This window comes from Euprymna scolopes, chromosome 18 (assembly GCF_053919585.1).
Source record: "Euprymna scolopes isolate OS-2025 chromosome 18, ASM5391958v1, whole genome shotgun sequence".
Classification (NCBI taxonomy): Eukaryota; Metazoa; Mollusca; class Cephalopoda; order Sepiida; family Sepiolidae; genus Euprymna; species Euprymna scolopes.
Window position 1 is genome coordinate 133,117,573 of NC_136499.1, and position 72,089 is coordinate 133,189,661.

Here is a 72,089-nt window from a genome sequence, read left to right on the forward strand (position 1 = left end):
CAGACCATCTACTAGTTGGTCAGTTGTGTACAAAGGCCAAGAGCAATTGGAGCCTTCTATAATATCTGAAAGTGCCACACTTTTGAATGAGCGAGATCGGAGATGTGTCGCTGTACAACTCATGCTCTCTACCGATTTAAGTTATGATAATATGGCCATTGACAACACCCTCAAAATGCATCGCTAGATTATCACGAATAACAGGGACGTGCCCAGGGTGATGAAAACAATGTTTCCGACCACGGTTATGGTCTTTGGTGTGGTTTCAAGTGAGGGCTACATCATGCCACCTCACATCTTCGAAGTCGGCTTGAAAGTCAACACTGAAGTGTACCTGGATATTCTGAAAAGTGTGGTAATCCCCTGGTGCAATCAAGTGACCGCTGGCAAACCCTGGGTGTGACACCATGACTCGGCCCACAAGTCCAAAAAGACTCAGGCTTGGCTTCAGAAGGAGTTCTACGACTTTGTCCTCTTCTCTCACATTCCCCCTCCTCCTTCTTCGACCTGAATCCGCTGGACTATTTTGTTTGGTCATACGTCAAGAACATCACAAACATGACTTCCCATGACACCAAAGCCAGTCTGACCGCCATCCGCCGAGTATTCGCCGAGTTCCCGCCGGTGCTTGTGGAAAAGGCATGCTCCTAGTTCCGGACCGTATCGAGGCGGTGATTAAGGCTGAAGGCGACTACATTGAATAGCTGTCAGTTCTACTACATAATCAAGTTACCTGAATTGATATTTTCAATAAAAGTTTTTAAATAAATCGGTAGTGTTATCTTCAGGGAAACAAATTTTATCGTACAAGAATGTGATTATATTGTACAAGAATGTGAATACAAAGAAAGGTTGTTGGTACTTTCCGACTGCTAAGTTGGACAATTTGTAGTCTCACGTTAGATCGCGATATTTTCGTCACAAGTGTATTAGCCTCCTGGTTTATATAATGATTTGGCAGAGTTGTAGGGATAGGTAAGTCTCCATAACAATGACTAAATCCACTCGTTAATTTTAAATAATTTTGTAGGAGAGTGTTTCAATTTCATCTGTAATTCAAACTTAAATAATCTCCATTTTTTTTTTAACGAAAACATTTTAAAATAGATTGTATCGTTTTACGTTAAATTTATATACGAAACTGAACCCTCAGCCAAAATTCTAAAATAGTTTTGTGTTGTTATTTTCCTATTTCCGTCAAGGTTTAAATGATATTCACGTGTAGTTGTCTAAAAAATGTAGAATCTCATGTTTTCTCACTTTTTTTTATTATTTTATTTCATTTTTATTTTTTATTTATTTATTTATTTATTTTTTTTTTGCGGATGATGTTAATCTTCGAATTTACAGTTTTTAGGGCAGATAATCAATTTTGAGGCTCAGGAAAATATATTTTCTGCCATTTTGGGAGGAGCTGAAGATGTCTATTACATTCGGGATTATAATGCGTGATTTTAAGGGGTTGTGGTTTATGCTTTGCTATAAATTGACTACTAGATTTACATATGTTGCTTCATGTGATTGGAGCTAGTTTCTTTGTTGGAGAGTTTTACTACACAGCCTTATATGATTAGTGTATTTTAAGGGAAACTTTGTCACATAGACTTAGGGTTACTGTTCTTTTTCTTCCAAGTTATAAAATTGCTTATAATAATTCTTTTTTTTTTTTTTTCAGTGTTTGTTTTCCACGTTGATCGCCGGAAATCGCAAAAGATGGCACAAACATCGCCAGAGAAATTGGAACAGGACATCTCGGAATTTATAAAGAGTATAGAGATTTCCAACCAAGAAATTCGGAAATACCGCGATGGTTTAACAGGAAAGAGTCATCAGAAATGCGTGACAATATGGCGGAATTTTGAGGATGTTGTGGAAAAGGCGCGACAACATGCGTTGGATTTGATGGAGGAAGTTGTACGAAAAACGGACGACGAGATTGAAAAATGTCGGCGAGATTTGTTTGACAATGACCGAATGTTGCAAGAAATGGAAACATGTCGTCGAAATCTTGAACAGTTATTTTCCTTTGAAGATCGCCATAATGTTTTGCGTCGTCGACTGGAAGAGTTAGAATCGAAGCTTTTGGAAGCACATGAGAAATGGATTCGAATGACGACGAAGACGAAATGTGAACTGTGTGTCACATTTCCCGATTATTGGCAGAAAGCCTTAGACTCATTCCAAAGACAAGATGTCGGATCTGTCTCGTTTGTTCGGGAAAACTTTGAAATCATCAAAATTATTAAAGAAATTCACTTCGATTTGCCAAAATACAAAGATGATAATCGATCGATAAGTTCGATTTGTGTAAATAAAATTGATGAAAACATTTTTGTTTGTGATGCGTTAAATCGTTCACTAATTGAACTAACCCAGAGTTGCGAATTCCGAACAGAATTTCAATTTTCTTCGGTTACAAAAGACGATGATTTTGAACCTACGGACATTTGTTTCATTTCAACAAATCGGTTTGTCGTTTGTGGTTGGAAAGGAAACAAAAATTTGTTGTTTTTTAAACGAGTGAAAAGGCTCCCTTTTTTTCAATTAACAAAATTTGTTTACACAAAAACTAATTTTCTTTCTCTGTTTGAAAAAAGTGAGATACTTTATGTTTTGGATGAAAATTCAAAGATTCATTCGTTTTCAAAAACAGGGGACCAATTGAGAATTTACCAGCTTGAAACAAAGTGCAAATTAAGGAGCGTATGTGGATGGTATTCCCGGATTCGTGTTGATCCTTTAAGTGGGGACATTTGGTGGTCAGATTACGATCAAATTGATTTAATTTGTTTAGATTCAAATTTCAAACAAATTAATTCGATCAGAAAAAAAGAAAATTTTTATGATTTTAGTTTCAATAAATATGGACAAATTCTTTTTTCTGGTGAATCGAATGGAATTTTTTGTTTTCCAGACAAAAAATTGGTCAAATTCCGAGAACAACAACCATTTTATAATACTTCGATTTTTGTTTTTGAAAATAAAATTTATGTTTCTGTTTACAAAAATGAAAAAATTGGAATTGAAATTTATAAAATATTTTATAGAAAAATAAATCAATTTTAAAAGTACTTTTTATGTTTAATTTGTTTTTTAGATCATTTTTTTTAAATTTTGTTTGAAGTGTTGAATTTCAGTTATAGAAACATTTATTTTATGTGTTTAAGGTGTATATGTATGTGTGTATGTATACACACATTGTTTGTTTTTATGTGTAACGTGTATATTTGTTTGCGTAGCGTGTGTGTTTGTGTAGCGTGTGTGTTTGTTTGGGTAGTGTGTGTGCGTTTGTTTGTAGCGTTAGGTGTATCAGAGACTGGCCTTACGAATGCGTGAAATATATTGAATAATTCGATCCCCTGTCTTTCCAATCTTATAACTACTCGAAAAATGTAATTCAAACACTATTTTTTTTTCAATTAAAGGAGCAAGGATCAGGGTTACATTTAAAAATTAAAAAAAAATAAAAACGTGTTTTTAAAAAACAAAATGTTTTAAACTTTGGACTTTACAGGTACATTTCTAAAAAACACTTTTTTTGTTTGTTTTATATTTGAATATATTATTTATTGATCTTTTATCTTCAATTTGTGATATATAAAACTTTGGTGAGTAAATTAATTATTTACTTTTTAATAGAGATTTCAAAATGGGGGCCGTGAATTAATTCGACCCCCTGTCTTTCCAAGCTTATAACTACTCGAAAAATTTCATTCTAACCCTATTTTTTATTAAAGGAGCAAGGACCAAAGTTTCATTAAGAAAAAAAATGTGGTTTAAAAAAAAAGGTTTTCAACTTCGGATTTTACAGGTAAATTTCTAAAAAGCACTTCTTTTTTGTTTTAAATTTGGATATATTATTTATTGATCTTTTATCTTCAATTTGAGATATACAAAACTTTGGTGAGCAAATTAATTATTTACTTTTTAATAGACATTTCAAAATGGGGGGCGTGAATTTAAAAGAAAAATTTGTCTAAAATATTATATTCGGGTTTTTTTTTTTACACAGTGATCACCACTTACCAAGGCCCGGAAGCCACTCAGGGATAAGGGTTATTGCAAGTACATTACGTTAGTGTGGAGATTTTATGAAGTGTTTACTTAAGTGGGCGGTTCATTAGGAATTTGTTAATATTTATTGGAAAGAGCATAAAATTTCACATTGACCCTGAAAATCTCGTAAAAATTGAATCAATAGAAAAATTTTGATAGATTTTTAAACTTTAAAAATTGAAAAATACTTAACTCGTAAAGCTAAAAAAATAAAAAAATATTTCTATTACTTTTTATACAATTTTAATAGTTTATTTTGGAAGTATAATCCATAAAGAAAATAAACAACCCACTTTTAAAAGAGAAATTACGAGTTTTTTTTTAATATTTTATTCGCAGTTTCGTGTTAGGGGTGTCAAAAATTCCCCAAAAATTCTGATCACCTAGTGTAGCGTGTGTGTGTTATTTATTGTTATTATTGTTCTTGTTGTTGTTATTATTATTGTTAAAAGTGAGTCTTATTAAAGTGCAGTCTTAGAGTCTTAGAGAGTCTTATTAGTATTGTTATTGTTCGTTGTTAAGTCTTATTAAAAGTGATGCTTAGAGAGTCTTAGAGAGAGATATTGTTGTAAGAGGGATTGTTCGTGTTATAAAGAGATTCATATTTATAAAATGTTCATACTTAGAAGTGTAATAGAAGCTCTTTGAGTGATGAAACAGTGTTCAGACAGTCTTAGTGTTCATATTGTAGATATGAGATGTCGAGACGTGTATGTAAAGACATTTTAAAACACATGATATATATAAGACATATATAACAATTTTCACTTTACCTTTTGGTAGAATTACAACACAAAGACGACGTTTATAAAAACACATGATGGGTTTATTTCTTCTCCCGACCGGTCGTGGTTTTCTGAGTCAAGAATTCAAAGCTTCACATTCTAGTTTCAAAAGTGACCGCCTCGCTTCTAGACGTTCGAATCCCAATTGCAGACTATCGTCTGTCGTCCTCAGACTCTCTCTGACTCTCCCAGTTCTCTAAAGTTTCTAACTATATCGAGAACTTCCCGTTTTCCATGACGTCATACACATGTTAAAACATGTGTCTTCTTTCACGTGTTCTGGAAATGCGTGTCCAAAACTTTTTCCTTTGTTTACAAAAGGAATTTTAACCTATATTCCCAGTAACCTATATTTCCAATATGTTAAAAACATGTTTATTAAATTATCCTATAGTTGCATTCCTAAATTGAATTTTCATAACAGAGTTGACAACGCACATTCTTTTCTTGAAACTATTTTATCTCTAAGCTAAACAATGGTTTGTTTTCACATTCCATTGCTAATTCTCTCTCGTAATCTATTTCTAAACCTAAATTACGAGGTTCGAATTTCGTCTATGCTATTTCATTTTCATTTTAACTAAATCTCTATTTTTATACTTACATGAAAAGGGGACAGCCCTTATCATGTAACATGTGTTTGTTTGGGTAGCGCGTATGTAGCTGTATGTAGTTTACTACTATTGTCTATGTAAAATTTCACCTTTTTTTAAGTGAAAAATGTAGTAAAAGATTTTAAGTGAAAAATGTAGAAAAAGATGTTTTTGTCAAATAAATTTTAAGTCGACAATTTTTTTTCGTGGATTTGAAAAAAACATGCTTTTTTTCATGTTATTGACAACATTGTTTAAATTTGAGAAACAAATCGAAGTATCTTATACACGATCATTTTTTTTTAATTTATTATATTGTTAAGTAATGATGAAGAAAAAACTCCACTCACATTTTTTTTTTTTTTTTACAAAATCTTTATATAAACTACTCGCACCTGAGAGTTGTGGAGGACTAGGATATATAAATCCTAATCCCGTTACAAAAGAAAATAATGAAACGAATGGAATTGAAGGAAACAAAAACTCAATTGATGGATAAGATAAACGTGTCGTTTATTTACTGTTGAAAGAATGAATGTTTTAGATAAAACACGTGTTCATGCCCGCGCGGGTGTAACCATCATTTGTTACGGGATTGGTAGTATAGAAGGAAAAAGGAAATGTGTGTTCATCTCACGTTCGGGTCACTATCGTTTGTTCGCGCGTGGAAAGAGAAGTGAGTGATGTAGTGGAAAATGGGAATGATAGTCCAGCGTGTACACAAAGACAAAGGATAGAGGGTTGATATCAGTTAGCAGTCAGCTACGCGAAGGTATTCTCAGGGACAAGTTGTATATAGAGAGAGAGAAAGAGTGAGAATGTCAATCCAGTTCATTGAGAGAGAAAGCATATAAAGTGTACGTACGGTCTGTTAGCTTTTTGTCCCACATAGTAGCAAGTGGCGTGAGGTATGCGCGTCCGCGCGCCTGCCGAAACGGCAGAGGCTGGTGCGCCGACCACTCACCTCGGAAGGCGCACCAGATGCTGCTTATTGCTCTTGCTTTTATAATTGTTTCCAGTGGTCTTTTGCGCATGTGTGGATTTCCTTTGAAAGGGAAAGTGACGTTGTCCTTGTGTGCGTACGTGTGCGTGTGTGTGAGTACATGTGTGTACGTTAGCGTGTGTGTATATACACGTGAATGTGAGTATATGTACGTGTGTGGACGTGCGCGTATGTTTGTGTGCGCGTATGTATATAACAAGTAATATGGCTTGAAATGTTGACGCATGTTTTTGTGTGAGACTAGAAAAGGCTTGCGCAGAGTATCTTGTAAGGTCATCATTCGCCCATGCATGGAGTATTGTATCCACCTCTAGACTGGGGAATCTACCACTAGTGTCTCTCTCTCTCTCTCTCTCTCTCTCTCTCTCTCTCTCTCTCTCTCTCTCTCTCTCTCTCTCTCTTGTATAGGATTCAAAAATGTTTTCACAACTAAGCTCCAACCCCTGTCCCATCGCTGCAATGTTGCATCTCTACCACTTGCCATGAAAATAACAATAAAGCAGATACAGGCTCGCAATGTCTCTTCTGTATGAAAAAGTTTGCAGGGAAGAGAAAAGGGCATCACTCACAAGGTTACGAAGTCTATTTTGATCTCTGGATAGGATAAGACTTTCTAGCAGCTTTTGCCCAGATGTGGCAAAAACACTTCATCTTTGGACGTACTTGGCTTGAGAGAGAGAGAGAGAGAGAGAGAGAGAGAGAGAGAGAGAGAGAGAGAGAGAATTGCACCAGCAGTCTGATATCTACTGAAGTGGAAATATGATCATACCATTTTTCCAGCGACCTTGACAACGGATTTGATGTACATGTTCCATTTTAGATCAGGAGGAAAGTTCAGACCCAGAATCGTGTCAAAACATGGAGCCTCCACAAAATGAGAGCGTTCATGATGTAAAGATAGAAACTTGGTTTTAAATTCATTAAAATTAACCAGCCGTCTCTTTCTCCATTGTACCACGTGCTCAAGATTAGAGATCAGAGAGAACTTTGCCATTTACAGCCCTTGAAGTGAAAAACACTATCATCCTTTGAGTTTACATGAAAGATCTTCTGAACTAGGTAAAGAGTAATAGGAAGCCTTTAGTGCATAGTTCAGTCATGTGGAGAAATTTGCACAAATACGGATCACTTTACGTTTTTACATGAACTATAAGCAAAGTCCACTCGCTATACTCTACTTTCGATTTTGTGTGACATTTTTTCTCTTCTGTGACGTTAGCCACTGGCCCTGTTGCGAACATGTGCTTTTTTCGACACGTCTCGGACACCATCACTTTGCCGAACTCTGTTTCTTCTTTCACATGTGTCCTTTTGTCTCTGCTGTGACGTCACTTTGCGCACCCGGCTTGGTCATTTGTCTATCTTTATGCAATGGTACAGAAAAGTTAACAAAGCCCCTTCCAACCTTACTATGTGAAGAATGGCATTCTTAATAATTGTCTGCAGTTTGAAACTGAAATAGTACTGTTATTTTTAGAAACCCATTCTTAACATTGTGAGGGAGGGCTTGAAACAAGACTTTCGATTCCTCTCCATGTTGTTGAAAATAAATGTTCATTTCTTTTAAAGAAAATGGAAAAATCAAAATTGAAATCTCAAAAAAAAAAAACAATTATTGGAAAATAAAAAATTGAAACAAATGATTCCGTTTGCTTTTAAATTTTTGTGATGAACAACAATATTTGAAAACATTTGGCAGCTTTTAGGGGAACTAATCGCTTCAATATAACCATCGTAACTGATGACAAAATGTAGTAGCTAAATTTCGGCACACTAGGGAATATTTTTAGTAGGTTTTCTTCAAGAGTAAGTGTGGTATTGTGGCAACTGCAATGACGCTAGCTATGACAAGAAGAAGTAGAAGAGAGAGAGCGGATAAGCAACAACTTCAACTTTTCTTTACACATTTGATGACATCCTTTATGAAAATAATTATATTGTATTTTTTCCCCAAAAAATTAATTATTCAAATACTATATTCCGCATTTTCTGCCCACTTTCAGCGCATAAGAAATACTTCTAGACTGAGGCGCTTATTATTTTATGCCAATTATTAATGTCACTGCTGCGGAAGGATTTTACACACATAAAAAAACAACCTCGTACCCAAATCGGCTCTCGTAAAGAGTACACGTAATCACATACAACGTAACTAACATTAACAAATAGGTTTATATTTTAACTTCAAAAATATAAAATGTTTGACGCGTTTTTTTTTTATTATTATTTTAACATGCAAAGAAAATTATTTTCGAATTGTTCATAATCAAAATAATAAATGAATCTTAGTCTTGAAAAGCCATTTGAACACTTTGATGTTTAATGCCGAAGCAACTCAGACCTATTCGTGTAGAATTAATTGTTTTTGTTTTATCAATATTGGAAAAGGTTTCGTTTCAGTATAAATCGTGTTTTTCTTTGTTTTTTATAGTACATTTTAAAAATTTATTTTAAACTTCTTATTAACAACCCACCTTTCCGGCATGTCTCGCTTGCATTAAAGTTGATGACGTCACTTTTTTTATAAGCATCTGAATATATAAGCGCTTTTTATGAATTGTCATTCACACTAAAAACGAAACATAGGTTTGCTATGTAAGGGAAATAACTGTGTTATTAAAGGAAGGGTTGCTTCCCTTATTTTTATAATTCCCTTATTCCCTTATCAGCACAATTAGCAAGAAAAAAGAAACGTAATAAGTTACGTCTCTTTTTTTTCTTGCTAATTGTGCTGATACATTAGTTCTCGTTAGATTAACACCAAAGTTAAGCGCTGTTTAGCCTGGCCAGTACCAGATAGGTTACCATTTGCCCGATCAGTGCTAATATTTCACCACGTGTTATATTCACATATTCGGTTTCACGTTCGTATAGACACACGTAGAATTAAGTGTGCTAAAAACGAATCTAGTAACCCTTTTCGTCACAGAAAATAGTTTTCTTGAAATGAAGAAATTACTTTTTCAGAAAGCAGGTGATCACTTTTCCATTTAAATTTAACTTAAAATGAGAACCCACGTTCTGGCCACCTAGTGAGGTGGGGGGGGGGCATTTTTTGTTTTTTTTTTTATTGGCTAAAAAGTGTTTGTTGTTTTTTGTTCTGCTTTCATCTTTTAATAAAGACAAGGAAATTGAAAAACAAGAATAAAGAAATATCTGTGTACAGATACGTGTAATACCTTACGTTATCAGTTGTGACCATTTCTGTACGCGTAAGCGTGCGCATATTTTGCTGCAAACAAGTAGCTTTCCGGATATAAATCAATATAATTCCTTATGTTATCAGTGGTGACCATTTCTATAGATATAAGCGTGCTTATTTTTTTGCCGGGAACAAGTAGTTTCAAGATATTAAGCCATGTAATTCTATATGTTATCAGTGATGGCCATTTCTGTGCGCGCAAGCGCGTGTCAAAAATATGTCAAACGTATGCCAAAAATATTTCAAAAATATGGCAAGAATATGTCAAAAATGTCAAAAATATGACAAAAATATGTTAAAAATGTTAAAAAATATGTCAAAATTATGCCAAAAATATGTCAAAATATGTAAAAAAATATGTCAAGAATATGTCAAAAATATATCAAAACTATGCCAAAAATATGTCAAAAGTATGTTTAAAAATATGTCAAAAATATGTCAAAAATATGCCAAAAATATGCCAAAAATATGTCAAAAGTATGGAAAACTACTTGTTTTACATCTAATTTTAAACTGTTTGCCAAAAATTACCACGCGTTGTGAAAAGGCAGTTTGGTACGCGAGTACGCGCACAAATGCACAGTTAACAGTCTTCGTGTATGCTAGCACACATAGCGTAAACGGAATTTTTTTTTTTTTTTTTTTTTTTTCTATACGAACATAAGAAAGGCCCTAAAGTAAAATGGCAGGTCTGTAGTTTAGGTGGAAAAATAATCTCGAACGCTTTATCACGTAAAAGGAACTAATTTCTCTAATCACCGGTACGTTACCATGGCAATAATATATAAACTTTTTACTTATTTATTTTTAAACGTTTCACGATCTTTTATTAACGATGTCTTTTTTCTCTCACTTTTACTTATTTATTTCAAACAACAATTTTTAATTTTAAACTATTTACTTTTAAACAGAACGTTTCACGATATCTTAAACAGTAAGCACCTTTTTTTAAAATAAATTATTAGGTGGAAGCACATAATTGTTACAAAACACCCTCCTATTCCCATGTTAAGAATGGCTTTCAAAATAATATTATTTCAGCACGGTAACAAAAATACATAAGTACCGAACGCTTTATGATTTTGGTAAATATCCAGATACAGAACACCGACCACTCTAATTTGTTTTTGTTTTTTTATAGGTAATTGAGGTCGCTGACAACGAATCTGATAGTCAAACTTGGGGCAAATTTACCGTTTGCATGGTATTAACCCCTGAACCCACGAACTGCTTTCCACCATTTTGCAGCTTCCGTTTATGCTACGCTATAGTATAAACGACGGCTTCAACAAGCAAACTGCCTTCTCACATGGCGTAAGAAAATCATCATTTTGTTTGGAATTTTTCTTTTCAGCTACACTCACACTGTTACAAAATGAATTCATGGGTAGCTCTCATAAATCAAACAAAACGATCCAATCAATTCCGAAACGGCAAGAATTTATACCTGGAACAACTGACACTTTTATAGAAAAAGTTTTCGATCCAAGGGATACACTGCACTTGAATTCTTCTATGAATTTTAATCTCTTGCCGGATACTCCTTTCAGTTTAACAACTTCCAATTCGCCGCTAAATTGTCTTCCATACATAGGGGCGCCGGAAGCCTTATGCCAGCCACTGGTCTGTTTGTTTCTTTTATGTACGCTTCCGACATTTTTTTCCTCGTCCACGTGACGTACGTATAAATTATAATTTGAAACAAGAACAATAAAGTTACTTATCTCTTTCTGCAAATAACTTTCCGCTTCTTATTCTTTTCTACATCTTACTTGGACTCTGTTCATCCCACCGCTGCCGCCATGTGCCATTATCTTATTGAGGATGTCAATGGATTAGAAAAGACAGAACGATAGATCAGCTTTTACATAATGGCGTTTTTATTTAACATTCGTAAACAAAGCAAAAACGTACGCCGGTAAGGGACGCAACTTGAAACGCTGAAAACTCTAGTTAATCCCTCATGCAACAGGAAGTAAGAAAATTTTAAAAAGCGCGGTAATGTTTTTTGTTTGTTTGTTGTTGTTATTGTTGTTGTTTTTTGTTTGTTTGTTTTTGTTGTTTTTTTTTTCTTTAATCTGCCTCGTGTTTCTTTGTCTTTGTTTTGAACGTTTTTCAACAATTATTGTCATCCATTTACGTCGTACAAGGAAAATTATATAATTAACTTTTTTTTCGTTTTGCTAACACAAATCTTATTGGCATTGACCGAAGGGGAACTTTTGTGTTTATAAAATCCTAGCGCAGAAAATTTATGTGAAATCACAGTAGGTGGCATTTGATCTCCGAGTTTCAAGGAAATAAGAGTTATCGTTGTCTCAGTCAATATCTCCCTTGTTACTTGGACAAGACGTTTTAAGCCACAAATCCGTAAAAAAAAACAATGTGGCGATGCACCTGCATAACAGATGATTACGCACAAGGCTGCTGCGTTCATCTCTAACAAGGCAGAAGAGATAAACCACCAGTATGTTGCTAAAAGCTCTATAATCAACCCAAAAAATATTGATTCCTTACCTCAGAAATTAAAATGGCTACATAAGTACAGGAACGTACAGCTGCCACGGCACAGAAATGGGGATCAACTGGACCGAGTTGCAGACTTGCTAATAGACTACCAGGATATCATATGCGCAAAGGAGTCTGAAAAGGGCACATTCGTCAGACCAGTGTGGATACCCACGACTGGAGCCTCCAAAAGCAAAAAAGAACACCTGATACCACAAGCAATGGAAGCAGACGTAAATGCGGAAATCCAACGAATGCTATCAGAGGGTTTTATCAAACGGTGCAAGGATCCAAATGGTTTCAACGACCTTGTCTTCACAGTAAGGAAGAAAAACGACTCGGTCAGAGCGATGACGAACTTTAAATGTACACTAAATACAGTTTTGAAACCAACCAGGATCCATACCCAATAGTCGTGATGAACTAGTTTTTCACAAAATAGAAAGGAATAAATATTTCGCCAGTTTGGCCTTAAAGAGTGGATATTGGCAAATTGGAGAATGGGTCCAGCCAGCCCATGTACGTCGCATCATTCCACGACCAAGTAAGCTGAATTATTATCCTCCGCCTCCATGCCAGATACCTACACAATCGACTCGAGTTAGTCTCCAGAAGTACCCAAAATGAGACAGTCATCCGGGCAGGTCAAGCCTCTCAACAGGTTCATACTTTACAAAAGTGCTTTACTAGGGGACAGATATATTACCCCTTCAGGGATTTCATACTGTAAAACTTCCCAGCCGAGACATATTTTGATAACAGCCTTGGGGTTCAGAATCTGAGGAGGGAGGGGGGCTATGTTATATTCACGTATTCTGCCTCACAGACATAATAAAATAAAATTAGCAGAGGCTTGCTAGCACATGTTTCCCTAATTTTAGCCAGTTTAAAATAAGGAGTAGAAATCTTACAATGGGTGAGGGGACATCTCATGAGTTAGACCTTCATATTGAATGGCGATAACCAATCAAATTACAAGAAACCCGTTGGTAGGTTGGTTGGTTGTTTTTGTTTTAGTTGGTAGGAGAAAGGATCATTGGGAAGGCAGGAAGTAAGAATTTTTTTAAGCGCAGAAGTTTTGTTCTAGTTTTCTTTTGTGTGTTTGTTTTTTTGTTGTATTTTTTGTTTTGTTTTTTGTTGTTTTTTTTTTTTTGTTTTTTTCCTTTTTTAGCAGGAAGACGAGCGGACACACGGACACACGGACACAGAGGGAGATTCTTGCCGATATAGCAGTGAATTTCGCATCTCACCAAGAAAAGGGCATCCCACTCCTGACACAAAAGATCATGGGAAGAGCAAATTTAATTACGAGTTTATCCTTTCGATGAAACAAAGAATTGCGCAAACTGAGGCCCCAAATGAGGAGGTCAATAATAATAATAATAATAATAATAATAATAATAATAATAATAATAATAATAATACGAATCTTATGCTGCGAAGGACTCAGCAATTAACTTCCATAAAATTCATGAACATTGTTTTGTTCTGTTTTATGTTTTTTAGCATTAAAAATGCGTATTGTCTGTTTTTTTTTTGTTTGTTTGTTTTGCTTGTTTTTGTTTTGTTTGTTTGTTAAGTTTGCCCCATGTTTCTTTGTCTCTAAACGTTTTCCAGCAATTATTGCCATTTTTGCTTAAAACAATATATTAAAAAGTCGATTTGTTAACTTCATCTTAACAAGCACCCTTTTTGCATCGCATTCTGAGATGCTTGTTTTATAGAAGATCAAAGTTTATGCAGATATGAACCTCGGTACTTCGCTTAAAGTTGATGGGATTTTCAATTTTTTAACAAAAACGTTAGTTGTTAACTTGCTTTATCTTATCGTTGTGTAAGATACAAATTATGGAATTATGAAATCGGTAATACCTAATGTGATATTAGCCCTCATCGGGCTATGCCGGCATCCTCCGAAGAGGAAACTTTGGGTCTTATTTAGAATTAAATAAATATTTGAAAACGCAAACATTGATTGTATGAAAATATATTAATATATAATTGTAAAAACATTTATTGAAAAGCCTGCGTAAGAAAATATAATTTAAATAAAACAATTTTTTAATTAGAGCAACATTGGGATTTTTTTTTTAAACATTTTTTAATTAAAGTAAAATTGTCACTGCAACAAAAAATATAGTTTTAATTGTTTGTAGCACCTGTGGAAAGCTAAACAAAGTTATATATAATATATTATAGTCTTAATTTTTAAATTAATAAACAATTTGAATGGAAGGCCTTCCCTGTTCTTTTGTTAGTAATTTGTTTGTGAAACATTCATTGAAGAGACGAAACGCACGTGGTATCGTAACGAGGAGTTTATTTACACTGAATAGAAACAAAGCAGTTTACTACTAAACAGAGTGTCACTCAACGGTAGTGAGAGGTTGCAGTCAAGAGTGACGGTGGCAGTTACTAAGTCAAAGGGAGATAACTCATGTTTACTTCATGTGTAACATCTCCCGGGTTTTTTTCTGTACCGAAAAATAAAAGTATTTTTATTTTTGAAGTTTTCTCATTTAGTCTCTATCAGGCTGGACGTTTCATTGGTCTCCCTTTCTTTGTGGAGTTTGGTATTATTTTGTTTTCTGGACTTCTTTTTGATACAACTTGTTTTTTGACTATTTTCTTGGTTAAATAAGTTTTCATAGTCATGTCTGACTTTAAACTTTTCATTTTCTTTTTTTTTTAATATGACGTCTGTTACGCCGTACATGCTTTCCTTGTTCTGTTCTTATTAGATATGAACGAGACTCTTTTAATTTTTTCACAATCTTACCTTTTAGATTCCATTTTTCTTGTGAAAGAATACGGACAGTATCGTCTTTCTTTAGTTTTGGTAGTTCTTTGAACTTTTTATTTATTTCATGCTTTTTCATTGTTTTGTTATGCATGATATTTGGAAGATTTGTCCTTATCGTTCTTTTCATCAACTGTTGGGCTGGTGACGGGGTTTTATCTTTTAATGGTGAAGTCAGTAACGCTAACATTGCTAGGTATGGGTCTTGTCTACTTTCAAACGATTTCTTTAATGTTCTTTTAATTATTTGAATGTTTCTTTCTGCTAAGCCTTGAGAAGGCGCTGTGGTTACAGTTACCAATGGCTTTGAGTTTTGTATCTTCTCCACCTGCAACGTTTTGCGATTCTTTTGTAGGTTAAAAAGTTTCTGCCGTTCTTTTTCAAGGTTTCTTTGCAGCGTCTGCAATTTCTCCTCAAAATTATCCTTGCGCATTTGCAAAACGGACAACTTTTCGTGATTATTTTCTTCTTTTAATGTTTCTATGCCCGTCTTGTTTATTTCATACGTTCTTTTTATCAGTCCTAGCTCTTCCGCTGTTTCTGCGCCAATTACTGCGTTTGCATTTGTATTCACCACAATGAAATGCGAACTTATTTTATGGTGAGCTACGATGTTCACTCTTTCGCTGCCGGAAATTCAAGTGCCCCGAGACGTTTTCTGCGCAAGCGGCTAGAGGCGCCCTTTTTCTTTTTACTGAATTGCTCTGGAGGTTCAATGTTTTGATTTTTTTTTTTTGACCAATCAGAGAGTTTTCCGGGCTGTCGGAAATTATGTGTCTGGGAGCCGGTGAAAATCTTTAAAAACCTCTGTATTTTCCAAAAAAAGCGCAGTTAACAAAAATTCAGAGATAGTGTTGAAAGATATATATATCACTACTGTCTGCAGCTCAAAACTAACGCGACAACACTGTGAACGTAGCAGGCGAGTCGGCTGATAAAACAATGTGGGCGAACACACAGACACAGTAACTACCTTTTGTATTCCCCCTTTTATTATCGCATGCTCATTTTTAATTAATTTTATGTAAATAATTATCAACTCAAACTTCCTTAATCTCAACTAATTTCCCCCTTTTGTTCACTCATAAATGAACTATTATTTTCATTGAAATATTTCCTAAGAAGTAATAAATCTTTTTTTATAAATTGAGAGTTAACTGTATTTGTTTTGATATATTTTCTACAAAAGAACATCGTAAATTCGACTCTCTGTCTTGCTCTCTTTACTTCTTTTCCCCACAATAATAGTAAAATTAATTAATAAATAATAAACAAATGTAAGAAACTTTGGAAAAGGCCAAAACTGGCGACCCACCGACGTGATTATTTTGAACACGCAAACATTTCTATAAAAAAAAAAAAAAAGGCTATCTTCTGATGCTTCAAGTAACCAATCTTTTGATGTGAATTTCAATGAAACTAAACAAAATGAAAACCCAAGAAATAATTTCACTACAAATTCACCATGGACCAACAAACAAACAAAAAAACTGCCTTCTAATACTTCAAATAACCAACTTTTGATGTGAATTTCAACAAAAGTAAATAAAAAAACTCAAGAAACAATTTCACCAAGGTCGCGAAAAACTATGGAAATTCAACAAAAATAAAAAAAATAAAAAAAAATTTGTATGAAAACGATAAAACAAATCCTTCTGAATATAAAAATCTACTTTTCAAAAAAAAAAAAAAAAAAAAAAATTTTTTAACATAAAAACCTATCTTCATAACAAATTTATAAAAGACAACACACAGCAAAAGTGTGAATAACAAAAGGGAAAACTAAAATGGCAGAAAACGAAGTCGACATGGCAGCAGAACAAGATAAACCAGTGCAGTCAATCGCGATGAAAACTCCGGCATTTATTGATTCAAATGTACTAGTTTGGTTTTCAATAATGGAAGCCCAGTTCAGAATTATGAACATTAAGCAACCAAGACAAAAATTTTATCATATTCTCGCGTCACTACCAACGGATATAGTTGGAAAATTACAAAACAGCATACTGGAATCAAAAGACTTTGATAAGTTAAAAGATGCTGTGATTAATCAGTATGAAAAATCAAAGCCTGAAATGCTGGACAAACTAATGTCATCTTCAATCATGACAGAACGTCCTTCGATTTATTTGAACGAACTCATGTCGTTAGCAGGTAGAATTGGTGTTGGAGAAGACATTGTCCGACATAAGTTCATCCAAGCCCTACCTCATTCGATCAAACCCGTGGTAGCAGCACAAATTGATCTCGATCTGGAAAGACTTGGTAAAATGTCCGATGACCTGCTGTTATATTTTAATAGACAGGAAGCCACGCATATACAACAGATATCATGGAACCAAAACCATCGTAACCAGAGTGATGACGGATCTCAAAGAAAAAGTAATCCGTCACAAAAATCATATAATTGTCCAAATGGAGTTCGTCCTTTTAACAAGGATCAGAGACCCAAAATCTGCCGTTCACATCTATATTTTGCCGAACGTGCAAAATATTGCAAACCATGGTGTAAATGGCCAGACAAACGGAATGTGCAAATGCAACCCAGTTCTCGTCCTGCCTCCCCTGCTTTTAGTAAAACATCGGAAAACTAACCCGGCGAAGCGTGATAGCTTCCACATCTTCGCCGCTTCTTGAAGTAGCCGCACGATTAAGAGCTATAAAATTGAATTTTGTTGTGGATACGGGAGCTGCAATATCTGTAATCCCAAGAAAATATATAAGCGGTATAGTTATATACCCAACAAACATCTCAATTGTGTCAGCTAACGGTCAGAACATTGAATGTTCCGGTCAAGCAGTATTAAACCTGGCACTTCATAACTTGAGGCGTGATTTCACTTGGACCTTTCTCATTGCAGAAACTACCAGACCTCTCCTAGGTTATGATTTTCTGAATCATTTTGAATTAATAGTTGATTGCACAAATAACAAATTGATTGATCAAACAACCAAAAGATATTCAAACGCACAGCCATCACCAATACTTATGAACATTGCTTTATGCTCGGATAACGTTGCCGACACAACAGTTCACACAATTTCGCAAAATATCCCAACTTAATTTCTCCACATCGCGATTCCAATGCAACAAAACCTAAAGTGTTTCATAGAATTGAAACTGGCAGTAACCCTCCATCTTTCTCTAAAACGAGGCAGTTATCAGCCCAGAAATACAACATAGCAAAAGAGGAATTCAGGAAACTCCAGAATGCCGGAATTATATCCCCCTCTAAATCAGAGTGGAGTTCGGCCTTGCACATGGTGAATAAATCTGATGGGACTTATAGACCTGTAGGTGACTACAGGTTACTAAACACTATAACAAAACCCGATCGATACCAAGTGCCAAACATAAATTCCTTGTCATCAAAACTGCACGGTAAGAAAGTTTTTTCAAAAATTGATTTATCTACTGCTTATCACCAAGTACCAGTCCATCCGGATGATGTATGCAAAACAGCCATCACAACACCCTTCGGTTTATATGAGTACAATTACATGCCTTTCGGTTTGCGGAACGCATCTAGTACTTTCCAAAGGATGATGGACAATATTTTCCGCGACATCGATTGTATTTTTATATACATCGATGATATTCTTATTTTCTCAAATAGTGAAGAAGAGCATTCCAAACACCTCGATACTGTTTTACAGAAACTCAGTGAGTACGACCTTAAAATTTCCCTTTCTAAATGTATTTTCAATGTTTTTCAACTTGAATTTTTGGGATTTCACATATCTGTTGATGGTCTTAAGCCAAGTGACAAGAAAATCCGCGAATTAAATGAATTTCCTCAACCAAACGATTCAAAATCACTGCGTCGATTCCTTGGCATGGCAAATTTTTACAGAAAATTAGTTCCAAATTTCAGTGAAATCAGTTTACCACTCACCGAGTGTATTCGGTTGAATCAAAAATCTAAGAAAATAGATTTTACAAAGGAGGAAGTTGAATCCTTTGAAAGGATAAAAACAAGTTTATCAGGTGTAACCGCTCTACCTTATCCCGATTCAAAAGCTACTAATTATCAGCTTGTTACGGACAGTTCCAGTTACGCTGTTGGAGCAGCACTTCATCAAATGATTGACAATCAACCAATTCCTATTGGATTCTTTTCAAAAAAGTTATCACAAACTCAACAAAAATATTCTACCTTTGACAGAGAATTGCTAGCTGCTTATTTAGCAGTCTTGTATTTTAAACATCAGGTGGAAGGCAGAAACTTGTTGTTATTAACAGATCATAAACCGCTCTGCAGCGCCTTTAAAAGCCAAACACCTTTAAAATCCGATAGACAACAGCGTCACCTTTGTTTCTTGAGTGAATATGTGACTGATATTTCACACATAAAAGGTTCACAGAACATTGTAGCTGATTGCTTATCGCGACCAGCGTATGCAATCACAATTGATATTTGTGACTTACAGGAGATGGCCAATCACCAAACCACTGACGAAGAAACAAAAACTCTATGTCATCAACTGAAGCCGTATCAGATTAATGAACATAATACAATCCTATGTGACGTGTCTTTACCTTTTCCACGACCTTTTGTAACACAAAAGCTCCGGAAATCTGTTTTTGACAGTTTACACAACTTGTCACACCCTGGAATTGCTGCTTCAACTAAAATGATAACTTCCAGATATTTTTGGCCCAAAATGGCCAAGTCAATAAAGGAATGGTGCAAGGAATGTCAGCATTGCCAACAAGCAAAGATAAACAAACACACAAAAAGTGACGTGCATCCATTTGAATTGCCATCCAGCAGATTTCAAACTGTACACATTGACATTGTTGGCCCTCTACCACCAGTCAAGAGCAAAACAGACCCGTATTTCTCTCCCTATCGTTATTTATTAACATGCATCGATAGAAATACGAGATGGGTAGAGGCTTGTCCATTGACCGAAATAACTGCAGCGTCAGTATCAACTGCTTTTGTTGATCTGTGGATATCGCGATTTGGTGTGCCCCTCCATGTCGTTACAGACAGAGGTAGCCAATTCGAGTCTGAGCTGTTCTCAGAACTGTCAAAAATTATAGGGTTCCACAGGCTGAGAACGACTTCGTACCATCCCCAAGCAAACGGAATGATCGAGCGAGCACACAGAACATTAAAGACAGCAATTATTGCCAGAAGAGAATCTTGGTTGTCTGCTCTTCCTATAGTTCTTCTAGGTATCAGGATTACACCCAACGATTCCAATTATTCACCATTTACTGCAGTTACGGGTGCTAATGCACAGATGCCTAGATTGTTAATCGATGCGTACGAGGATGCAAACATTGATATAACAGATGCTCACATAAAAGCTCTAGCTGAGGAGATGCGGAAATTTGACACAGACGGATTATCCAGTGGACACCTCCATTCTTTACCTACTGTGTACATTCCTAAGGATCTTCAAATTTGTGACAGCGTCTGGTTGAGAACAGACAGAATTCGAAAATCTATGGAAGCTCCATATACAGGTCCATTCCAAGTAGTACATCGTCATGGCAAATATTTTACTATTAAAATGTCTGATGATGTACACAGTAACGTTTCCATAGATAGATTGAAGCCTGCATATTCTTCAACAACGTCAAAAGATTTTGTTCCACCCCTTCCAGTATCTGACACTTTTGTATCTTCCTCTGATACAGAGGTTGAAAAGAAACAAACTAAATCAAAGTCCGGGAGAACAATCAGGTGGAAAAAGGACAACACATATTTTTATTATTAAAAATAAAAATGATGTAAAAATTTTCTAAACAAAAAAATTTTTTTTTTTTTTTCCAACCTACGTTTACATGTAAATATACTACCAAACTTCCCTTCACAAAAAAAAACCTAAAGCTATTTATCATGAACGATGAACCTTTAAACTCCGTTTACTGGGCGGAAAGTTATATGGTGAGCTACGATGTTCACTCTTTCGCTGCCGGAAATTCAAGTGCCCCGAGACGTTTTCTGCGCAAGCGGCTAGAGGCGCCCTTTTTCTTTTTACTGAATTGCTCTGGAGGTTCAATGTTTTGATTTTTTTTTTTGACCAATCAGAGAGTTTTCCGGGCTGTCGGAAATTATGTGTCTGGGAGCTGGTGAAAATCTTTAAAAACCTCTGTATTTTCCAAAAAAAGCGCAGTTAACAAAAATTCAGAGATAGTGTTGAAAGATATATATATCACTACTGTCTGCAGCTCAAAACTAACGCGACAACACTGTGAACGTAGCAGGCGAGTCGGCTGATAAAACAATGTAGGCGAACACACAGACACAGTAACTAACTTTTGTATTCCCCCTTTTATTATCGCATGCTCATTTTTAATTAATTTTATGTAAATAATTATCAACTCAAACTTCCTTAATCTCAACTAATTTCCCCCTTTTGTTCACTCATAAATGAACTATTATTTTCATTGAAATATTTCCTAAGAAGTAATAAATCTTTTTTTATAAATTGAGAGTTAACTGTATTTGTTTTGATATATTTTCTACAAAAGAACATCGTAAATTCGACTCTCTGTCTTGCTCTCTTTACTTCTTTTCCCCACAATAATAGTAAAATTAATTAATAAATAATAAACAAATGTAAGAAACTTTGGAAAAGGCCAAAATTTTTATATTTTTATTTTGTAATTGTATAACACAGCTCCCTATTGTGGGAATTTGTGCACAGTTGTAGGCGGTTAATTTTATAGACGTTTTCTTTAATTCTGGCTTTGGTTCAATAGTTTTACATATTTTTGCTGATAATACGTTTACTTCAGCACCTTATTGATTTTAAAGTTGATGAGTGTTTCGTTGCCTCGAATCTTTACTTTCCATTTCTCAGTTTGTAGTGCGTCTACATTTTTTCCAATATGGCGTCCATGTTAAAATGGTTTTGCTCCACGTGATCTGAATTGTATGAATGTTTGACATTGTATAGTTTTTTTCTTTTTCGTTCGACACATTCGAGTGAAATGTCCTTTTTTACCGCAATTTGTACCGTTTTTATTGCATGCTGGACAGTTTCTTTTCTGATGTGACCCAGCGCAGTAGGTACATGTTTCAATCCATTGTTGTGTTTTGGCGGGCTTTTCGTCTTCACGTTTGAACATGACGTTGGAAGACAGCTTGTTTTTCTTTAGATTGCGAATTGTTGAAATATTTTCTGTTTCGCGTGTAGCCATTATCTTGGAGTGTCTCTTTGTTTCTTCAGCACTCAGGCCTGCTTGTATCGCCTTCTGTAAGTTCAGTGAAGTTTCTCTGAGCATTCTTTCTCTCAACATGTTGTCGTTAATGCCACAAATTAGAATGTCTTTTATTAATCTTTCAGTGAGGTCACCGAATTCCCATTTGTTTGTCTTTCGTCGTAATTCCGTGACGCACTCATCAAATCTTTCTATTTGCACGTGAGAAATTGATATGTGAGAAATGTCAGGTTCTTTCTTGGTTGGTTTTTCTATTACTTTTTTCAAGTTTAGCTTCTCGTCGTCATTTTCAAAGTTGAACATATAATATATTTTCCTTCCATCGTTTCCTATACAGGTCAGCAATATTGAAGTTTTCACCTTCCCTGGTTTCTTGTCCGACTCTGTAGCATGCAGGAACAATTGAAATTGGTTTTTCCAAGTTTCCCATTCCTACCCGAGATTATCCGAAGAAAAATGTAATTCTTTTGGGTGTGGTAAAAATCCCCCCCCCCCCGAGAAGATATTGATATACGGCTGTGAGTGTTGACGGTTCAGTGTTTTATCCTGATACCATTTTATATTATGGGTTGATACAGGTGAATATTAGTTAGAATCATGTTAGTAATTTGTTAGTGAAACATTCATTGAAGAGACGAAACACACGCGGTATCGTAACGAGGAGTTTATTTACACTGAATAGAAACAAAGCAGTTAACTACTAAACAGAGTGTCACTCAACGGTAGTGGGAGGTTGCAGTCAAGAGTCAAAGGAAGAAAACTCGTATTTAATTGATCAAGAACCGCTACCTAATGACAGTTTAGTAAAATGCACAAAAATGGCGCCGTCCGTGTAATGCAGAAGTGCCTTACACTTAATTAAAGAACAAAAATACAGAAAATACGAACATATTTTTCTGATGCACGTACTAGTCAACATATCATATTCCAAAAATCACGTAAATTGATCAAAAAGTTTATTTTAACTAAGAAAATCAATTTTTTATTACCAGGCGAGAGGCTATTTCTTAACCGCCATATTTTATAAATATTATAATTATATAAACAACTGGGGGAGGGGCTAATTCGAAATATCCAGATCAAAATTAATCTTGTAGTTATTATCTGAAATATGTAGTTATTACAATTTAGTCTGAAAATCGTAAGACACTGATTATCCATATATATAAAAAGATTACTTGATCAATTTACGTGAGTTTTTGGAATATGACTTCTTCGTTCCGTGACGAGTAAAGATCATAAAGAATTTTTGTTTTGTTTTTTAACAAAGTATAATTCTAAATAAGCACTGGAAATTTACCAGGAATAGCAAATTCACAAGTTATGGGCAGATGACATACAGCGCCTAGAATTCCGAAATGGTCACTCATCTGGTATTGACCAGGCTCCACATGGCTTAACTTTGGTGTTAATCACACGATAACCGGTGTGACTACGCACGCGATTATGATGTACAAGCAAGAAAGAATTTTGAAAGGGAAGCAACTCTTCTTAAGAAAACAGAGTTATTTCCCTTGCACACCAAATTTGATAAAAATTCTTATACGGCAAACACATTCAGATTCCGGCTCCCTCATTAAAAAAAAAAAGGGTGGGGGAAGCGATGTCATCAACTTTATGGCAAAAAATTACGTTATCAATACAAATTTAAAACAAACTTTAGTGCTGGTGCTTCTTAAATCGACAGATTGATAAGCAAACCCAACAATACTTACTTAATTGGCATGTCGAAAATAGTAATAGATCCAAAAATGACGAAAATTCATAAAATAGAAAATTATTTATAGTTAAAGGTAATTTTTACAAAACATTAGGAAAATGGCATTTAATCTTGATGTGAACACATTGAAGATTGCTAATACAGGGGACATACTTATCTCCCTATTCAACATTGTAATGGTTGATGTTTTGCTTCAGCGATAGCGATAGACTTCTTTTTGACTAAAAACACAATAGCAGTTAATCTACTGGATGAATTTTCGTAATTTTAGGATATATTACTATTTTCCACATGATAATTAAGTAAATACTGTTGTTTTGACTTAAAACCACATATTTCTTTTTCACTGACAGGGAACAGAATTGGTAATTGTCAGTATTGACCGTTTCATATTCCCAAAAAAATTCCAGCAAAAACCTAAGAGCCAGTTGTGGTTCTCTCCAGAATGTGCTGCTGCCACTGCACACAGAAATCACAAGATCGCCAGCTATGGAATCACACAGACGTAGCTGGTAGCACGACACATAGCTTCTCTATATCCCATTCCCTATCTCAGTTGGTTACATTTCCGACACGTTTCCCAGACCAGCAAGATCAACATACCTCACTTCTAGATCTCTTTCTGACAACGGTTCCCAATGACTGTACAACAAATACCCACAGCCCACTCGGGAATGCTGATCACACTGTGATAATGGTAGAAATCAGCCTAAATTCTCGCCCTAAAACTGAAGACCCACTACTCAAAACAACGAGGTATTACAAAAAGGCTGATTGGGAAGCCATCAGGGAGCTCATCAGAGATGCCCCATGGCAAAATATCTTTACTCTTCCAGCGGAACAATGTGCAAATGAGACCACTGAATGGTTCGAAACTGCAATTGAAGCACATGTTCCCGCACGGAAATTCTATAGCAAGCCCCACTCTCCCCAATGGTTTACTTCTGCTTGTGCAGCTGCCATTTGTCAAAGGCAGGATGCGTTCCGCAGATTCAACCGACATAAGTCCAGCTCAAATAAACAGAAGTTTATAGAAGCTAGAAATAAGAGTGATAGAGACAGCTAAGACAGATTACTCTGAAACAACCAGAAAACGCATCGAAGCACAGAAATTAGGAACCCGTGATTTTTGGAAAATCTACAACAGCGTAGTAAATAATGGACAGTCAACGATTCCCCCACTATCAAACAATCATGAGGTTGCTTGCACGGCAACAGACAATGCTAATCTGCTTGCCAGTCAGTTTGCCTCAAACTCTACACTGAACTCGGTACACCACTCATTCCCTGATTTTCCTCTGCGAACAGACGCCACACTAGACGATTTGAAAATCACCCCTTCTCAGGTACATGCTATTATAAAAAACCGAGACACCTCAAAAGCATGTGGACCAGATCTCATCCCGGCTGTGCTATTAAAAAAATGCTCTGCCAAGGTTGCTCCAATTCTCTCCAAACTTTACAATAAATGCCTTAACGAATCTTGTTTTCCCGACTGCTGGAAAACCGCCTCTGTGGTACCAGTCTTCAAGAATTCTGGTGAAAGAACTGACCCACTAAATTATCGCCCCATTAGCCTCCTCCCGCTTTTCGCCAAAATATTTGAATCCTTAGTTAATCAAGCCCTAGTCCAACACCTAACAGCTGCTAAACTCCTGACTGACAAACAATATGGATTCAGGCAAGCCCGTTCAACAGCAGATATCTTAACTGTAGTTTCTGAACGTTCATTGGACAAAACAGGGGAGGGTAGAGCGGTGGCCCTTGATATATCTAAGGCTTTTGAAAGGGTATGGCACGATGGTCTTCTAAGGAAAATTAGATCATATGGAATCACTGGAAGAATTCATAATGTAATTAAATCCTTCTTAAGTAATAGAAAAATCAAAGTTGTCCTCGACGGTCGTACATCTAAACAATGCGACATAAATGCGGGAGTACCTCAGGGGTCTATCCTTGGACCTCTATTATTCCTGATATTCATAAATGACCTCCCTGATAAAATTGTTTCGGAGATGGGTATATTTGCCGATGACACTACTCTCTATAACAGATATGAGGGGAAAACAAATGAACACATATCCAAAGAAATGGCAGAAACACTAGAGGATGACCTCCAATCCGTAGTGGAATGGGGACAAAAATGGTTGGTCACATTCAATGCTGCTAAGACTAAGCTTGTTTCCTTCAATAACTACAAGAAACCTTCTCTACCACCAATAGCAATGGCCAAGAACACATTGCCTGAAAGTACTTCTTTTAAACTCCTCGGCCTAATGTTTACAGGGAATATGAACTGGAATAGATACATTGAGAGCATTGCCAAGGCTGCTGCAAGGAAGGTTTGCTCCCTCTACCGTGCTAGAAAACTACTTACGCCTGACAGTATCCTATACCTCTATAAGGCCGCCATTCGCCCATGTATGGAGTACTGTTGTCACATCTGGGCTGGTGCATCTGCTGCTTGTCTCTCGCTCCTAGACAGGGTTCAAAAGAGAGTCGCCAACCTGATAGGTCCTGAACTGTCATCTAGGCTCCAGCCTCTGTCCCATCGACGAGATGTTGCATCCCTCTGCCTGTTCTACAAATACTTTAATGGTGAATGCTCTGACGAGCTGCAAACACTTGTACCTCCCCGACGTAACTACCCCCGACAAACCCGACAAGCTACTAAGTCTCATCCCTTTACAGTAGAGATCTCTAAGTGCAAGAAAGCCTTTTACTCCAATAGTTTCTTCCTCAGAACTGCGGTCTTTGGAACTCCCTTCCGGGATTCTGCTTTCCCAACTGCACTGACATGCAGAAGTTCAAGTGTAATGTTAACAAACATCTTTCTACTCATCTCCCTTCATAATGACCCCGCTAATTAAGTCCCTGATAGTAGCCCCTTGCTTCAAAGTGGCACTGTGCCTTGTTTGGAGTGAAAATTGAATTTTAAAAAAAAAAAAAAAACTGGAAATATTGTCTCAATTATTAAATCCTTCCTCTCTGATAGGCTTATAAGAGTAGTTTTTGATGGCCAGAAATTAGAGACTTATAGTAATAGTGCTGGACTGCTGGCGTCCTTAGAGTTCCATCCTGGGCCTAACTCTCTTCTTGATTTTCATCAACGATCTTCTAAATCACATTCTTAGATCATTCATAGACATTTATGCAGATGGCATCACATTCTATGGCAACATTTCAAAGGCCAGCAATTACCAAGATCTTTCTGATTCTCTCTCTTTTGATCTTGAGAACGTGATGCAATGGGAAAAAAAGGCGGTTGGTTAATTTTTAAAAAACCTATTGTGGAATTGTGTGCCAAAAAGGGGCTGTTTTGTAATGTGTACCATAACACCATATGTTGATATGTGTACTTGGGACGAAGGGTTCATCCTGATGTGTGTACGTGTCACTAAATGTCTATGGTGGTTCTTCACTATCTGAACCCTAAGTTATGTTGTTGCTATCTATTTATGTTCCAATGCTATGACCGTCTAAATGTTCATGTGTGTGTGTGTGTGTGTGTGTGTGTGTGTGTGTGTGTGTGTGTGTGTGTGATACATATATTTTGGACATACCTTAATTTCATGCATCATTGATTTTGTCCACCTGGAATTTATCTTGTTTTTGGAGAGGAGGCTGGAACCTGTTTCGATGAATATTCATTCACTTCCAAGAACGCTGGTTGGTTTTATATAGTTTTTGTTCACCTTCCAGGTGTCGATCGCAGAAGAATGGAAAGTGAATATCTTTGCTTGTGTGGTTAATTCTAGGTCTCCATTCTAAGACACATCAGCCCTCTCCCCAGTGAAGGAGGTGGGGACAATCTGTTTAACCCTCCACTCTGCTCAAAGTCCAAATTCTAACTCTAACGTCTAGCTAACCTGATCCACATAACTCACACCTAGATCCTGTCAGCTGAGTGGATGCTTCCAGTAAACTTGTCTATGATCTAGCTTTGTCATATTTTGACAGGTTTTCAACATTCTTCACATTCATCTCCCGTCCATCTCTCCAGTTAGATAGATACATAGATCGTGATGGATAGATACAGAAATGAATAGATAACTAAATGGATAGATATATCGATGATACACATAGATAAATAGATAGATCAACAGATTAATAACTAACAAATACTTTCTCGTGTTCGACCTACTACAAATCAAGCTTCTCTCCTTTTATCACAATCGCTCTGACCCCCATCACAGCCCAGTTGAAATCAATGGCTCTCATCTTGGGGAAGCTCCATGCCTTGACAAGTTTCTGGGACTGATTTGCACTCCTGATCTGAACTGGAACACATACATCAAATCTGTTGCCAAGATCGCTGGAAAATGGTTGGATCACTTTACTGCTCCAGTAGGTATTTCACTGCCAATGCAATCCTATAACTGTACAAGGCCAGTTACACCCTAAAATGAAGTACTATCGCCATCTGGGCAGGAGCAGCTCAGCGCGCCCTATCCAGCCTTGATAGAGTTCAAAACTGGTTTTGAAACCTAGTAGGAGATGCCCTTTTCTTTTCCCTGCAATCGCTTTCCCACAAAAGAGATGTTGCAAGTCTGTCTTTCCTCTATCGTTATTTCCATGGCAAATGCTGGACTGAACTTCAATCTATAGCTGCCCATTGCAAAACTTTCACAGAAAACACCTGATTAGCTACAACCACAATATACTATTTCCCCTACTCTCTATCTGTACCTAAATCTAAACGCAGATTCCATGAAAAAAGCTTTTTTCCCAGAACAGCCCACTTGTGGAACTGTTCTGCTGGCCTGCTTTCAAGTTAAATACAACATTCAAATCTAATGTAAACAAATTTTTGTTGAGCTGTCCCCATCAATAATCAAATTCTACTCAATTTACACCATTAACAATCACTACACTACCACCTTATATTAATTAATCCTTATCCTTAGGTGGCCTTCGGCCTTTATAAGTGCTAACTTTTAAGAAAAAAAAAACCTTAACCCTTAGGCACCTCTTTAAAAATATGTTATCTCTAGAAATTTTTATGACTATCCATATTTCAAAGTTAAAAGTTAAAATGTTTGATACTTGTATTCGAACCTGCAACATTATCTGCAATGCTCAATAATATTTTGGAAAATAGGACCTCATTAAAAAAAACCTGAACATTATCATTTTGTACTTTAAATCACTATCAAAGAAAATTATTACTCTATCTTTCAGTTTTCACACTGAGGAAATGTACGGTAAATTGCAACTATGTACAAACCGAAAATAAATCCTTCATCAGTCATATTCTTGTTCCTTATTTTTAAACCCGTGCTACAATTAGATATATTTTTTTTAATAGTTTACATAATGTACATTTTATTCAAATGAATTGCTAATCAAATATCAAATTTTCACAATGCATTCGAAACTGCAAGTTAATAATTCATTCATTTCTCAACAATATTCTATATTGGATATGCCATTATTATAATGTTTAATTTGTAATATATTTGAATAACTATGGCTAATGATGCATTACCCGAAAGTACTTTATTCAAACTCCTCGGCTAAACGTTCACAGAGAACATGAGTTGGTACGGATACATCAAGAGCATTGCCACGGCTTCTGTGAGGAAGGTGGGCTCTCTATACCATGCTAGAAAATTATTTATGCCTAAAAGTATCCTGTACCTCTACAAGGCCATCATTCGTCAATGTATGGGGTATTGTTGTCACATTTGAGCTGGTGCATCTGCTACTAGTCTCTCACTCCTGGACAGGGTTCAAAAGTGAGTTGCCAACCTAATAGGTCCCGAACTGTCGAAATGTTGCATGCCTCTGCTAGTTTTACAAGTATTTTAATGGTAGATGCTCTGACGAACTACAAGCACTTGCAACCCCAGGCTTGAACTGCAGATCATTTGATCTATTGTTAAATGCTCTACCACTAAGCTTCATCTTCAGATTATAATAAATCTGTTTTTTAAGTAGAAATGATTTGTTGAAAATTTATTACCTCCCTTGTCGATGTAACCTAAAATATTCCCCAGTAAAAATTATTCTTTTTTTCTCTATAAGAAAGAAAATACTATTTTTAAGATCGGGTTTTTTCGATTTTCGATACTTATCAAATGAATTTCTGTATAAAACATATCTAAGAACACTGCCAGACATATAAATTAGTTTTGTGTAAAATTTACAAAATATAGGTTAAGTCATTTCGGAACCTATGAAGAAGGAACTCACACACACACACACACACACACACACACACACACACACACACACACAACAAAATAACTTTTATATAGTAGAAATTTATTTATTAGCAGAAATGCGCCTGGCTTTGTCGGGTTGTAAAATATGCTTAAATGTATTTTAATTCATGCAGATTTCACATTCATTATTACAGAGCCAATTCTCTATTGAATATTATATTGTACCTAATATATAGTACTGAGTTCAAAAGTTTTAAAATGATTGCTGTTGATATTCAACCTAATTTTGTAACCTGACATTGGATTTAATATATTTATTGCAAAACTGTGTTCAAATTACATTATTCAATCAAAAAAGTGCTTCAGTGAAAAAATAATTTCGCATATATTTACAAAAATAAATACAACAATTCAATCGTCTCTTGGAGAAATGATCAGCATTTCTTTAACTACAGACATTTGGACAGCTACTATAAATAATGCTCCCTATCTGAATTCGACAGGTCATTGGCTTTCAAATGACTTTGAACAATGTAGAGCTATGCTTAGAGTTGTTCCATTCCCTGGTACACATGCAGGTGCAAGAATAAATGAAGAATTACATAATGTTCTAGATGAGTACAGAATCTTCAATAAAATTGTGAGATTCTGGAGCAAATATGGTTGCTAGTGTCAGAGAATGTGGTTTAGAATTACTATCATGCATCATACATACAATGCAACTTTCCATAAATGACTCATTATTTTCCCAACAGGTGGCGAAGACAATCATTACAACTAACAGCAATATAGTTTCTCACTTTAATCATCTTCCATTAGCAATTAGCAAATTAACTGAAATGCAGGATCAGCTTTAGAAAAACATATACTCATTCAAAACGTGACCACACAGTGTAATTCAACATATTAAATGCTAAAAAGGAATTTAGAATAAAAAGCATGCTGTTAATAATAAGATTCCTACCTTAACAATTTATCTATGGGAACTTGTACGAAAAATTGTCCAGCTACTGTGTCCATTGGAAAAAATTACCAAAGAAACAAGTAACAGAACTTCAACCATATCAATGATAATACATACAATTTTAGCTTTGAGGTTATTTTGTCAAAAGCTGTTCAATCCAATTCTGATATTTCTGACTTTAGTAGAATTATTTTTAACATTGTTGAACAATTCAGTGAATCAATGGAAACAAGATTCTCATCCTAACTAAATGATAAAATCTTGTTTGTGTCTATTTTTCGGATTTGCATTAGGATTTGTCTGCAGAGGCTGTTTGAGTGCAACTAGCATTTTTTTTTTTTTCTTTGATGCTCATGCAATTTTTCGTAAAAAAAAAAGATATCATGCAATTTTTAGTAAAAAAAAAAGAATACAGTTTTTTAATTCAATATCTTAACACTTGAAGTTACTAAATATCCTTGAAATACTTTTAGAAAACTAATAATTATTTTTCAGGAAGTTTTTTAAATTGATTAATTCAATCTTGAAGTTATAATAAATTTTTGTGTTCTATGATCGCAGTAGCAAACATTTTCAGCATATTTGTTTTTAAACATTTACATTATTTTCCTTTTTCATCTTTCAAACACAATACAAAATTTTAATGTAAACTCTAAAAAAATATTATAAGCCTCTTTTAAGAATTATAGTAGTGTTTTCGGAGACCATATTTGCCAATATTAAAGATGAACTGATTAAAGGACATTTTTATGCATATAATTTAATTTCATTCAATCAGTTGATCTTGGGTATAGAAAAACATGGTCCCAAAAAAGCAGTGGTGTTGTGAGTGTCAGTGTGTGTATAATTTATTATTTTCGTCTTCACAATTTTTAAAGTTTTACCATAAGAAGATGGCACAAAAATGTTTAATAAAAGAACCGGGTTTGTGTTACTGTACACATAGATTCGAAAAAGTTGTCAAAAAACAAATATATAACAAATAAATGTTATCAAAGGTAAGATAAGTTACTTTTCTACCAAACTGGATATAATTTTCGTGTTTTTACTCAATGTAACATGTTTATTCAGTTCGAAAAGCATACAGTGTTTACCGATGTATTGGAAATTCAAAATGGCGCCTGACTATCTCTTTAACACGGTAAGTTCGGGAAAAGGTGTTATAAATAATAAACTCGACAAAATACTGTTAGAAATTCGCTCAATATATGTTACCGTGACATAAGTTGACATATATTCGGTGGGTTTTTTAATAGTATTTTGTCTAGTTTATTATTTATAACATCTTTTCCCGAACTTACCGTGTTAAAGAGAGAATAAGACGCCATTTTGAATTTTCCAATACATCGGTAAACACTGGATGTTTTTCGAGCTGAATAAACATGTTACATTGAATAAAAACACAAAAAATATATCCAGTTTGGTAGAAAAGTAACTTATCTTGCCTTTGATAACATTTATTTGTTATATATTTGTTTTTTGACAACTTTTTCGAATCTATGTGTACAGTAATACAAACCCAAAGAACCTTCAAATAAAGAACAGACTGTCATTAGGTTAATGTTGAGGTTGGTATTAAAAGCAATTTTTGTACAGACGATAATTTTTCTTAGGTTACAGTATGATTCCATCTTATAAAATCATTGTCTTTGGTCGCACATTATCAACTCATTTGAAACGATTTTCAGCACACTTTATGTGCAAAACTAAGTACATTAAAACTGGAATTGATTCAACATTATAATAGATCCATGCAAAACTGTACAAAATAAAACGCTGTTAAAATGAACTTATCATAATTTTTGTCATCCACAAATCCAACATGATTTTTGTCTTCCATTTTATTGCTGACTATTCTACTTCACAGGGAATTCCCTGAAAAATTCCCTTCTGATTAATGTTTGCCAGTTTTAAAACATTGATGAGTGACATACTTAAGAATAAGGCTTTTTTAATTTTTCTCATCATTTTTTGGTTCAAGCTGAGGATGAAGCATCCTGCTGGATGTCATATAATCACTCACTTTCTCACACATTCCAACCAAAAGATCTTTTTTAAAATTCAAACCAACCTTTTAAGTGCAATTCTTTGTATCACTTTTGCACTTGGTTCGCAGGGTATAATTGCCAGTTAGTTTTTTAAATTACTAGCATTTCAGCCCAGCGTTGGCCGCGTGTTTGGAGGTGTGTGTTGAGCAAAAAAAAAAAAAAAGTAGTAGTAGGAAGGCAGGCTCGAACCTGTACCGTGAAGGAGGAAAAGGACAGGAAAAAATATAACAACTTAGCTGTTATGACCTGAAGTGACATAGGTTTAAATTAAGGCTAGGCAATCAGAAAGAAGGGATGACTTTCAAAAATATCGCCAAAAAAATCGACCCCTCCCTGTTGAAAAGTGCCCGGTTAAGGGTAAAGAAATTAATGTTTTTAGCCAATTTTTCGGTATTTGCCGTCGGAAGGGTCGAGCTTCAAAACGATACTGATCTTGTGAAAATCTAATGCCTCTGTCGAAAGTTTTAGACAGACATGCAAACATACATACATACATATATTTATATATTGGTAGCTCAAATTTTCGACGCAAACTGATTAAAAAGCTTGCCCTATCTCTGAATACCCTTCATGTAAAATTTCAAATGTTTAGACCAGAAATTTTCTGAGTAATTTGGTAGAGACCACAAAGGTCAGATTTTTTTAAACTTTGATCCCTATTATGACCCTTTAACATTTATTGTTTTAGGCTCAAATTAAGTTATTAAGTTAGATCAATGTCCAAGGAACCTATATCTAAAATTTCAAGTGTTTAGACTCAAAATTGTTGGAGGAGTTTGGTAGATTTCTCAAAAGTCAAATCGTTGAACTTTGACCCCTTAACAGCTAAATTTCTGTCCGAAAATGGAAATCTCAGTACTCTGTATATCAAATTTCGAGTCTGTAGACTAAAAATTGACAAAGTTATTGCGTAGGGAAATGTACACAGACAGACACAAAGACACGTTCACTTTTATAGATATACTAGCATGGGTGGCCGGCATTGCCCTGGTGTTTGGAGGTGTATGCTGAGCAAAAAAAAAAAAAAAAAACACAGTCAATTTTTTTTAATTTGACCCCTATTATGACCCCTTAGCATTTGTTTTGGGCTCAAATCAAGTTATTAAGTTAAATCCATATCCAAGGAACCTATATCTAAAATTTTAAGTGTTTAGACCCAAAATTGGCGGAGGAGTTTGGTAGAGTTCTCAAAGGTCAAATCGTTGAACTTTGACCCCTTAATAGCAAAATCTCTGGCCGAAAACCGACCACAAAGATTTTCCCAAATCTCAGTACCCTGTATACAAATTTCGAGTCTGTAGTCTGAAAAGTGACAGAGTTATTGCGTAGGGAAATATACACAGACAGACAGACAGACATACAGACACATTCACTTTTATAGATATATAGATAGATTTTTTATAAGTCTAGTTGCTCCTATATCTACATCAATGATGGGGATCTTTTTAAAATTCCAATTTCTTTTCAGGTTGTATATCAAATCTTAGTATTTTGTTATCGTTTCCCTTTTAGCTTTGCGTAACCCAGGAGTATTGCGGATATAATCTTTTATAAAGATAAAACATGTTTCTCTCTCTCCTTCTCCTATATTATTGTGCTAGGTGTAATAGCTCCCTTTCCTGGGTATCTAGCTGTCGGAATTGCAGTCATAGTGGATGGTGTATAACTTATTTCCAACTGTTCTTTCTGGTATATGTTCCCAGGAGATGCTGCTACATTTGATATTCAATTTTTACAGATCGTCCAGTGAAGATATTTACACACTCCATTGTTTTGTACTGTATAACAACCCAGCAGAACATTACAGTTGGATGTCAGAATGCAAACATTACTTCTGTGTATACACTTGTGTCAAGAGGTGGCGTTTCTGCGTTTTGTTTCAATTTACTTCAGTCAGAATTCTCAGAATTCAAGGGGTCACTTCCTGGGGCAAACACTTGAACTCTACATAAAATACATAGAATTCAAGGGATCACTTCCTGGGGCAAACTCTTGAACTCTACATAAAATACATAGAATTCAAGGGGTCACTTCCTGGGGCAAACACTTGAACTCTACATAAAATACATAGAATTCAAGGGGTCACTTCCTGGGGCAAACACTTGAACTCTACATAAAATACATAGAATTCAAGGGGTCACTTCCTGGGGCAAACACTTGAACTCTACATAAAATACATAGAATTCAAAGGGTCACTTCCTGGGGCAAACACTTGAACTCTACATAAAATACATAGAATTCAAGGGGTCACTTCCTGGGGCAAACACTTGAACTCTACATAAAATACATAGAATTCAAGGGGTCACTTCCTGGGGCAAACACTTGAACTCTACATAAAATACATAGAATTCAAGGGGTCACTTCCTGGGGCAAACACTTGAACTCTACATAAAATACATAGAATTCAAAGGGTCACTTCCTGGGGCAAACACTTGAACTCTACATAAAATACATAGAATTCAAGGGGTCACTTCCTGGGGCAAACACTTGAACTCTACATAAAATACATAGAATTCAAGGGGTCACTTCCTGGGGCAAACACTTGAACTCTACATAAAATACATAGAATTCAAGGGGTCACTTCCTGGGGCAAACACTTGAACTCTACATAAAATACATAGAATTCAAAGGGTCACTTCCTGGGGCAAACACTTGAACTCTACATAAAATACATAGAATTCAAATATTCCATTAAAATTCTCCTTTACCTCTCAAATACTGAGTAAAAAGTTGAGAACATAATTTTCCTTTCTGCAATTAACAATTTAAATATGATAGAGTATACCTTTCCAGTGATCTTTTTGTATTGTAATGTTGTCCGGTATTAACACATTATAGCCTCAGTTACAAAGCAGACAAAGAATAGAAAAAACTTCAATTACTTTTTTTGTTGTACAACAATATTTATTTCCGCATTATCAGGACTTCTTGTCATGGCTGTGACGTTTCTCACGTAATTGTTTTCTCAAACATGCTTTCTCCATTTTATTTTCCCTCTTTTTCCTGACCTTGACGTCATTTCGCCCACGGCTCAGTATGTGCATACAGCTGTCCATGCTATGATTGCAGTATTACTGGATACCAGGATAAAAATTTATCTAGTCTGGTGGAATATCCAGCTTTGTAACATCACTTGTAAAAGCCAATATAGGTTAGCCATACCAAGGAAATCTTATTTGGGTGATGAATATTCTGTAAATTTGAATATGTGATCAAGGTTTACTTGTAGAGAAAAGTATTCCCATGCAAGGTTGCGCTGACAAACCCTACACAGAGATCTTACAGATAGAGAATTGCATCAGGGGTGAGATATCTTCTGGAGCGGTAGAAGGATCCTACCATTTTTCCAGCGATCTTGGCAACTGACTTGATGTATGTATGTTACGTTGTCGTATCATAAAGGATTGAGTGTTTGATTATCTTATCAGAGTTAATGTCGTTGTGTGTGTGACATGCATTTTAAACATACCTTCTGGCCTTGTTGGTTTATCTGGAACATCTCGTCTGGGAGGGAGACTGGTACGTGTTTTTGGGGACGAAGATTCATTTCACTCCAAGACAAGAAATTGGTTCTATAAATTTTATTCACCTTCCAGATCGATCGCAGTAGAATGGAAAGTAAATTTGGCCTGTGTGGTTTCTTCTCCTAGGTCTTATTTCTACCACGTCAGTGTTCGTCCCCCCCCCCAGCAAAGAGGAGGAGACAACGGCGAAGACGGCCGCTCTCTTCCAAATCTCAACCAAATCTTTCTGATTCTGCTAACCTGATCACATGACTCACCCGCAATCCGATCAGCTGATCATGACTTCCGGTCAACGTGTCTAACTATATGATTTAAACACCTCCCCCTTTCTTTCTCTTGATCCATTCCCTAACACGTATTCCATTTCAGGTCAGAGGTAAAAGTCAAGCCCAGAAGCTTATCAAAACATGGAGCTTCCCCTAGACGAGAGGCACCCATATCAATTGATGCCAGATGGGGATCAGAGCGCTGATGATGTAAAGATAGGAGCTTGGTTTTAGATGCATTAAAAGTAACCTGCCACCTCCTCCCCCACTGTACCACGCGCTCAATATCAGAGGAGAGAGATGCTGAGAGAACTTTGTCATTCACAGCCTTAGATGTGTTGCCATAGATGGTCGTGTCATCAGCATAGATGTCAACGAATGATTTAAGTATGTGTTTTAGGAGATCATTAATGTATATCAGGAAGAGAGTTGGGCCTAGGATGGACCCCTGAGGAACTCCAGCATTAATATTGATGGCCTCTGATTTCTGCCCATCAACTACTACTCTTATGAACCTATTGGAGAGAAATGATTTTATGATCGAGAAAACATTTCCAGTTATACCATAGGTGGAAATCTTGTGAAGTAGGCCCTTATAACATACCTTATCGAAGGCCTTTGATATGTCAAGAGCAATTGCCCTAGAAAGGAAGCCTTTATCAAGAGATTCACTAATTCTATGAGATATAACAGTTAGCACATCTGCTGTAGATCTGGCAGAACGGAAACCATATTGCATGTCACTAAGAAGGTTATTTCTGCTGAGGTGGTTGACCACTTCTCTATTTAATATGGATTCCAGCAGGAGACTTATTGGTCTGTACTGAGAGGGAGAGTACTTATCACCTGAATTCTTAAATACAGGGCATACTGATGAGGTTTTCCAGGGTGTTGGGAAACACTTCTCTTAAAGGCAACGCTTAAAGTTTTTGTAAGTATGGAGGCAAGTTCTAGTTTAAGCTTTTTCAGCACAATGATTGGAATGCCGTCAGGGCCAGTTGCTTTACTGGAATCAAGATTAGCTTGGCGACATCACGCACAGATATTTGTATGTTGCAGAGCGTGTTGTCCATTATATGATGAAATACGGGGAGTTGATGGCCTTCGTTGCATAGGGTAGAATTAGCTGCAAAGTTCTTGGCAAATAGTTTGGCCTTGTCTGATGCTGACGAGATGACATCAGGTCCATTGATGATGGTTGGGATAGAACGCACTCTTCTGTTCAGGATCCTGTTTGCTATTTGCCAAAACTTGTGAGAACCAAGCCGCTGCTCAGCTACTTTGAATTTAACAGACTGAGCATATAGCTCTTGCATTTTTTATTACTTTTTTACAGTGGTTGCTGGCAGTCCTGAAGGCAGCTTTAGTCTCAGTGCATCTATTACATTGGTAGCTATGGAAAAAGTGATTTCTCTGCGTGATGGCAGCAGCACATTCTGGGGAGAACCATTGCTGGCTGTTAGGTTTTTGTTGGAATTTTTTGGATGGTATGAATCGGTCTATGCCTACAATTAGCCATTATCCTTAAGATTCCAGTTTCTTTTCATATCATACATGAGACCTTGGTATTTGGTCTGTTTCTCTCTTTCAGTTCTGTGCAGGCCACCATCATTAGGAATGCTCACTTCAATCAAGGTTGCAACTCTCTCTGACTTATTCCATATAACTATGTCAGGTTTCACAGCAGCATTTTTAAGGTAGATGGCTGTAGGGATTACATGGTTGTAATGTATGGTATATAAGTCATTTCCAACTGTTCTTTCAGGTTGATGTTCCCAGGACTTGCTGCTACACTGGATGTTTAATTTTTACAGATGGTCCAGTGGAGGTACTTACATACTCCATCATGTCTCGCTGTATAGTAGCCGTCCCCTAGAAGAATCTTGCAACTTGATATCAGATGACCAACACTTTCCAATTCTGTATGGCAGAACCTGCATTTATTGTCATTACTGATCCCTGCCATCTTCTTGAATGCATTGGTCATCAATCCATGGTCTTCAGCAACCATTATGACCCTTTTCTGATCGTGGTGGAGGGCTTCCCTTTTGAGCCAGTCCAAGGAACCTTTTTTGTCAATGTATTCCTGAGACAGTTCCCCCCCCCCCAAATACTTTGCACGCTGATGTTGGTCCCATTCTTTAAGGTTCATGCTTTGGAAGGTCTCGGTATATTTCTGCTGGCTCTTTCTTGCTATATCTGTGGCATACTTGTTTGGTGTTTCGTCCTCATTTGAGAGACAGTCCTGACCAAAATGCTTGTCCATCTGGGTGACTGATGTTGTTCTGCTAGCTCTTGTCTCTTGATGTTCGTATACTATTGAGAGGGTGTGATTCTGGGAGCTTCTCAGATACTGACCGGTGCTCACAATAGTTGCCTTATGCTGATGATTGGTCTGTATTCTATCTTTTTTTTTTTATTTAACTTCAGTAAGTTTTAAGATATCAAGGGACTCTCTCCTGGAGCTAACACTTGATTCTGTTATGATTCAAATTTATATCCGAGGGCTCTTTTAAGAATAGATGCTGTTCCCTTTATGGCTGCTATTTGTATTTTGTTACAGCTTGGTCTTCCAGGGATTGCTTCTAAGTATTTATGAAGGTTCTTTTTTATTAAACCAGTTGCTCCTATCATAACCGGTATAATGTTTATTTCTTTCAGAGACCATGTTGTTTTTAGATCATTTTTTCCCGTTCAGCTCTGTTAAGGCCAAAATCATTTGGGACTGTGACATCGATAATGAACGCAGTTCTTTCGGGCTTGTTCCATATTACAATATCTGCTTTGATAGCTTCGTCTTTTATGTATCTGCCCGCCTGTATGTCTTTGTCATAGAACATGATCACTTTTCCGTTTGATGTTATCGGTGGTAGTTCATGTTCCCAGATGTTCGTTGCTCTGTCAAGTTGCATCTCTCCACAGATCTTCCAATGGAGGTACTTACATACTTTGTTGTGACAGGCAGTGTAAACACCATCTGCCAATAAGATTGGACATGCAGACATTAGGTGGCTTGGGATCTCAATTGCTGAGTGGCAAAACCGGCATTGGCCATTTGCTTATAGGCCCGCCATTTTTTTAAATCCATTTGTGAGTAAGCCCTGATCTTGACTGGCTACAATGAGTCTTTCCTCATCAAATGGAAGTCTCCCGCTCTTGAGCCATTGGAGTGAAGCATCTTTGTCTATATATTCCTGTTTAAGCTCCTCTAGGAACTTTCCTGCACTTTTATGTTGTTTCTATCCTTGTTTTTTTGTGTCTATCTCGACTCGGTGGATTTCTTTCTCTTTTTTCTTGCAATCTGTCTCTATCCAGTGTGTGTTCTCATGTGTCTCATCACATCAGATTTCCGTGCGAATGTTGTGCCACATACTTCACAAAAAAAGGGTTTCTCTCCGCTGTGTGTTCGTCGATGCCTAACTAAATTCGATTTTTGTGAAAAACTTGAACCACACACTTCGCAAGAAAATGGCTTCTCGCCAGAGTGGACGTGTAAATGTGCTGTTAAACTACTTTTGTGGGTGAATGACGAGCCACACTCTTGACATGAGTATGGTGTCAGACCTGTGTGACTGCGCAGATGTGCCGTTAAATTTGATTTCTGTGTGAACGATGCATCGCACACTTGACACGGAAAAGGTTTTTCACCCGTGTGTGATCGCATATGGATTGCTAATTTTGAGGCATAATTATAAGATGCACCACAAATTTGACATGGGAAATCATTTTTTACGCGATGATGTCGCATGTGTTGTCTTAATGCATCGAAAACGATAAAAGACGAATGACAAAATTCACAAGAATATGGTTTCTCCCCAGTGTGATTTCGAACGTGGATATCCAATTGAGATGTCGTCGCGAATGACGCATTGCACACGGAACAAATACTCATTTTTATTTACGTAGGTTTCTGTCGTTTTTCCAATTGTTGTCTTCTTTATTATTTCTATTTTATGTAACAAACACTTTATTTGCTTCTTTTGCTTTTCTCTATTGTTGTCTCCTCCTGTGAAGAAAAGAATCACAGATTTAATATACGAAGCAGACAAATATTAACAGGATAACTATTTTTATAACAAATATGAGTATGACAGGATAACTAGATTTGCTGATTATTTCTATTTTATGTAGACATCTGTATAATAATAAACATTGTGGGACATATTTATAAAATGATCATATATATATATATATATATATATATATATATATATATATATATATATATATATATATATATACACTTCATTCTTCAGTATAAACTTTTTTTTTTTTTATATTATTTTTATTTTTCTGTTTCTTTTCCTTTTCCTGCCTTATCCTATACCCAGGTCCACCCTGACCTACTTAAGCAGCCTGTCAACTTTTTTATAGCTTGTTTGGCCTCGTCTACGGAGGTCACATTCTGCTATATATGTATCTTCCCTCTTCATTATTACTTTCTCTCCTCACTATTCCTTGTTTCTGTCTATTATCATGCACAAACGTTTAATTCCAGTAATACTATAGGTTTATTAATAAAAAAAAAGTTCCACCGTACCTTAAAAAACTTTTTCATCGAACCTATTGAAGAATTACTCCAGGAATATGCCCAACTCGGATTTTTACTCTGTGATGTGGATTACCCAATATACAGTTTGGATCTTCTTACCTCACTGCTTTAATGGACAGTTACCCAGGATTGCAATTTGGATCTGAACTTCTATATCCTTTTTTTTAATTTCCCCTGCTATATGACTTCTAATTAATCAATTTTAAATTATGATTTTCCATGTCTCACTGGCTTTAAGAAATAGGGTGTACACCATGGTAGCTATTTGCTAATATTTTCTCCTCTGGAGAGATGGTAGACATCGAAACGCTATAGGATAAGGAGATAAAATTTCTAAAGCATTCTTTGTCTTACTTAGAATAATAAAAATATTTGATATTAAACTCAAACATTTCACTTCAAAAAAAATTTTTTTTAATTCATTGAATCACTAAAATTTTATATATATATATATATGTATATATATATATATATATATATATATATATATATATAGAGCAAATAAGAAAATGGTGCTGTGGGTAAGTGCTACTGGGAAGAACATGTAGAATAGTTTAGGATTCTCTTTGGAGATATCCCTGCTAAATGAGAAGCAATCCCTAATGTAGGCACACATTCTATGTATATGCAAATTTTGAGGATCAGGTTTCATAGATAAGTTTGAATAACTTTTAATCGAGAAATTGCTTTCTGTATTTCAGCCTCTAAGAGGTTGGAACATAGGCCCCTGATATTGGGAAAGGAGACCTGGTAGTTGAGATCCATGCTGGAAATTGCGGTTCTGATTTTAATCTTTTCAAAAAAAATTTTCTATCTATACAGATTTTGCAAAATTTTGTAAAAAAATGTTAGCAAAATTGTTTAAAGAAGAGCATGATTAGGGTTAAGTTTGGGTCTTTGACTATCGAATGGATAGTGCGAGCCCAATTTAAAATGGTTACCTTCAGCAGCCTTATTAGTGACATGGGAACAAGAGTAGGAGTAAAGATAGAAAGAATAGCTGAAATGGTTTTCTCCAGTTACTACACATAGAAAACTGCCGAACAGGAAGACAGCATTTTCTCCTCCCTTTGTCAGAAACATTGTTCATGGAAGGTGAGGACTAAGGAATAAAATAAGAGAAACAAGACTTACAGAGCTGCCGAAAATGCATCCACAGATGTTTTTTTCTACTCTCCATTAGTCTTATATCCAAATGAGAAAGAAAGCGAACTAATTATTTTATTTAATACAAGTTTTCAATGATAATTTGTGGAAAATTAAAGATAATTTCCCTTGCATGTTAATATTGTATTTGTTTTCGGATGGGAGATGGATATGCATATCAAAACTAAAAAAAAAAACAATTTAAAGATATAAATGTGTATTTACGCATGCGCAGAAGTAACACGTTTAGTTGACTTATGTCTGCTAAATTCAATTTTTTTTTTTAATTCTGATAACTTAGCAGTTACTTTTACTGCCTAAAAATCAAATCGAATTTGTTTCACAGGTCCAAATCCTCAATATATCAATTTTTAAATCTGTAGACAAAATTTGATGCAGTAGTTTGGTAGAGACTCTTTTACATACAAAGTCACTTTTATAAATATATAAAGATTAGTGCATTAAGACATAAAACATACTTTCACGATTCATTCATCGGCCATTATTTTGGAGGAAATGTAACAAGAAAGGCTGCAGTTACTTAATCTGTTAACGCAAAACTTATTCTCTTTGTTATTGAAATTTAACTTGCAATTTACTTAAAAAACTATTTGTATTAATAATTATTTTTCTACTTTATCATAATTCATAATTTTGGGATATTTTACTAATTTCGACATGACAATTAAGTAGACAGCATTGGTTTTAATTGAAATTCAATATTCCGATTTCCATTCTTATTTCAAAGAAGCACCAAATTATTTTCATTTCAGATTTTAATGGTAATTATTCGGTTATGTCTCTTCTGAATCACCATACAATCATGTGTTGTGCATCGTTAACATAGAAATATATTATGTTTTTATTTTTATAAAATAAAAAAAAACATAGGCAATAGAATTTCTTCTTTTGAGTTTGTTGTTTACGAACTGTGAAATATTTGCTTAAATAAATATCAAGACAACTATGATAAGCAATAAAAATATTAGAAAATAACCGGGTAGAAGCAGTTAAATTATCTATTTACCTATCTATCTATCTAATTATCTATTTATCTATCTATCTATCTGTATAATTCTGTGTCTATTTAGTGCAGTAAACAACAGAGAATTCGAATCGTGACAAGTTTTGACCGGTCAATTGCACTAGAAGTATGAAGCGGGGACTGGACGTGATGTGTCAGGTGCTCCGGTTTAAGTAAGCTGAGTTTAGCTTGAGATGGATCCGAGACACTGACCAAGCAAGACAGGTTAAGATGGTCTCCCCATGAGGAAGATGACGGTCTTAATTAGAGAACCCCCCCAATTCATGCCTGGGAGTGAATAAACTATATAAAAACACACATCGCTTTGGGTCCATGTCTTGAAGCGTCTTTGTTACAGGAAGTTCCTGCTCCCCAAGGACAGTTGACGAATCCCCAAAAGCGGCTCACAGCAGACAAGTATGTCGTCATATGTATGCGTTTTATATGTTTGACACACACACACACCCATGACTACTAGACTAGTCTGAGGCTGTTAAGTAAATAGACATTAAGGGATCTGAGGCCAATAGTCTACTAAATAGCCTGTTATATACGTACACAATGTATATATACAACATATATATATATATATATATATATATATATATATATATATATATATATATATATTAAATTGTAATTCAATGAATTTCAAAAAACTCTCATTGAAATTAAATGAAGTGGTTGAGTTTCATATCAAAGAATTTTTATTATTCTAAGCAAGACAAAGAATGTTTTAGAAAATTAATCTCCTTAACCTATAGGGTTTCGATGTCTACCATCTCATCAGAGGAGAGAAAATATTAGCAAATAGTTATAAAGGTATGCACCTATTTGCTAAAGTCAGTGAGACATGGAAAGTCAAAGTGAAATAATACATTTATCAGAAGTCCTGTAGCAGGAGGATTTGTAGAAAAAGGATATGAATGTTTTTGTTGATCCAACTTGCTTGGTAAAATCCATATTATACGTTCTTTACATCCGTTTGGTAATAATTTCCAAGCTATATACTGGGTAATCTGCATAGCTGTGTATATATCGGAATCGGGCAAGTGCTTGTTTAAATATGATTTGATGAGAATACAACAAAAAAACTTCATTGTTTGTTCGACAATAATCTATATATCTATAAAAGTGAGAATGTGTGTGTGAGGAAAATTCTTAACCTATATACTCAAAGAATTTTAGATCTACAGACATGAAATTTGGTATATAGGGTATTCCGACACGTGGAAAACTTTTTAATTAGTTTTCATCTGGATACAATGGCAGTTAAGGGGTCAAAATTGAAAAATTGGTAGATGAGGGTTATCAGATTTTTATCTTGTTGCTGTTTCACAAATGCGCATGTGTGAATCGTTCTCATGACAGATTTCTTATGTAAAGAATAAGTAGGTTTGAAAACACTTTTTCAAGATCGTGTCAAGCTGGATCATACTTGATTCATTGTTTTTAGGTTTTGGTTGCGATCTCGGTTTAAGTATTTTTTTTCTTACTTACAAACAGTAAATTGCTTAGAAATAACATAATATTCACATGCACATGTCTCAGTTTCTATATGAATCAAAATATCAATTAATTAAAATATAATATTTATGCATATTTTACGACCAGGCAACACCGGGCCATTTGCTAGTAATTTATAAAATCATAAAACTCTGTGGACCTTGAGCCATTGCTTGAATCTTGTCTTTGCCGATCGGGTGATTCCAACTTTAAAAAAAGGGATGACAGGTGAATTTTATATATATATATATATATATATATATATATATATATATATATATATGAACAAATGATTAATAAAACATGTTAAAAGACATCTTGAAAAAGAGTTAAAAAGATATTTAATTTTAAAAAAGTTCTTATATATATATATATATATATATATATATATATATATATATATATATATATATATATATATATTAGGGGGATTAGAACAACAGTCTAAAGAGCAGAGTATATTTTAATATATTAGTAAATTCATTAACACAATTAAAATAAAAGAAAAGAAAACAGTGCTCGTTGTAATGTAAATATATAATAAGCTTGATAGGCATGTATATCCTAGAGCTATTTTAATATTGAGTTAGATGATTGATAATTTGTAATTAAAATTAAAAATTAAAAATCGGTTTCACTAGGAAGAACAAACAAAATCAATAAATTGTACAATCGTTTCGGAAACGATGTTTTTATTGAGATAGACAATAAGTCTTGGACAATAATTTTATCATTTAGTTTTTGGAAACAAAGTCTCCTCATCAGCAAAAATATTGGGTGAAGGTTTTTTAAAGACTTCAAAAATAAAACTAGCATTTTTTTTTAAGTAAGGCAGATGTATCTTTTAATGGTTCGCCTTTTAAAGTGAGCAAATACCATCGTCAGTGCATTCATTGGGATCTTAAATGTAGTTTATGAATGCACTGACGATGATGCACATTGGTAGGTGCTTGTGATTTATGTTACTATGTTATTTTTTTTTTAATAGTATCTTTAAGTTAAATTCAATTTGTACAATATTTTTGTTTATTAAATTGTTAAAAGAAAATATATTTTACAAAACACCTTTTAAGAATGGCTTTCTAAATAATAACGTTATTATTTCAGCACAATAACATGGATGATCTATTTGTGTTTATACAGTGTGGGTATGTTTTACAATAGACAACAAACTGAAAAAGTGGTCAAGAAAGAAACATACAAATAAATGTTACCAAATGCAAGATAAGTTACTCTTCTACCTACCTTGATATCTTTTAACTTATTTTAAAGCATGAATTCATTTGAAATGCAAGTAGTGCTGAGCGTTTACATTAAAATAAAAACAAAGATGGTGACATGAGATTACCATGTTTGGAGTTCCAAGAATTGTACAAAACTCGAAAATAAATAAAAATAATAACAGAAATCTACTAAATGACAATCACGTGAAATTTACTCTGGTGAATTTCTATCAATATTTTGCTTTTTTTTATTTTGACGCGATTATCGTGACTCAAAAGATGTGACACTCTCATGTCTGATATTTTTGTTCTAAAGTAACACAACTTGCTTTTCAAACAAATAAACGCATTAAAATAAATTAAAATAAATTAAAACACTAAAACCTTCTTTGTAGTAGATTGGCTTACATTGCTTTTGTTAATACTTATGTATTTGATTTTTTATGACTTTTTCCTTCTGTTGGCTATTGTAAAAGATGCCAATCTGAATTAAGTCGAATTCAGTTTTTACTCAGTCGAATGTAAACATTTATCATGAAAGTTTTCAGTGCTTTAACTTGGCCTTCGGGACAAGATCAAGGTGTAGTATCTGTTCTTCAGATGCTGCAGTGCTGCACTTCTATTTCTTGTTCTCTTTCGGTGGAGGAGAAGTCCTTCACGACGGAGACAATTTTTATTTTTGTACCTTTTCTCCACGTTAAAAAACGACTCTGGTGTCTAACTCTGTTCCGTGGGGAGGCATAGTAAATAGGTACATCTGTCATGTCACTAATCGTGACATATCCAACAATCACAGAAAACGATAAGTAGGAAAATAATTAATGAAAAATAGTTTTCGATAAAGTTTAGATGTCGAATAAAATTTCTAAGACATTTTGAATTTCGTGAAGTAGGCAACAAAACTTAATTATCTCCCCTATCAACTTATCTCTTTTAAGGAAGCGTAATAATACAGTGATCTCACAAATTTCTTTTTTCGATAATTATTTTTCTACTTTACCGTTTTTCGTAATTTTTGGACATGTTACTATTTGAGACATGATAATTACGTAAGTACCATTTGTTTTACTCGAAATTCAATGTTTTTATTATAATATAGAAGTTATTGTATGCGCAAACGCCAAAAAAATGTGCGCTTGCGCGTACAATAGCCACCACCACTTATAACAACGAACTACATTGTTTTATATCCAGAAAAGTACTAATTTGCGGAAAATTTAAATGCAATATTCGTTTTCAGCATACCCAAAAAGCTTGCTAAGCCGTCATTTTAAAGGAAAGTGTTAAGGTGGAAACCAAGTAAACATTTACCGAGTTAAACTTCAAGATTACCGTCTTGTTTTATTTTTTTAACTCGAACACAAAATCCAGTCTCAATAAAATGCGATCGCAATAAAATTTCGTTCAGCTTACCTTTAATGGATTTCTTTCGTTTTATTTGTTTTTCTTTTCCAAAAATTTAAATCATCCAAAAAAAAAAAAAAAGCTGAAATAAAAAAAATTGTTTCAAATTAAAATTCGTTTTTCTTTTTTGTTTTTGTTTTTTGTAATCAAAAATTTGAAATGCGTCAAACAATTTTGAAAAAATTCTTTCTTGAAAAGAAATATGAAACGAGAGTTGTGACGTCACTGTTAAAAGTAAAACTTTGTTGTAAAAAAAAAAAAAATGATAGTTAAATTAAGTCAAACAGATACCTTATGGTAGTGTGCTTGACACACGTTTCCTGCAGTGCGGATCGGTCGGCTGCACGGTGAACACCCTGGAAAAGTCCCTCCTGATTCATGATGTTATGACATTTGTGCACATGTGCGCCAGTACAACTTTTGGGGGGTTTCAGTTGGAACATTTGAAGAGTGCATAGCAGGGACAGACAACTACAATTTTAAAACCAAGTCGAAAATCAAAAAGATGGGTTTTTTTTCGTAACAAAGCCAGAATTCTGACATTTTTGACTGCGTGTTTCGGCTGTAAATAAAAACTCACACGATTGATTAAAATATTATTTTGACAACGTTTATTCTCTCATTCACGCATTTATAACAAACAAAAAAGTTTTCACTTTATTACGAAAATTTTCAATCTTGAAAGAAAAAATAATTTTCTCAAAATTCACACGCATTTCAATAATGCATGTTTATATTCTATTAAATTTAAAAATAAAAAATTCTATTTTGTTTTAAAAAAACAAATTTGATGCTTCAAGATACAGTCGCCAGATCGATTTTTTTTTCAAATATATCGTTTCAATCAAAACAAATACTACGTGCTAATTGTCATGTCGAAATCAAAAACTTGCGAAAATTCATCGAGTAGAAAGTTATTTATAATTATAAGTAATTTTACGAAAAGTGGGTAAAAACTCCATTTTTCTTATACGTTATAAAGTACGAGGGTAAGAGTCTACACACATGGGACATAACTCCGAAACGAATATTTTAGATCACCTTTTTCTTACTAAAAACACAAAAGCAGTTGTTCTGCTCGATGAATTTTTGTAATTTTTGGATATATTACTATTTTCAACATGACAATTAAATACGTAATATTATTTTTGCTCAAAACGATATATTAAAAAAGAATTGGTGTGTCGACTCTTTAAGAAGCACTCAAGATCAAAGTGTAGTATCTGTTCTTCACTACACTTCAATTTCTTGTTCTCTGTCAGTGGAGGAGAAATCCTCCATGACTGAGACAATTGTTATTTTTGTTCCTTTTCTCCACATTGGTGTCTAACTCTGTCCCTCCCTCTGGGGAGGTATTGTAAATAAGAACAACACTTTTGTGGGCAGATTTGCCGTTTAGTTGTACAAATAGCCTCCAACCCATTATCAAAAAAGGGACACGTTAGGTCGTATATATATATATATATATATATATATATATATATATATATATATATATATATATATATATATATATATCGTAAACAAAAGTTTATTTATATTTACATGATTGTTGAAGATGTAATCCTATGATTAAAAATGAATTAAAATTAACCATGAAAGATGAAGTTAAATGTTGAATGCTTGTGGAGACGCATTATGCACCTGTAGGACGTGTATCAGAATTTTTTTGGAATTTTTGACCCCCCTAACACAAAACTGCGAATAAAATATTTAAAAAACTGGTAATTTCTCTTTTTAACGTGTGTTGTTTATTTTCTTTGTGGAATATACTTCCAAAATAAATTATTAAAGTTGTTCAAAAAAATAATATTTTTATTATTTTTTATTAAAAAAAAAAAAAACAGTGTTTACAAAGTGCCTGCGCGCGTTTATGTAGTCATTTATTTTACGTAATGAAATCAATTGAATTTTACGAGTTAAATTTTTTCCAATTTTTAAAATTTAAAAAGCTATCAAAATTTTTCTATTGGTTCAATTTTAAAAATATTTTCAGGTTCAATGTGAAATTTTATGCTCTTTCCAATAAACCTTATATAATATTCTAGACACGCGTTTTTTTTTTTTAAATTCACCCCCCCCCCATTTTGAAATGTCTATTAAAATGAAAATAATTAATTTTCTCATCTCAAATTTATGTATCACAGATTGAAGATAAAAGATCAATAAATAAAATAAGCTAATTTAAAACAAAAAAAGAACAGTTATTTTCAAATTTACCTGTAAAGTCCAAAGTTTAAAACCTTTTTTTAAAAACACGTTGAATTTTTTTTTTTTAGTGAAACCTTATAATCTTGTTATATTGTTCAGGAAATTTCGTAGAATTACAACAATTTTTTCTATTTCATTCAATGTTTTTTTTAGATATTTAAAAAAAACCCACTCCATAAATAAGAAATAAAATATATTTAATCAAAAACTCATGTATTTCTTTAAGAGAATAAAAAAAGCAAAACTCAGTTGACTGTTTTTTTTTTTTTATCGGCAAAAACTGATAAGTGAAATAGGACTATTTTTCATATATGGTGGCCCATTTTTAACTAACTTTTGTTTACAGCCAGCAATAGAAAGGGACATTAATTCTGGCACTTAAGGTCACCATAGTTCTCAACCAGAAGAAAAGGTGGCGTTTGTCTCCCTTTATTCTAGTTGTGAAGCATCTCATGTAGCGGTATTTTTTAATAATCGCTTAAAAAATTATTTTATTTAAAAAGGACATGGAATATAAAATATAAATGTGGATAAATTCTTAACAATGAAGAATAGAAGTTCCTATTGAATAATATTTTTATAGGTAAGTGATTTTTTGGAATTTATATATATAGAAATTTTATCGAAGTAAGTAAAAATTTGTTGATTTCCTCTAAATCGTTTTTAAAGAAAACCAATTTAAAAACAATATTACATAATTTGCTATTAAACCTTTTACTTTTTTTTTAATTTGATCCTTGCTCCTTTAATTGAAAAAAAATTAGGGTTTGAATTACATTTGTCAAGTAGTTATAAGCTTCGAAAGATAGGAGGTCGAATTATTCAATTTTTAGCACGCATTTTTAATGGCGTTTTCTGACGCTGCTAATGCACCTGAGAACAATATAAAATGTAAAATCAAACCAAAATCTTATTTGTATTGTTCAATGTTTTAAATTTGAAATTATAAAATAAAAATTTTTAATTATAAGATAAAACACATTCAATCATTTTAAAACTTCATTTTTTCATTTCTTTTTTTTTTTTTTTTGTTAAACAACGTATTATTTGTATTGTTTAATGTTTTTAATTTTTAATTATACAATAAAAAATTTTAATTATAAAATGGAACACATTTAATCCTTTTATTTGTTAAAATATGTGGTTAATCTAAAATAAATTATACATAAACAAACTTCTGGATATATACCAGTGACGACCCAACATGTCCCTTTTTTCTGATAATACAGTTAGAGGCTATTTGTACAACTAAATGGCATGTAGCAGCCGACACTTGCTACAAACACAGGCAGGAAATAATTCTCTTCATTCGAGATTTGAAATCCATTTCCTCCTGGCTTGTCTAATCACAAGCCAGCTCTCAATCACGTGACAGAGCATATAAAAGGCGAAACTCTCAATCTCTTTCTTGCTGCTGTGCCCTCACATCCTCTGAGAATTCGGTCCCAGGCAGTACGTGAGTACTACAATCTAACAATGGCTCTCTTCAAACTACCATTTATTTCCACGTGCTGTACGCACACAAACTTTATTTATCATTCTACAGGACTGCTCTCATCGATACAACTCAAACTCACCCACGACAACACACAAACACACTCAAGACTTTGCTCTTTCTTTCTCCTGTAATCGGCTTCCTTTGCCTCGGCGACTACTAAGTATAAACATGTGTGGACTGAGCTGTTCTCTCCTCAAAACGCCGGCAACATATTAATTCTATCTCTACACAAGAACACTTCAGTCTACTAACCCATTCCTCTTCTACCAATGCTACTAATGAAAATGACAAATAAAATTGTTTATTTATATAGAACGCAACCCCATCTTGTTGTCTCACTTCTTCTATAGGCAAATTTGCCTAAAAAGACACTCTCCAAATGTCCCAACTAAAACAAAAAAAAAAAAAGTTTTACCTACGCACAAGTGCCAGATTTTCTTTTTTTTTTTTAATTGTATGATACATTTTTATGGCGCAACATAAAAAGAAAGACCATGGTGGGAGTGAAAACCGATGTAAGGCAAAAATCTTACATCGCCCTAAAATCTTTCCGTCATTAGACCATAACGAGACCGGGTTAGATGTTTTAGTTAAAAATAAATAAAATGGTTTTGATCAAATTTTTATTTTTAGAGAAAGCATGTTTTACATAAATAAGTAATAAATAAAATTTTATTATTAAACAGTTTTTTTACTGTTTTGACTTTTGTTTTTAGTATTATAAAAATATATTTATGAAATATTTAATAATTTCTTTATTTAAAAAATAGAAAAAAAATGTGTTTTTTTGTTATTATTTCGCAGTTTTTCATTGTTTTTGTTATTGTTTCAGTTTCTTCTTCAGATTTGAATTTGATTTCGAAATAAGATTTATTTTTTATTCTTAAAATATATTTTTGAAAAAAAAAAAACAATGATAATCTGCATAAATTTTATATAAAATCTTGCCAATTTCTTTAATTCTGCGATGCCAGAGCAATTCCTGCAGGTAACTGCTAAAGCTGTTGGGCACTAGTTCACATCGATCGAAATTTGCTTTTGCTATTGCTCTATGAGTCTTCAACACGATTCGTATTACTTTTTTTTTTTGTAAAATATATTTTCTAAAAATGAAAATTTGATCAAAACCATTCCATTGTTACGTATTTTTAACTAAACCATGCAAACCGGTTTAATTGTGATCTAATGGTGGAACATTTATAGCCCGGTGTAAGATTTTTCACCTAATGCCAGTTTTCATCTGCATCAGGACTTCTTTTTCCGTTACGCTATTTTTATCATAATATATCTATAGTCCTATGAATTTGGGCTTTTTTGTGTATTGATATTCATATAAAAATCTTTTGACACCTCTGCATGACAGTGACGTTATGCGAAAGTATGGATTTTAGTTTCTATATTTAAAACACTCTTCAATGACTGGAGAATCTAAACTAGAATCACATGATTAAAACATGTACTTTAGACTAAATCTTCAACATAGCATTTTTCAGGAGCGTACCCTAATAAACCATATCTCTGACAGCATAGATGTAGCATTCTCCCTAGATACTAGCGCCCAAGTACATGTATTTGGTGATTTTAATGCCCACCATAGTAATTGGCTTGGTTTCTTTAGTTACATCAACATAGCTGGTAAAACCACATATGTAATGTGGTAGAAAAAAAAACAAACAAAAATAAATAAAACAACTTGACTTTTCTTTTTTAACATTTTTCTTTCTACTCGTCTCGACATCAGCTTACACACCAGCCATAAACAGCCATTCCTAATACGTCCATCTTTTTTTAATCCACTCTTTCTACCGACCACATGCTGGCCACACCAACACATTCTCACCTTCACTTTGAGGTTCACATAATGGGCACTAGATGTCAGTTCTCTTTCTAAGAACAGAAGTCGATAACTCGTCTCTGTTGCTAATATGTAACTTGTCATACAGAAGTGCCTTGTGAGATTTTACCCTGATTTTGTCTTCACAGACAATAAATTGTAGCATTAGCATGCAGACATAACTTTGCCCTACTTAAGGGCATTGATAAAGTTCCACTCCATATTTGGGCATTTAAAACGTCTCAAAGCAACAAGTAATTTCGTAGCTTCGATTCAAGTGAGAATCCAATCTGTTCCGTCCTGCATCTTTTAGGATTTGAGTCAGAAATCCACGTGTGTTCAACTCGACATCTTCCTGGAATCAGTGAGAATTCCATGTGTGTTCACCATGACATCTTTCTGGAATCTGATGAGAAAAAGAATATTGGCGCCAAAGAACATTCTCGGCAGCCAGTTATAACATGCAATCTGATTGGTTAAAACAAATCCGTCGGCGGAGAAATCGTCCAATAAAAGGCTTGCTTATTTCTGCAGAATTTCTTACATTCTATTTATTTGAATAAAAAGAAAATACAACTTTGTCCATCTCCTTTGGTGTCGACTTTATTTCTCTCCGACCTAATATTGTCCTTTTCGTTCTTTTTCTTGTCGCGCCAGCTCACACACACTTCCTAATTTGCATATGTGCCTTTTTTTGGCTTCTGTTGCTTATATCCTTGCAAGCCACCTATCTTACAGCTGTTGCTGATATTTCCCATGTGCTCTGTTACATACATACCTTTCTATTTCTTATTTCCTGTCATGAACAGTCATGTTCCTGACCTGTCTCCCAGATCCAAAGGATCAGCAAGCTGACCAGAATTCCCAAGGATTCTGTTAAAAATACCCATAACCTACTTTGGAATGCTGATTACACTGTGATACTGGTAGACATCACCCAAAAGTCTGGATCCCAAATTGAAAGCCATTACTGAAAATGACAAGGTACTTCAAGAAGGCTGACTGGGAAGCCATCAGGGATTACATCAGAGATTCCCCATGAACTAATATTTTTTGTCTTTCTGTGGAAAAATGTGCAAATGAATGGTCCAAAGCAGTAATGTAATCACAAGTTCTATAGCAAACTTCGTTCTACTCAATGGTTCATTCGACTTGTGCAGGTTCCATTGCTCAAAGGCATCATGCTTTCCCAGACTTATCTGATGTAAGGTAAAGGTATATAGAAGTATATAGAAATAATTGTAAGAGTGAAATAGTTGCAGTCAAGAGAATGAATACCAATGTTACCGGAAAACGCATTGAGTTGCAAAAGTTAGGAAGTCATGATTTCTCAAAAATTTATAACAGTGTAGCAAATAATGAGCAGTCCACAATTCCTCCATTATCCAACAATCTTGAAGTTGTGCACGCAGCAACTGAGAAGACAAACCAGCTTGATCGACAGTTTGCCTCCAATTTTACTTCAGACTCCAAAAATCGATCAAATCCCAAATTTACCTTTGAGGGTAGAAGCCACACTCATTGATCTGAAAAAATGTTTGTGATAAAACCCTAAACATATTAAAGGTATGTGAGCTTGATTTCATCCCTGCTATGCTATTAAAACATGCTTCACTGAGGTTGCACAGATTCTCTCGAAACTATAACAAATGCCTTACTGAATCTTGATTTCTTGACTGCTGGAAAACAGATTCTGTTGTACCAGTTTTCAAGAATTCTAGTGAAAGAACTGATCCACTCAATTATTGCCCCATTAGAATTCTTCCTTCTCTTTGCTAAAATCGTTGAGTTCTTAATTAATCAAGTACTAGTCTGCCATCTCATTTATAATAAACTTCTTTCTGACCAACACTGTAGATTTAGGCAAGCTGGTTCTACTACAGATATCCTAACTGTAATCTACAGGCGTTTATATTATGTATTGGATAAGGCAGGAAAGGTTAGGGCAGTAGCTCTAGATACATCTATGATCTCTGATAGGGTTTGGCATAATAGTCTTCTCACGAAAATAAAATCATATTTTATTACTGGAGGAATACTTAAGATAATCAAATCCTTCAAATAGTCAAATCCGAATGCTAAATTGTCTCCAGGATGAATATACTTGCTCTATAACAAACATGAGGGAAAAACGAATGAACACACATCTAAGGCAATGGCTAAAACCTTAGAGGAAGACGTCTAATCTGTAGTGGAATGAGGACAAAAATGGATGGTAACATTCAATGCTGCCAAGACTAAGCTTCTTTCATTTAATAATTACAAGAAACTTTCTCAACAAGTGATAGCCATGGCTACCGATACACTACCTGAAAGCTCTTCATTAAATCTCCTAGGATTAACTTTCACAGTCAATATTAATTGGAACCATTACATTGAGAATATTGCCTAGGTTGCTGCAAACAATGTGGGCTCTCTCTACTGTGCTAGAAAATTGCTCACAAGTAAGTGTACTTTGTACCTCTAGAAAGTCATTATTCGCCCATGCATGGAGCATTGTTGCCACATCTGCATTGCTGCATCTGCCACTAGGCTCTCGCTATTAGACAGGATCCAAAAAAATCACTAGCCTAATAGGTTCTCTATTAGCAGCCAAACCCAAACCTCTGTCTCATCAACGAAATGTTGCATCCCTGTGCCTATTTTACAAGCATTACAGTAATATGCTCCTACAAACTCCAAGCACTTGTACTCCCTTGACGTAAATACCTCCAACTAACCTGACAAGCAGCAGCAAAATCCCACCCCAACACTGTAGATATTTCTAAATGCCAAAAAAGCTTTTACTCGAATAGTTTCTTCCTTTGAACAGCTAGACTTTGGAATTCCCTCCTGAGTCCCTGCTTCCCTAACTGTATTGACATGCAGAAGTTCAAGTGTAATTTGAACAGATATCTCTCTGCTCAACTATGCTCAGTCCGTTAAGTCCAAAGTAGCTGAGAAGTGGCTTGGTTTTCACCAATTTTAGCAAATAACAAGCAGGATCCTGAATAAAAGTGTGTGCTCTATCCCAACCATCATCAATGGACCTAAGGTAATCTCGTCAGTATCGGACAAAGCCAAACTCTTTGCCAAAAACTTTGCAACTAAATCTACCCGATGTAATCAGGGCCACCAACCACTCGTATTTCCTTCTGAGTCTGAAAAAACGCTATGCAATTTATAAATATCTGTGTATGATGTTGCCAAGCTAATCAAAATCCTTGATTCCAGTAAAGCAACTGGCCCTGATGGCATTCCTATTATAGTGCTGAAAAAAGCTTCAACCAGAACTAGCTCCCATACTTACAAAGCTCTTTAAGCGTTGTCTTAAGGAGAAATGTTTCCCAACACTCTGGAAAACCTCATCAGTATGTCCCCTATATAAAAATTCAGTCTCCTGTGTGTTATGAGTAAGTTGCTAGAATCTGTGTTAAATAGAGAAGTAGTCAACCACCTCAGCAAATATAATCTCCTCAGTAATATGCAATATGACTTCTGTTCTAATAGATCTACAGCAGATGTGCTAACAGTTATATTTTAGAATTAGTGAATCTCTTGATGGAGGCTTCCTTTCTAAGGTAATTGCCCTTGAAATATTAAAAGCCTTTGATAGGGTATGGCATAAAGGTCTACTCCACAAAATCTCCAGCTATGGTAATATTGGAAATGTCTTTTCAATTATTAAATCATTTCACTCTGATAGGTTTATAAGAGTAGTGGTTGATGGGCAGAAATCAGGAGCTCACAGAATTAAAGCTGGAGTCCCTCAGGGATCCATCCTAGGCCTAACTCTCTTCCTGATCTACATCAATGATCTTCCAAATCACATCCTAAGATCATTTGTGGACATTTATGCTGATGACACTACCATCTATGGCAATACTTCAAAGGCTATGGACGACCAAGTTCTCTCTGATTCTCTCTTCTCTGATCTTGATTACGTGGTGCAATAGGGAAAGAGGTGGCTGGTTAATTTTAATGCATCTAAAACCAAACTTCTATCTTTCCATCATCAACGCTCTGATCCCCATATTACATCAATCAAAATGAATGGCTCGTGTCTTGGGGAGGCTTCATGTTTTGACAAACTTCTAGGTCTGACCTTTACTCCTAATCTGAAATGGAACACATACATCAAATTTGTTGCCAGGGCTGCTGGGAAAATGGTGGGATCGTTGTACTACTCCAGTAGATCTCACTGCTGATGCAATTCTCTACCTGTATATGAGCCAAGTACGTCCAAGGATGGAGTACTGTTGCCACATCTGGGCAAGAGCTTCCAGGCCCAGTTTATGCTGCCTTGACAGAGTGCAAAATATACTTTGTAGCCTAGTGGGGAATGCGCTTTTCTTTTCCCTGCAACTTCTTTCTCACAGAAGAGACACATCATGTTGGCTGCAACCTGAAGATGACTCTCAACGCATTAACTGAGTGAACTGGACGCTGTATTGAAAGGCATCAATTTGGCTCTTCAGTGGCAGAGCAAGGTGCTACACATAAAGACAGATTCTGTCTGCGTATACCATTGGGTCTCGGACACGCTAACTGGAAAGGCATGAGTACGCACCAAAGCAGCAAGCAAGATTCTCATTAGGAGGCGACTAAGCACTCTCGAGGAGCTTGTGAAAGAGTATGGGCTGACAGTGGACATGCCACTGGTTCCATCAGTATGAAACATTGCTGACCGATTGACATGAGTACCACAGCAGAAAAAAGAAAAACAGGCTTGACCCGGTGATAGGCACGGTTCACACAGACGAGCTGGATGAGAGTCACATCATGGCTATTCACAAAGGTAGTGGACATCTGGGGGTGCGACGCACTACCAACTTTGTCAGGAAAAGTTTCCCAACCACGATAAAAACAACCGTTAAAATGGTCATATGGAAATGTGAGGAATGTCAGTCCATTGACCCAGCGCCGGTCAAGTGGAAAAAGGGAAAGCTTAACGAGAATTGGCAGAGAATTGGAATGGATATCACGCATTATGGCACCTTCCATTTTTAAACTCAAACAGACCGTGGCCCATCACGTTTCTCTATTTGAAGGAAATTGGCAAGACAGGACTCAGCAAGCATGATTCATCAGTTGGAGGCAATGTGTTCGAAGCATTTGCACATAAATGGGGAGTTCACTTGCGATTCCGTTGTGCATACGCTCAATCCGGGAATGGCATAGCGGAGCAATGTCACCTACAGTGAAACGAATAGCAGCTAGAATGCACTGTCCCATACAGGAGACTGTCTACTGGTATAACATCACACCAAGAGACGACACATCTCCCTTCACTATGCCTGCCAACAGGATTTATCGATATGAAGTTCGAGTAAAGGAGACTAATCTTGCAACTGCGTCCCCAGGTCCTAAGAACAGCTCTTACCAAGTTGGAGATCGCGTGTGGGTCAAAAGACCGCAAAATCGATGTACCACGAGGTTCAGCAAGGGTGAGGTTACCAAGGTAATCAACCACCAATTGATTTTGGTGGACGGTGTGCCTCACCACGTGAAGGATCTGCACCCTCGCCATTATGTTGTTACATCGGAGGAAGAGGAAGAGGAAGACAGTACAATATCTTCTAAAAGGACAGAGAGTATGATGCAGGATGACGGAGAGGATTTTGAGCCATATAATGCACATAATGAAGAAGCGAAAGAAGGACCACCCCTCTTGCCTTTCCAAAGTAGTACCCAACAAAGACAGATACTGCCCCCCCCCTGCCATGATTGTGAAACACTGCCTATGAAACAGACTGGTGGCAATAACGGTGGTAATATAGAAGATGGCAATGAGGAAGTGCTGCCCCCTATTCTTCAAAGAAGTACCCGACAAAGACGACTGCCCCGCCCCTGCCCTGTTTGTGATCATGAGATCAGAGGTGAGTGTAGCAGAATTAGCAATAACTGAAATGGGAAGAAATAGAGAGCTTACCTCAGATACATCTGTTGTGTTGCAGGTTGAGCAGAAGAAAGGGTTCCAAGATGGCGTCCATGGGTTTTTATTGACGTTGACCCCATGCAATTCTCACAGAATCACATATACTCTCACGCGATTATGCAAATATATAATGGCAGGATGCTGGGAAGCGGTCAGGCAGTGTCCTGCAGATTGTGTGTTGGTGGTTTCTGGCGGTTGGATTGTTCTTTGTGACGAATCACGTATCTGCGAGAAGCGAGTTTTCTTTTGCCTTTTTTTTTTGTCTCCTTCTTCTTCTTTCTCTACGGTTATTACTGCCAAAAAAAATCCCGCTCTTCTCGAGGTGGGCGGTGCAGGGGGAAATTGACTATTTCCTATCTTTGTTCCTGATTTTTGCCTATTGCATTTTGCTACAACAGTGAAAAAAATAATCATTTTTGAAAAATAAAAGAAAAATAATAATTATTAATTAAATAAATTCATTAAAACATTTTGTTCTTTTACGACGATTTGATTATTTTTAACTACAACAGGAAATCCAGTTTAGTAATCGGAACATTTTCGCATCGAGGCTAGGTTTTCACCTTACACCGGTACGATCGCATTTAGAGCGGCCTATGCTTCTGAATTGCCTACGAATCTTTTTGCATTTGAATTTGTTCTTTTACGACAATATAATTATTTTTAACTAAAACAGGAAGTCCGGTTTCATAGCATCAATGCAATGTTTTTATCTGACACCGCTTCCGATAAGCTTCGAGTCGCCCAATTTTCTGTTTTACCAACAATATTGGCCTTCGGGACAAGATCACAGTGTAGTATCTGTTCTTCAGATGCTGCTGCTGCACTTCAATTTCTTGTTCTCTGTCAGTGGAGGAGAAATCCTTCACGTCTGAGACAATTTTTATTTTTGTTCCTTTTCTCCACGTTAAAAAACGACCCTGGTGTCTAACTCTGTCCCGTTGGTTAGGCATTGTAAATAGGAACAATATAACAATTGTATTCATTCGCTAACAATTAAAATGATTCAAAGTTACTGTAGAATTTGGTGCTCATTTAGATTGGCATTTAAAAGTGAAGAAAATAAAAAAAAATAATGTCGGCACTTGTTTAGTTTTAATAAAGACATTAAAAAATGAAAATATTGGTGGAAAAATTATGTTGTACGACACGTACCCGTTATGGAATTAAGTTTTCATTTTTTTTTTTTTTTTTTAACTTTTTAACTTGATCAAGTAGTTTTGTTTTATTTTTTACAGAAGAAAAATTAAATTTTAATGAAATCAATCGCGAACGAGGAGGGGGTGCTCTTAAACGAAAAAGTGTTCACCAAAGATCAAGATGAAAAAGGGATTAAAAAAAAGGACAGGGGGGGGGGACTGAAATAAAAATTCACGATTTTTAGCGATTTTATTACTAAACTGAACGTAAGGAAGAGTTTTCACCTAATCACCTTCGATTTAAATTGTCTCCCCTTTTTCTGTCATCAGTTTTAACCATGGCGGACGTGGACGAACACGAACCCTACGACTCGCATAGTCGTAAAACGTGATTTCCCTGAATAATAATACAAAAAACAACGCTACATGATCAAATTAAGTGATTTAAAAAAATATTTCATCTTTGACTGATACGTGTTGTACATCATACAAAATTTTCTTTACTTTTAATTGCCGCCATAAGTGCTAATTTGAATAAGCCCTTCAAATTTTTATAAATATTTTCTTCTTTTTTTTTTTTACAAGGGAATCACCATTTATCAAGGCCCACAGACCACTCGAGGATAAGGGTTTAAAAGTATACAGTGGTCAAAGGGACAATATCATAGTAATCGTTAGGAGTGTTAATTTGGTAAAATTGGATTACTTATTAAGAACTTGTTCACATTGGACTTGAAGACGGCCATATTGTAGTCTGCGGGAAAGCAGGTAAACGGAAGGGAGTTCCACTGGTGCGCACTTCTAAGAAAGAAGCTTTGTTCATGGAATCTACGTTTAGGTTTAGGCACAGATAAAGAGTGGAGGAAATTATTGATAGTGTTTTCAACCAAACGAGTGTTTCTCAGGAATGTTTGGTGAGGGGGGTGGAGACCAAAGATTGAGCTCAGACGAGCACTTGCAATGAAAATAATGATAACACAGAGACAGGCTCACAATGTCTTCTGTGAGAAAAAGGTTGCAGGAAAGAGAAAAGGGCATCCCCCACTAGGCTACAAAGTCTATTCTGAACTCTGTCAAGGCAAGATAAGGTCTTCCTAGCAGCTCCTGCCCAGATGTGATAGCGATACTCCATCCTTGGACATACCTGACTCTTATATAGGTAAAGTATTGCATGAGCAGTGACATATCTACTGGATCAATAGAAGGATGCAATCATTTTTCCAGCAAGTTGGCAACAGATTTGATGTACATATTCCATTTTAGATCAGCAGTAAAGGTCAGACCCAGAAGCTTGTCAAACATGGATCCTTCCCAAGACGAGAGCCATTCATTTCAATTGATGCCAGATGGAGATCAGAATGTTGATGATGTAAAGATAGAAGCTTGGTTTTAGATGCATTAAAAGTAACCAGCTGCTTTTTTCCGCATTGCACCACATGCTCAAGATCAGAGGAGAGAGAATCAGAGAGAACTTGGTCGTTACAGCCTTTGATGTGCTGCCATATATGGTAGTGTCGTCAGCAAAAATGTCTACAAATGATCTAAAGATGTGATTCGGAAGATCGTTAATGTATATCAGGAAGAGAGTTGGACCCAGGATGGCCCCCTGAGGGACTCCCGCATTAATACTATGAGCTTTTGATTTCTGCCCAGCAACCATTACTCTTATGAATCTATCAGAGAGAAATGGTATGCTTAAATTTTACGAAAGTTTAAAACTCATTTAGTATGAAACTGTCGACAGCAAAACGAGAAAAACAACATGATAAAACGTTTTTAAAATAAGTCTTTCCTAAAAGTCGAATTGCGTCTATTCAAGTTGCATACGGTTTTTCTTTACATTTATACCTCAGTACCTTCACTGAGGAGTGCGATCGAAACATACTGTATCACATTGGATAAAAAAAGGGGGGTGCTTTTTCGTTGTTAGATCGAAATTTGAAATATTAAATTTCAAGTAAAACCAATAGCACTCGTCATGTCACAGTAATGAACATATCCAAAAATTACGAAAAACGATAGAATAGAAAATTAATTATTAATTAAAATTAATTATTAATTAAAATTAATTAAAATAGCTTCCGATGACAATTCTTACTGAGCTGCATCCTATTTTTTTTTTTTAATTTGGTCTCTCCCAAATTGCATTCATTTTGGAAGGATATCATTCACTCTCTAAACTCCTGATTTAGGAAATTTAAAGTGGGACGGTCACAGGAGTAAATGTGGTATTATGGTGATTGATGGTTCTAGCTAAAAATAGGATAGACATCTAGGCATTGTGACACAGGATGACCCATTACACTCATTTTACCACATTTTCGAATGGCCTTGTGCTGAATTTGTTTAATGTGTAAATTTTTTATATTTTCTGCAAATAAATAATTCAAAGTGTAGTATATGTTCTTAGATTCTTCGCTTTTGTCTACTGAAAGGTCCTGCAACCAGCTTCACGGCTATCTGCACTTGGCCAAGCTTTGTTGCTCTGACTAGCCCCATTTTCTTTAGGATCTTTCATTGTGAGGATACCCCCTAGAGCCATTTAAATTTTGACTTTCGATATTTTTGCAGGTACTCCAACTCTTGGCAGAACTTTAGCAGTGATGATTTAGTGACAGCCTCCTCATTCTGAATGGTGGTATCCAACTGTACTGCTCCTTGATCTGTTTCAGGTGGCACCCCAGTTCCATTGCACGTTTCAGGTGGTATCCATTGTCAGCCCTAAAGCCACCCCAACTCGAGAGGAGGAGAAAAGTATTACAAAGAGGAAGCTCCCATCCCTTCATCAATCTGAAAAAGAAGCTGGAGAAGGAGAAACACGCGACAAGATACAGGCACAGATCAAAAATGTCAATGAAGATGAAGAAAAAATTATTGATCTTGTTCAACCTTAACAGAACCAATCTTAAACCTTCTTGTCAATGCAAAATACCCTTCCTCTACTCTGCACGCCGAACCCCCAGAAATTTTGGAGGAGAAGACAATGATAGAAGCGTGGGAGAAAAAACTGCATTTTTTTCTTCAATCTGTTAGAACAGAAGAAACTAGAAAATGACAGTTCCCATAAAAGTATCTGAGAGGCAAACATCTCACAACGTTAAGCTGAAACAGATGGCAGCAGAAGTATCTGAAGCAACTGGAAAAATTTATCAATTTATAAAAACGAAAGATGTGAAGAATGCGACCAACTTCAGGGATGCCCCTATGTTGATAAACATTCATAAGAAACGATAAGTGTGTAAGGGTGAAGGCGCTATGGAGAATGTTATTTATTTACTGCCAAATTCTACTTTCAAGCTGCCTTTCCAAAAAACAATATTTCTTACTCATTGTTTGTCAGCTCAACTGGTCTTAAAAGTTCAGGGCTATGCATGGTTCAAAAAGTGTATGAAAGGTTTGTTTATGTTCCTGCGTCAGTTGTATGCTAACTTCCATCACGTGTGGGTTTCATGATTAAAAAATTTATTGCACAAAAAGTTATGTCAGTAAAGGCTTAAGCACAACAAAGGACAAAATTCCAGAATTAAAATTGATTGGTGATGAGCACCCTTCTTTATTGCCATTGGCAGTAAAGTGCAAATAGAGAGTCCCACTTTATATTTACCCCTGCTGACAGGTACGAGGTGCCTTAAATAAGTTTCCAGATTTTTTTTGTGTCATCTTGTCAACAGATTTCATTTTGATCACCCGGGGTGTACTTACTTGGACAGAATGTTAGAAGGGGTAAAAGATTTGCTATCCCACATTTATTTGCTCAGGGCATTCGGGCTATAAATAAATTGAATTTAAGTGATTGGCCTAAGTTAATGGTGTTATATTCATTGCAACCGGTCATGTGATTTTCAGTCTATATAATTTCTAAATCGACTTTTGTCAGTAGGCTACAATATATACACACTAACAGTGAATGAAACACAACACAGCTGATCTATAAAAATATTTTTGCTTATTTCACATTGACAACAGTTTGCATTTTACAGTAATAACGGTTGTTTGACATCAGGATGGGGGTGGTGTGGATGTTTTGGCAGTGAAGAAAACGTGTCAGCTTGTTCTCGCTCCATGACTGACTATCGTTTTCTGTTATTTCGGTTTATATACACATTACCCTGGAATGTTTAATATTTCCCATTGTCTATTTTTCTAATCTTTGACCGATATTTCTGGTCAAATTATACATGCCAATAGACAATGGTGGGAAACCTTGAATTCCTTACATGGAATCGGTGTATGTGTGTGTGTGTGTGTGTGTGTAACTCATTGAATGCCCCTCTTAATGGGGTCACCTGCTTACTTGGTTAGGGCATTTGGGCTATAAATAGGTAATAGTCCAATTGAATTTAAGTGATTGGCCTAAGTTAGTGGTATTATATATTCACTGCAGCCGGTCATTCAAATGTACTTTTCAGTCTATATAATTTCTAAATCAACTTTTGTAACTAGGCTACAATATATACACACTGACAGCGAATAAAACACAACACAGCTGATCTATAAAAGTATTTTGCTGATTTCACATTGACAACAGTTTTGGATTTTACAGTTATAACGGTTGTTTGACATCAGTGAAGGTGCGTGGGTACAGTGTGGATGTTTTGGCAGTGAAGAAAATGTGTCAGCTTGTCCTTGCTCTGTGACGATTTATATAAACATTCTTTTACCCTGGAATGTTTAATATTTCTCATTGTCTATTTTTCTAATCTGACAGATATTTCTGGTCAAATTTTACATTTCCAGGTGGAAAGCCTCGCATTCCTTACATGAGATCAATCTGCATTTGTGTAACCCATCAAATGCCTCTCTTACTGGGGTTACCTGCCAAATATCCAACAGTGGTTTCTCAGTTGGTATATCACAATTATCTGCTATCGTCTCTGCTTTCTGTTCTTGCATTCGAGCCTTTATAGCTACTGTGATTATAGGCAATCATAGCAGCAGCAGCAGCGACACTTTGCAGTTTACTTATTTGAATCTTTTGGGTTTATAAGCTCAGTGCTGATTCGTACAAGCAATAAATTTCCCTTCTGGCTTTACCAATTAAAGGCCATTTTCATGGCGAACTGAACACATTACTTAGTTAATAAAACAGTTAAATGTTCAACATCTTTCTTCTTTGATGACAGTACCAACAGCAAATTCATGTGGCTCAGATCAGCCCCCAACTTTTCCCTTGTGGCACGACAAAAAAAAACAGGACTTTGGCCCTAAGTTTGAGTTAGACAAGGAGATATGTAATTCATCATGGCTACCGCAGGACTCTGACTTCTACTGACCATTAGCCTCTCCCTCTTGGATAGGACCGAAAAGAAATTTTTCAATCTAATAGGTCCCACTTTGTCAACTAAGCTCCATCCCCTGTCCCATTGCTGGAAGGTTGCATCTCTGTACCTGTTTTACAAATATTTTAATGGAATGTGCTCTGATGAACTCGTTGCACTTGTGTCCCCTCAACTTACATATCCCCAACTAACCTGCTTAGCAACAAAATCTCACTCCTACACTGTTGAGGTCCCTAAATGCCAGAAAGCTTTCTAATAATTTCTTCCGTCAAAAAGCTAGACTTTGGAATTCCCTTTCTGCAACCTGCTTCTTGTACTGTACTGACATGCAGAAGTTTAAATTTAACAGAAACCAACCAACATCTAATTAACCTTTCCTAGGCATGGTCCCAAAAAGTAGCCCCTTATATCCAAGTGGTGATATGCCTTGTTAGAGATGAATGTGAGAAAAAAAAAAAAAAGAACACATATGCATTAATTGACTGCATCTTTGTTTTTAACTGCACTTTTTTGAATGGGGTAGATTTTATAAATAAAAAAACTTGAACAAATTTCCTCAGATTTATTCACTTTAAACAAGTATTACTTACATGCATATATACACGACTAACTTAACAAGCAGCAAAATCCCACCTCTTCACTGTTAATGTCTTTAGATACAGGAAAGGCTCCTACTCTAATAGTTAATTTCCTCAGACTGCTAGACTTTGGTTGGTTGGTTGTCTTTGTTTTACGGCATATCAACCTTTTTCAGGTTATTTAATGCCGAATTCAAAGATTTTGAAGAAAATTTTTTAATAGAATATATTTGTTGTTTTCAAGTCGGTTTCTATTTAACCCATAGTTGGGACCCTAACAGGTACTACCACTCCGGGTCAGAGTGGACCTGGGAGCAATGCCAATTAAAGGGTGACTTCACACTCCTCAAAGTCCGCAAACTGGGGCCTCACCACTGGATATAGTTTGAGGTCATATCCAGAACCGCTAGACTTTGAAATTCCCTCCCTGTTTCCTGCTTCACATACTGTATTGACATGCAAAAATTCAGATGTAATGCTAACAGTAATCTCAGCATTCAACTCCTGACAGTCCTCTTTTAGAACCAATGTCAAATTGTGACCTCTTAAGTTCAATTAGCAATATGCCTTGTTTGAGGTGAAAAAGAGTAAAGAAAGGGGGGTGCTGTGGATGAGGACACAGATTTATAGGGACATATTACATAGGGAGTAGTGCTGCAAGATATTTATTCACATTACATTTACATTTCTGCATATTGGTAGTTAGGGAAACAAGGGGTAGAAAAAGAAGTCAAAAAGCAAGTGTTCTTGAGGAAATAAGTTTTTAGAGTAGAAAGTTTTTCAACATCTGCTAATTTTTTAATTACTAGGATACGATTTTTATTGCTGGTAAGGAAGAGAGAGTGAGAAAGAGAGAGAGTGAGGAAGAGAGAGTGAGAAAGAGAGAGAGAGTGAGGAAGAGAGAGTGAGAAAGAGAGAGGGAGTGAGGAAGAGAGGGTGAGAAAGAGAGAGAGAGAGTGAGAAAGAGAGAGAGTGAGAAAGAGAGAGTGAGAAAGAGAGAGAGAGTAAGGAAGAGAGAGTGAGAAAGAGAGAGAGAGTGAGAAAGAGAGAGTGAGAAAGAGAGAGAGTGAGAAAGAGAGAGAGAGTAAGGAAGAGAGAGCGAGAAAGAGAGAGAGAGTGAGAAAGAGAGTGAGGAAGAGAGAGTGAGGGTACAAATATACTTGAAACATATTCTCCTGTAACATGCTTCACTCCATGCTTCTCTGAATGCTTCACTAAATATTATAAAAAAAAGAATTTACGGTTAAGCTGGTACTTATATAATAAACAAGAGGAATACATTACAAGAATATGCTTTCCTCTTGTATGTAGAGCAAGGTTTAGGATTAAGCTTGGGGTCAGGATAAGGGTTCGGGTTACCTGATTCATATGTAATGAAGAGGAAGTCATATTAAAGGAATATGCCTTCTATCTTATATATGTGGTTATGGTTAAGATTAGAGTTAGGTTTAGCTGATACATATGTGATGAAAGAGAAGTACACATTACAGGACTATGCCTTCTCTTTTGTGTGTGAAGTTAATAACAGGATGAGTGTTAGGGTTAGATGATGCATCTATATATATATAAAAGCGAAAATGTGTGTTTGTGTGTGTGTTCATTTTTGTGTATGTCCGCAAAAAAGCTTTTTTCCGGTTGGTTCTCGAGAGGGGGGCATCGCTCATTCTTAAAACTTTTTATATCACCTCTAAATCATAATATCTACGAGTTAACAACAGAGATCGCCTGTCTATTTAATTTGCCCGACTTTGAAAAGTTAAATATTCCACATTTTTGGATCGCCGTATGTTGCTTTCTTTTTACGGCATAAAAAAAGCGAAAGGCGAATCAAATAGTCAAACATTTGGTCAATGTCGGCTCCTCCGTCATATCAATTGCTTTATTACTCCTCTCCTAATAATAAACAGAGGAGCCGCTTTTCCTTCCTTCCCTCCAAAAAAACAATCATTAAACACTGTTCCGCACTAAAAATATTCACTGCTGATTAGTCATTGCTTACGTTGTCATAACTCTCTTTTGCGATGACCTCATTAAGCAGTCACATGTCAATCAAACCTCTTCCGCAGCTTTCTTTCGCTTTGCAGTAAAACTCAAGGTCAAACATCACGCGATTTAACTTCCTCGCACCTGGCAATTTCAATTTATAAACGTTAACTTAACATGCTTATCAATTCCTCTCCCCTCGTGGCCGAGATGGTTAGATGTCTCGTTTTTCCCCCATTTCCTTTCCACCTTCGTGTCAAGCCCACCTTACTACTAAAACTTTTTATTTTTTATTTTACACCTCCAAACACCCGACCATTGTTTTGATCTACCCCCCCCACCCCCAATACACACACCTACAAATACCCGGGCAACGCCGGGTACCCTCCACTAGTATATATTAAATAAGAGAAAAACGTTAAAGGAATATGCTTTCCTCTTGTTTGTGAAATTAGAGTTCATGCTATGATTAGGGTACGAATTATCTGATGCATATTTACTGAACAAAAGAGAAACATTACAGGAATATGCCTCCACATTGTTGTGTAGATTTATGGTTCGGATTATGGTCAGGGTTATGGCTTGATACCAGGGTTTGAGTTAGGGTTGTGGTTAGCTGATTCATATGTTGTAAAGAGGAGGAAGACATATTACAGAAATATACCTTCTGTCATGTAGTGTTACCGTTCAGATTAGGGTTAGGGATATGGTTAGGCTTAGTTTTAACTGATGCATATCATGCCTTATGTCTTTGTAGTCTGGGCATAATTTTTCTTATGTTTTCAACATATGATGCTTTGTTTTTTTGCATATTATGCATTATGTTCTGTGTATATTATACATTATGCTTTGTGTATATTTTGCTTATGATTTTTGCATATTTTGCCTTATGATTTTTGCATATTTTGCCTTATACTTCATGTATCTTATGCTTATGATTTGTGCATATTTTGGCTTATACTTCATGTATCTTATGTTTATGATTTCTGCATATTTTGCCTTATGCTATTATCATATGACTTCTGCATATTATGCCTTATGCTTTGTGTAGATCATGTCATAAATTTTGTTTTTATGCCTTGTAATTTGAGTATTTAATGCCTTATGTTTAACCTGTAAGGAGCACTTAAGCAAAAATTTGACAGTTGTTTTTTTTTTTTTTTTGTAAGTAAAAGTTACAATATCGGGTTTGTGTAATAAAAATTTATACATGCCCTTTTTACTTAATGTTTGAGAACTGGTCTGCTTATCAAGTTCTGGGAGATTTTGGTTTAGCATTATCAACTATAACTCTGGGGTCTGTCTCTTAACAACATGGATTCTGGTTGGCAAGCAAATTTTTTAAACACAATACTACCACTGAGATGTTAGAGCTACTGTGATCCAGAAAATAAAATTATAGGGAACATCCAAGGTGGGGAGTTGCATAACAAGATTTTTGTTAACATTACATTTAAATTTGTGCATATTAACAGTCGGTGAAACAGTGAAGGAATTCTAAATATAATTAATCATATGAAAACGCTATTAGAGTATAAAGTTTTCTGGTTTCTTCTTCCATAAAGGATGGGGGGGGGCTGTTGTTGTCTGGCTGACTGAAAGTGAAAGAAAAACCAATAAAAAATGTAAGTAAACATTTATTTATATCAAACTAGTTAGATACATTCAGTAGTAAAGAACTGGCCAATAAAATATTGACAAAAATAAGAAATTTTCAAAGTATTTGTTTGAAGGTTTTGTAGATTTGCATTTTCAAAAACGAGCTTTTAGATTTACACCCCTGAATGTTAGAGTTTGTCCTCACACTCTTAAAGCATTCAAATAGAATCTTCCTAACAGATTCAGGGGGTTCAAGCACAACATGCAGATAATAACATAAGGTTGTGTCATAAAAAGGGAACATCAATTTTTAGAAATTTAACGCAATATGATTGTACAAAGCAAAAAAGTTGTTTTCAAAATTAATAATTGTTTTTGAATATTGCTTCACTTTGTTGTCAACAAAATCTGCCAATGAACCTTGAATTTTCTTCTTTATCTCCTTTAGCGTTCTATATAGAACCAAGTAAATAATCCATCAATGCATTACATATGCTACATTGCCTTCTTCAAACCAACTCCCATATTTTCTTTCTTTTATGCAGCCAAGGATCATCTAATTTGCATAGAAACGGTAAGAATTCACATTGCTTTCATGTGACAGTTGAGCATAAAATCAACTGTGTCAGCATTTTTGTTTTCTATTGTTAAGCAAATGGAGCCTATAAAACACAATAACAAGTGGACGTTTCTGAGGCAAGTCGTTTTTGTAGTCATTACAATTTTCCCTGCAGAACCAAATAGTATGTAAATAAAAATTATTGTGTGTAAACTACAAAGGTCGCTACTTCAATATGTTCTGGTGTGAAATAATTTCTGAATTTCCCAAATATTAACAGCTAAATTTGACTGCATTAAAAAAAACGAACATTAATAGCTAAATTTTACTGGATTGAAAACAAACACACACACACATTAAGAAATATGGCCGCTCTCTATTAACTGTTTGAATGTTTTCAAATAAAGTTAATTTTGGGTGATTTTCTTTACTCTTTCACCTTAAACAAGGCATATTGCCACTTAAAACATAAGCGGCTACTATTTGTAGTTGTGTCAAATGTGACTGTGCACAGTTAATCAGTGAGATATTTGTTCACATTACATTTAAACTTCTTCAGGTTAGAACAGTCAGAAACTCGAGAAACAGGGAGGGAATTCCAAAGTCTATCAGTCCAAAACAAGAAATTATTAAAGTAGAAGGCTCTACAGAATCTACGGACCTTAATAATGAAAGGGTGGAATTTTGCTGCTTGTTTAAACACACTTGATTCATTGTTGCAAACTCGACACTTTATAAACTGTCCCTAACAAGCATAAACTGTTACAAAACTCATCCTAAAACTCTCTGCAAACAATAGACATTGACTTTTGCGTCTGGTCCTTTGTATCAGTCATGTTCACACCTTGATTAATCATCTTATATTTGAATGCCTTTTGCATGCTTTCTCTCATTATTTTTCTACTAACCTACATCATATTATATTTTTTGGTTCGTTTTTAACATGGCTTCAAAAATGTCACCATAACAGATGACGTCACAAAAAACTAGAACAAAGAGGAGTATCATATGCAGTAGATATTGTTACTAAACAATATCCTCAATAATGATATCACTTTATCGATAAAACTATAAAGATATGAAACAAGTATAAAAGGGTCAGAACACACTTGGCATCTTACATACAATTAAAACTTGTTGATAGTAATTATTTTAATATGAAGTAGATCAGGGCCCCATGAGAAAAAGGTACCAGGGTCATTCGAAAAGTAATGCCTCTCAATGCATAAAGCCATACATTGTAATTAAGAATGATGATGATGATGAAGAATACAAAGGGTGTTCCAAAATAATGCTTTCTATTTTTTATTCCACCTGAATAGATCAGAGGGATTGCAAATTGCATTGTTACGATGACTGAATACATGCATTCATGATCTGAAAGTTTTAGCCCTCTGTTGCAGATATTGGAGGTGTAACACTAAGAAAGCAACCTCTATCATGGAAGTCTGTCAGAAGCAGAGATGCGTCACTGAATTCCTGGCAACAATGCATTTTGAATAATGGTGACTATGTAAAAATATGAAAAAAAATGTTTGTTGTAATTGTTCCAATCCCGATTTCGCAGCTCAACTTTTGGAGTTAAAAAATAGGACGTTTTACTTTTGGAACGACTCTTTTATATATCCATGTTTTTAAAATATTGTGATGTATTCAATTTTTAAAAAAAATATTTTGCAATAATTCAAAGCAGATTTTACTATGCAAGAGAAAGCACTTATTTGACAAAAATAATTAATTTACTAACAAATGTTTAACAAATGATCATTCATTTTAATGGTACCACTCCCTATATTGGTGGTGTGAAACACTAAGAAA

At 35.3% G+C, this 72,089-nt stretch overlaps 2 protein-coding genes and 1 long non-coding RNA gene across 3 annotated transcripts in view; 1 reads left to right on the forward strand and 2 right to left on the reverse strand.

Moving 5' to 3' along the window:
* The window catches only part of LOC145297834 (uncharacterized), an 11,298-nt gene extending 8,229 nt beyond the window's left edge, over window positions 1–3,069 (forward strand). Inside the window, exon 2 of the mRNA XM_080144165.1 lies at window positions 1,676–3,069. Coding sequence (XP_080000291.1) covers window positions 1,714–3,066 — 1,353 coding nt within the window. The 5' untranslated portion in view covers window positions 1,676–1,713 and the 3' untranslated portion in view covers window positions 3,067–3,069. The remainder of the gene's footprint in view (window positions 1–1,675) is intronic.
* Window positions 3,070–35,911: 32,842 nt separating this feature from the next.
* LOC145297835 (uncharacterized) lies at window positions 35,912–48,102 on the reverse strand. The gene is made up of 3 exons (XR_013870337.1): window positions 47,966–48,102; window positions 47,684–47,756; window positions 35,912–40,825 (listed from the first exon to the last, which is right to left on the reverse strand). It is a non-coding gene; the product is annotated as an uncharacterized LOC145297835 (long non-coding RNA).
* A 21,635-nt stretch (window positions 48,103–69,737) lies between these two features.
* LOC145297836 (uncharacterized) overlaps window positions 69,738–72,089 on the reverse strand; it is an 11,770-nt gene continuing 9,418 nt past the window's right edge. The window contains exon 2 of the mRNA XM_080144166.1: window positions 69,738–72,089. This exon is cut by the window's right edge and continues 3,337 nt beyond it. The gene's annotated coding sequence lies outside the window, so the exon portion shown is untranslated.